This window comes from Capricornis sumatraensis, chromosome 3 (genome assembly GCF_032405125.1).
Source record: "Capricornis sumatraensis isolate serow.1 chromosome 3, serow.2, whole genome shotgun sequence".
In the NCBI taxonomy this organism is placed as follows: Eukaryota; Metazoa; Chordata; class Mammalia; order Artiodactyla; family Bovidae; genus Capricornis; species Capricornis sumatraensis.
In genome coordinates, this window is record NC_091071.1 from 83,418,868 (window position 1) to 83,490,956 (window position 72,089).

Here is a 72,089-nt window from a genome sequence, read left to right on the forward strand (position 1 = left end):
TTACTGTAAAATATTAAATCTTAAAAGAATGATCTGGAAAAATTGATATGAGAATGAAGGCAGTCACCATGTCTTGCTTTTTGCTGGCAGCACACAGCGTCACTCCAGGACATTGCTTCAGAGGTGTAAGACCTCCCATCCATAAACTACTGATATATCTTAAAGAAATGATATGACATTTCAGAGATGAAGGTAGATAAGAACTTGGAATTCTTTAATTTGTTTTATAGACAATGAGGTACCCCTGAATTTTTCTGAGTAGGTAGATAACTTGATCTGGTTTCATTTTATTATGAAATAAAGGTGATGATGAAGGGGAAGATGGTTTCAGGGTATTATAATTATCTTAGTGGCAATTTTATAGAAAATGAAGTAAATAGTAGAAAATCTTTGGAAATCAGGATTTGAAGGTTGAAATCACATTTGTTTGGAAACATTAGTTTTTCCCCACATTCATCACAAAGGATACTTTTTGATCAGGGTAGTTATTAAAATAAAAAATTTCTAACTGTGGTCCTGGAGAAGACTCTTCAGAGTCCCTTGGACAGCAAGGAGATCAAACCAGTCAATCTTAAAGGAAATCAATCCTGATATTCACTGGAAGGATTGATGTTGAAGCTGAAACTCCAATACTTTGGCCATCTGATATGAAGAGCTTACTCACCAGGGCTTCCCTAGTGGTGCAGAGGTTAAAGCATCTGCCTGCAATGTGGGAAAGCTGGGTTCGATCCCTGGGTCAGGAAGATCCCCTGGAGAAGGAAATGGCAACCCACTCCAGTATTCTTGCCTGGAGAATCCCATGGACGGAGGAGCTTGGTGGGCTACAGTCCATGGGTCGCAAAGAGTCAGACACAACTGAGCGACTTCACTTTCACTTTCACTCATTGGAAGAGACCCTGATACTGGGAAAGACTGAGGGCTGGAGGAGAAGGGGGCAACTGAAGATGAGACGGTTGGATGGCATCATCGACTCAGTAGACATGAGTTTGAGCAAACTCAGGGAGATTGTGAAGGAGAGGGAAGCCTGACATGTAGCAGTCCATGGGGTCACAAGAATTTGACACAACTGAGAGACTGAACAATGAAGTTATTAAAATATTTACTAATTAGTGTGATACATGTCCTGGTAATCGGAACAGGAAACTGATCTATTTTGATCAAAATAGACAAAGTCATAAACATGTAATTAACAAGGGTGACCATACTGGTATGTACTGGCTGAATGTCAAATTTGCCCTTGACTCTGATTTTACAGCCATGGATCTCATGATCTAAAATGTTCTACTAGTTAAACACATTTCATCAATCTAGTAAAAATTTTATTTTCCAATTTCTGATTTAATGTATTTTTCTAGAATCTATTCTTTCAATAAATTTCTATAATTTATATTAGCTTAAGATTAGTATCACACACTTAATTGATACAATTTTAATATCTGTCAGTAAAACCTGATTGTTGGTTGGCATAGAGTCCTTAGACAAACATGTCATTTATATTTGGTATCTTGAAATATTAAAATATTTACCTAATTTTATAAAATTCCCAGAAGATGGGTGGACTGCTGTCCTCAAGTAATAGTGTTAATTTACTTCATGTACCTTATAGTAACCTGGAGATACTTTAAAACTCAATCTCTCTCTCCTCTCTCTCTCTCTCTCTCTCACACACACACACACACCCCCCATAAATGTCTTTTTAATTGACCATATTCATTAGTTGCCAAAGTCTCTACCACTCCCTTTTGTATTACACATTTATATTATTTTATCCAACTGAACCTTGAAGGCATATGTGCTTGTCATCCCTGATTTAGATCTTTATAGGGCTTCCCTGGTGGCTCAGACGGTAAAGAATTGCCTGCAGTGTGGGAGACTTGGGTTCTATTCCTGGATTAGGAAGATCCCTTGGAGAAGGGAAGGGCTACCCACTCGAGTATTCTGACCTGGGAAATCTCCATGGACAGAAGAGCCTGGCGGGCTACAGTCCATGGGGAAGCAAAGAGTTGGACACAACTGAATGATTTTCATTCATTCATTCAGGTCTTTGGGGACATCAGTTTGTTCATGTCATTATCTAGTTCCAATCATCATGAGTCATGCTGTGATGGCATTTTAAAAATTTCTGAGGTGACTCCATCTCTTAAGCACCATTAACTCTGAAGATTTTACAATTTACATTTGGCAGATTTTGCCTGAGTTGAATTTGCTTTGACTTCCATTTTAAAGACTTTTGACTCTTTAATATTCTACTATTGAACTTCCCAATGATTTTGAAAATGACAATTCTCTTTTTATACTATACCAAACTTCTCCTTTTGATTTTATTTTGAATCTTTCTTCTATTTATGTCTCCTGCTCCTCCTCTGAAACTAATTTCCTTAAAACTGCATTTCTCCAACTTCCACCAATAAAAGCGTCAGTGAAAGTGAGTAATTCATGTTGTTGCCCTTGGTGCATATGCATTGGCAGGGACCATCTGGAAATGCTCTTGTGCCTGTTTGTTTTGCCTATTACTTTTTTGCCCTCTCCATTCCTCCCTTGGACCACTTGATGATGTTGTAACTAAGTCTAGTCTAAGACATGGCCAACTTTGTGCTCTAACTGTGCTTCCCCTCCCATTGCTCTTTGTAGACATGATGGATAATTTTAGTGAGGATGAACTAGTGGAAGTTCAACCAGAGGAATGCTGAATGGTCACAGCCCAAGTGGCAGATGTAAGTTTTTTTTCATGAACATCAGTGAGCTAAGATTTACTTTGGCGAAAGTACATTACAAGGACTTCATGAGAGGACATTATGACGGGACCCTGTAGGTCTTGCTTATACTCATGAGGAATCAATATCCACACATCCTGACCTTTAACACTACACTGGACCATATTAAGTAGGAGAGTGGATGGCAAACTAACGGCAGAATTTGGGGAACTTTTCCTTTTTCTTTTAGAAAAAAAGGTAGATGGTGTTTTGAACACAACTTGCCATAGCACATGAAAGAGTTCTGGCTGTTTGAAGAGAAAAAAAAAAATATTTTAATGCTGAAACCTAGCCTTCTCTCAGGGGCTTAAAGAAAAAAGTACTGAGAATGGGAGTGAACTGCAAGATAGTGTTTGTGTAACAAGTACCTCAAACCACAGAAGTCACATGGGCTCTTTCTGCTTTGCTACTTTTGATTGCTTGTCGGAGGGTTATACTTTTAGCTTTCCCCACCCTGCAAGGCCACTCAGCCATGTGCTAGCTGGAGTAATCTTTACTCACAATGTCTTTACAAAAGCTCAGGAAACAGAGCAGCAATGGCAATTTCATGGAGTACTGTGCTGGTCCAGGGCATAGCTCTTACTCCACACTCACAGGCAGTTTTACTATGGATGATGACAAGAAAAGGCTTCAAATGCTGGCAGATACTGTGGCTACTTTGCCTCGGGGAAGAAAGCAGGTATGAGTGCTATTTTTTACCTTTTACAGTGTTCTTGTTCTCTTGAGAGAAGAGTGATATGTTTGTTTGACTGCATGTTAAAAATGTTATTTCAGATCCTTTGAAATTAGTGGCTCAGAGTATGGGTGAAAAGAGAGGCAAGGGGCCCAGAGAACTCAGACTCTAGTCATTAAGTCTTAAGATTTAAGACCATAAGGAAACATTTGTAAGGCAAAACTTGAAAGAAGATTATTTTCTCACTACAAGAGGTATTCTGATGAATTAAAAATCATTAAGCATATCAACTTGAAGATGGTATGTATTATAGACACAATCGGTTTGAGAATTACTGTTCTTTTTTCCTGTATGTCTCCCATTGTGTCCTTCCCTCCCAGCCTCTCTCCCAGTCTCTAATAGTCATGTCAATTCATAATCCAGGGAAAATACATTATTTTTTAGTGCAAGTTTTATTGACAAAATTATCTTTGGTTCTGGGCACTGGATGTACCTCACACTATTGGGAATTAAGACTTTTATTGGATAAATGAGTGCAAGATCTGCCACTTAGTAGCTGTGGAATCTTGAGTAATTTTCTTCTCTAAGATTCAGTTTGCTTTTTTTCTGAAATGAAGATAGTAATAGAACCATCCTGCAGGGCTCTTCTGCGGTGTAAGTGAAGAAAAGCACAGTGTTTAACAGAATGGCTGACATGTAGTATGTGCCAAATAACTCAGTAATTATGTTATTATTTTAATTGTGATTGCAAAGTATTTCCCTAGAGAGGAAAACTCATTTGGGAAAATCCATGTCCAACTGGATTTATTGTGAGTTTTTTTCAATTTCCAACTTGTAAAAAAGAATTAAACCAGAAAATCTCTTTAGATTTTGGTTAGCTAGCTTGCTATAATGCTCCACGTACACATCTGAATACAGAAATATTTAGAATTGTTTTAAAGCATGAAGTTTTGCCCTTAAATCTTGCATGCACATTGTATGTTCTTCTTAAGCCTTCTAATTTCAGGATTACAGAGTTATAGCATAGTGGAAGAGTCATGATCTTTTTTAAGTGATGCACATAGCTGATTCTTTGGTATTTTTCAAGAGAGATAAGGGAATAATTTGTTCTGGTTTGGATGATTGATCTTTTTCAATTCCAAAGTGCCTTTATGACATTAAGTTTAATAAAAAACATTCCTATCGAGTTACTGTCTGAAAATAAAGCCCCTTTGGGAAGTACCAAAACCTTTATTCACTTTTCAGGTGTATAGCAGTGTAGAGTGTATAAAGATGAGAAGGAAAATTTCCTGGCCTTACAGGGCTTATGATTGAGTAGACAGAACAAGTAGGTGTTATACAATATAAAGTAACATACATGCTCTAACCCAAGTACATGTCTTTGAATACAACCTTCAAGGATAGATATACTGGATATTGAAGGGTATTCCAGAGCAAAGGAATAATTAAAATGCTGAGGTGCAGATCTTGGGGCCCTTAGGGAAGTTTAAGTAATAGTATATTACTGTGTTAGGTGGACCCAATGAGTGTCTGTGTGGGAGAGGAGAGGAGACCTCAGAGCTGGGCTGTTTTTCATAAGACTTGGACACTTCCCCTGAGGAAGTAGTAATCTGACCAGTACACAGGGAACTGATCATGACTGAATACAAGGTTTCAGGAACCTTACTCTGGAAACTTGCTTGTCGGTAAATGGGTAGAGCCTAGTGGTGAGGGAGCAATTTTTGCAGTAGTTGGAGAAAGGAACTGAAGGAATTGAGAAGAGACACAAAGACTTGGCTGTGAAAAGCAGTGAAGAAGAGGGAGCCACATTTGATTTTAAGCCTGAGTGAAGACAGCATGAACTAAAAAGAAGCAATCAGGGAGGCTATGGGAGAAGATGAGAATGATTTAGGTATATGAGATACAGGAGTGTGTGTGTGTGTGTGTGTGTGTGAGTGTGTGTGTGTGTGATCTGTATATCTATGTACACATACACACACACTTCCTCACCAATTATTTTCCTTATATGTTCACATCTTTTGTAGGCCCTTTCTTCTCCCTTTCCTCATAATCTTTCCCATGGTGAGACGCCTCCTATTTAGACAGTTTTTTGTTACTGTTGTGAAATTTACTTAAAGAAAATAAAAAGCGAAACAAATCATTTGTATATGATATATTTGATTCTGTACAATTATCATCAATGAGACTTGATGCAAGTTTATTCCAACCGTTTAGAATTTTCCAAATGGATGTTCATTTCCTTTAACTGGTCTTTAGAGAATAACTATTCATTTGGCACTGACTGAATTGCAGGCAACGAGATCCCTGTGAAGCAATCCCACAAGCAGGTGTTTTCTGCCCACTGTTATTTTCAACCCTTTCAGTGCTGACGTCAACAATTCATACTTCTTGTTATCACTGGCTTTGGTTTCTGCCAAGCTGTATCTGGTTAGCCCGTAGTTTCAGGTTAATCTTCAGAATCACTGGGGTGTTTGCACTCAACATTATTTAAAAATAGATTTCTCTGTGTTTATATTATCTCGATACCTGTATTTGTAGGAGGTGACATATACCCAGTGAGGTCTCCTACTTTTGAACACAGTTTTAGGAAAAAAAATCCCTGCAATGGAAAATGCTGTAGGAAGGAGATGGTATGAAGTAAGGTTATCTTGATGAATGTTGTGATACTAAAAGAGTAGCCATGGGCCTTACACCCATTTTCCCAAGGGCAGTAGGTCACCCTTGGAAAGTAGTTTTCACTGAATGCTATAGTGAAAAACTGACGGAGGGGAAGACTGAATATGCATTCGTGGGACCACAAACTGTTTCTCTTTGTTTGGTTTTCTTTGGTTATCAAATTATTCCTAAATAGACAACTCCTGGAAGGGTGATTTTAGTTATAAGTCAGATATAGAATATTGTGCTGACTTAGTTATGTATTTCTGAGTTGGGTTCTGCCCTTCAGGAGCTTTTATTTTATTTCTGGCCACACACTCATCTGTCACTAAAATTCCTAAGTGTTCTTGATGACAACAAGATATTCTGACATTTAATGAATACTCTTAGTAGAAAACTGTTAACTTCATTACAAAAGAATTTGATAAGTATTCTCTAATCCATATTGTGGTGCTCTTAGAGAATATATCCAAAAAGTTTTCTTGAAAGAGATTCATGAGCCCACAATAAGATTTTCTTGAGAAGCTGCAATGTTGTGCAGTATTTACATTCCTCAAGAGCACTTATAGTTAAGAAATTGAGTTCAGCTCCATTATTTTGTTAATCTTAAAATATTTCTGCAGAGCCATGTTATTCTAAGCCTCCTGACTCAAAAAGGGGAAAAACTTGTATTCATGGAAGAATTGGGAGAATGAGGTAGGGTACTGGAAAGGGAGCAGAACACACAATTTGTGGACTTTTGAAACAAATAACAAAAACAAAAATATCTCATCTGTGAGTAGGTATCTGCCCCTTCCCCCACTCATGACACTTTCAGGAAATGAGTACACAGTGCGGAGAGGAAGTAGCAGGCTGTTACTTAGCAGCAGAAGTGGCTACAGTATGAAACTACAAGCTCCTCTGCAGGGCTGACTGTCTGGCTCTGCTACAGATTATTATTATTTTTTGCAAACTGACAGTTGAAATATTTGGTCTTTGTTTCCCACTAAAGAGGGATGTTGTGAATCATCTCATAGCAGCAAAAATTAGGTTACATTTTTTGGTAAGCTTTTAAATCACCTGACTAAAAACACAAGAGTTGGGATCCTCAGCCCAAACCGCAGGCATCTTTATATTAGAAGCTGAAAAAAAGTGAAATTCTCCAGGCAAGAATACTGGAGTTGGTAGCCATTCCCTTTTCCAGAGGATCTTCCCAACCCAGGGATCAGAAGCTAGCAAGGGGTTAAGGAGCTTTGTCTTCTCAAGAGACATAATTGAATGTGTAGTTTGCAGCCCTGCCAAATTGCTAAACCTAGATTTCTCATATTAGATAATGTGTAACAAAAGACAGCTGTTGCCAGCATCTGCTGTTTGTTGCATACCAGTTCCTCATTCAGGAGTTTTGGTGTCATCCCTCCAGCCCCGCAAAAGGACTCGGGTTGGGAGGGCAGTCTAGGGAGCAGAGACTCCACTAGAAGAAGGCTGCTCACTCCAGGGAGAGGGCTGCAGACAAAACTTGTTCTAAAGTGTAAAAATATTTGATAAGACTTCAGACATACTTCTTTTCACTTAGACAGATAGTTTGGTTGAACATTCCTGAGAACATTCCTTTGGTTGAACCCTAAGAACATTCCACATTGCCTGAGTCTGAGAGTTCAGATCAAAAACAAGTAGGTACTGTGTCTGGATGTGGCATGTATCAGAGAATTTGATGGTGCCTCATTTATTTAAATTTTTTTTTTTTATTTTAAATGTTAGGTGCCTATGACAGCCTCATTGCTGATCCAGAGTGGAAACTAATTTATAATTAGATTTAGTCTGATTTTTTTTTTTTTCTCACTGAACCCGAGTCAGTCCACAAGAACTGAGTTTCTGCTCTGCATCTCATCTAGGTAGAAATTTCCATTTTAATCTAATTAGCTAGAGTAGAAAGTTTAGCCCAAGAGAGGTGGGGAAATTTCCTTTTTACAGAGGTCTTGGATTTGTCTTGTGGACTTAATTTTGTATTTGAATTTATCTAGAATGATATTTTTTTTAATTTAGAAGACAGGTTAATGGAGGATGAGATGAAATCTTGAGATTCTCATCAATGCTATGATTATTTGCTTAGCAAAGGCGTATTTAAAATTGATGAGGAAAAAGTCTCAACACTTTAAGAATTCATTAATTCCTGCTAAATGAATGAAAATGAACTATCCATTCATTTAGTAGTTGTGTATTTAATGTTAGGTGCCTATGACAGGCTCACTGCTGATCCAGAGTGGAAACTAATTCATAATTTGATTTAGTCTGATTTTTTTTCTTTGTTTCACTGATGACCCAAGTCAGTCCCCAAGAGCTGAGTATCTGCTCTGCATCTCCTATTATTCTAGGCAGATATTTCCATTTTAATCAGGTCAATTAGCTAGAGTTTGACTGACTTTGTTTTCTATTAGTTCTTTTGCTATGGTTCTTGCTGTTTTAGAATTCAGGTTTTTTTTTTTTTTAATCTTTGTTTGTTTTCTTCCATTTAAAATTTTATTTTATATTTTTAAAACTCTACCCTTGAGCTTTTCCTATGAATATTTAATTATTGGACAGAGTTGAAGACTCTTTTATAAAACTTTGCATCTCCCACTACCACTTACTTGACTGTATTGTTATCTAGTGATTTACTTCTGTTTTTCTGTTTATATGGTTCCATTCTATTCCAAACCCTGTGCTAGGTGTTGGGGTAGAAATAAAATGAATACATCCCCTAAGAGGCCCAAAGGCTACAAGTAATTATGAACAGAAGTGAGGTATTTAATCCCATCTGCCCTTCATATAAGTATACATATATGCTTCCATATCTATAAATATATGCATAATCTGATGAGTATTGATAGCAAGAATAATATTTTTAAATATAAACACTAGTTATGATTTACAGATAGCATGACATGACCTACCTAAGTACTTTACATCTGAAATAAGGATAAACGCCAAGCAAATAGAGGTAATGACAATAAATTAAGAAAATATGAGTATAGTATAGTTGAGAGGTTGAGAATGCTTGGGCATATCAAGTTTATTGCTCTTTTCCACAAGAAGGCAGCCCACTGCATAGCTGAATGGTCCCCACCCCTGTTAATGGTACCTATTAGGACAAAATCAGGCTGAAACAAACCATACAAACTCTAATAGGCCTTCCACAGTTAGTTCTTATAAATTAAAAATAGATTGTTGTTCACTTGCTGTTGTGTCTGATTCTTTGTGACCCCATGGATGAAGCATGCCAGGCTTCCTGTCCTTCACTGTCTCCTGGAGTTTGCTCCAATTCATGTCCATTGAGTCAGTGTTGCTATCTAACTGTATCATCCTCTGCTGCCCTGCTTTCCTTTTGCCTTCAATGTTTCCCACCATTAGGGTTTTTTTTTTTTTTTTTTTAGGCAAATATAGAGAAACTTTTTTTTTTTTTCAGTTCTGAGCCTTCTCTTGTTGTAGTCTTCAAGATGATATAAATGATTTGCAGTCCAGAACTAATAAAAGAGGAAAGTATAATAAATTTATTATTATTGTAGGAAGATGTCAGTTTTTTCACTGGGTTAACAATATTGACCAGTGGCCAAATTCTGAACACTGAACCATTCAAGAAAATTTGTGAGAATGCTGGCATTTTGTACTTGATAATTCAATTTCCTTACAGTGATGTAGCTTCTCTAACATGTGCCTTGATGAAGATTTCATTTGTGCATTAATTTCTTCTGCATACTTTTCTCCTTTTGGCTGTTAGCTTCTATTTTACTTTTATTTGTTTGGACACCTGCATCATCTCCTGATATTTTCTATAGTCACTGATATATAAAAAGCATAATAGGTTGCCACTTAAATAAACACCCTGGACTAACCAGTGGCATGAACTTCTGTTTTGGAACCCTGAACCAACACTTGAGAAAGAGCTGATTAACATTTGTTAATGCCTAAGCAAAGAACCAACACAATACACACAAAACTCACTATAATTACTTTAAAAGAAATGACACCTTTCAGCAACTTTTCCTTTATTTATAATGATAGACTGTATCCTGGAAGCTTATCTTTAAATGATCTCTTCCCAAAACATGCAGAGGAGTAAAGTGAAAATGTTAGTTGCTCAGTCCTGTCTGACTCTTTGCGACCCCATGGACTGTAGTCTGCTAGGCTCATCTGTCCATGGGATTCTCCAGGCAAGAATACCAGAGTGGGTAGCCATTCTTATCTCCAGGGGATCTTCCCGACCCAGGGATCAAACCCAGGTCTCCCACATTGCAGGCAGATTCTTTACTGTCTGAGCTACCAGGAAAGCAAAAGTTTATGCCATTTACAATGTTTATACCGTTCTGAAGTTCCTTTCCTTTCTTGGATAGAAATCTCACTGTACTCTTTTAAAACGATTGCAAAAATAAATCATAAAAATAATTGAGGTTTTGAGTCCCTCTTTTTACCCAAATTATGCTTCTAGATATTAGATGATTTTATCCTTCTAAAAACAGTAACATATTAAACTATTACAATAAACAGTCATTTCATCAGTATCTCCCCAAACTATCAACTATTTTGTTTTATATGCCATTCTATGAGTGTTATTTTTTCTTTGGATTTCAGTGTGATTATAAACTGCTGTGGTTAAACTTTCAGAGGCTATTTTAGATACAGATTAGATATGAAGTTCTTTTTGGAAGCTTCGGAATTTTGCCACATTACATTAACTCTTTTGCCATAGGGTGTTATTATCGAAGCCTGTTTTAATCTTTCAAATGAAATACCTGAATGGTTCCTTTCCCAGCTCTCCTTTGCTATCACTGGAGAATGGAAATTGCTGTCTTTCTGTAACAGTTTCCCAGGAGTGGGGCCAAAGAAGAGTCCTTTGTGATTTAGAACATTTTGCAGTTGTGTCTTAAGGATCTTTCAATAACTGTGTACTTTTATTTTTCAGCTTGCTCTGACAAGATCAAGTTCTGTAGGTGACTTTTCCTGGTCTCAAAGGTAAAGAATTTCATTTATTTTTTGGTGTCTCACCAAGATGTTTAGGAACACAGGTTTCCAGGCTGTTGATATCTCATACACACACACACACACACACACACACACACACACACAGAGTCATACATACTACAATTTATACAAACATCAGCTATTTTTTATTGGCAGTTATTTTTAATGATAGATATGTGCCAAATGTGACACTTTGATCTTCATTCCTAGCTTTTTTTTTTACAGAAAGCTTGTTACTGTGGAAAAACAAGATAATGGAACATTTGGATTTGAAATTCAGGTGGGCAGTTTTCAAATTTTCCAGACTTTTAATTAAGAAAGTGGCACTGGCAATGTCATGATATTTACAAAGAAAGAATGAAGTCGGGCTTAGGGATTGAGAGAGGCTGTGACTTGTGTTCTATGTGTGGCTGTTTTTGGTAGTTTTTCGGTTTGTTGGGTACCATCAAGGAAAGAAAACATTCAAGCAGATAAAGTAATCACCCTGAGATTTACTCAACTTCTTGTTTCTCTTTGCTTTATTCTTCTTGTCGGTCTGAGACTGATCAGAAATTCTTGCTATCAGTCAGCTCACAAATAAGAGAATGACGTACGCTTTATAAGTGAATCTTATATATTTGCATTAGTGATGGGTTTTGCACAATAATTTCTTACACTGTGCATCAGATTTTGCCTACACTTCAGTATTCAGAGATATTGACAGAAATATATTTGTGTATATGGACTGCATCTATTCATTTATAGTTACTATTATATTTGAAAATACTTAAGTTTTCATATTGGACTTTATGAGAAGTTTGTACTCTTTTCCTTAGTGGTAACATTTTATCACTATTATTTGAAAATGCTTAAGAATATTTGGCTCTATGCGTGTATTGCCTCATGCTGTAGGAAATTTTAAGTCTTTATGGATTTCTATTTAATAGCCTAAGAATTTAATTTCTTACTTGCTGTCTGCTTTTTCATGGCTATATTTGTAAATATGATGCATTAGGTCAAACAAAGGCATGTCTAATTAAGCGCAACAGAAGTAGTTTAAGTATTACTGTGTTCTTTTTCCAGTACACTTCTGCATTTCTTTTAGAAGCATTCTGCATAATCATATCCTCATACCAAACATCAGTTTTTATGTCTTAACTTTGGTGCTGGCTTCAGGAAACTTTGGTGACTAATTATCAGCACAACAATTGGAAACTCAGTGTGTTTTAAGAATAGGAACAGGATGCTGCTCTGTAAGATGCATTTTAAGAATAAACAAAATGGAACTTTAGCTGCAATGAGCAGGGAGAAGGCTCTCAGAGAAAAGAAGAGACCTTGTCCTTTCTGAATTCTACTTTTGAATTTGGTGAAATCTCTAATTCTTTCATTGGGCTTTAGAAGCATAGTACTCTCTCTTATTCCTCATTCACATGAAACACTCCCTATTCTGTATTGTAAAGACACTGTGCTTTTTGTGACCACTTCTTTTCAAATGAGAATTATGCCCAAGGATGTTCAGTGATTGCTACTGAAAACAGGAGCAAAGACTACTCATTTATCCTTACTTAACGTGACCAAGGAGAATCTCTTCTCATCTTTCTATAGACATATCACTGCTTCTCCCACATTTCTCCTTCATACCATACACACTGCATGGAGCAAGAATCAAAACTGTCATTAGTAGACAGCAGGTTTTAGTGGCCTGAACCTTTGTGGATTCACATGAATGATGGCTTCACCTCTGGACTGTAGCATGTTATTTTAGTGATACAAGGGTCCATTCCTCTGCAAATTCCCTATGGGTGTATGCTTTCCATTACTAGCTCCATGCATTACCTATTACCTAGTACTCACAAGGTTTATAGTGATTGTCAATTAGGGGGCATGCCCTGAGAACATTTTAAAGGCCAAGTAGAATCTCATATACCCTTATTGTGCCTCCATTCGTTAACACGTATTTGGATCCTGGTCAGTGGGGCACAGGGCATGCTGGGAGAGAACAAGTTCACCTCCGCTGGTTTCCATGGATGTTAGTGTTTTGCTGATATGGACAGTAATGTTGCAAGACCAGAACACAGACCTTAGATTCATTTACAACTGAATTTGTGTTCTTTCAGTGCTACTTTAGTAGGTTCTTAGGCATTTTAAATGAGATAACTTATGTGAAGTACTAAATAATGTGCCTGATTCCAGTAGAAGGTAGGCAAATGACAAGTGTTAGAATGAAGGCTGTTGGGCATGAGAAAGTAGTGTACTTTTGTGTCTCTAGGAAATGACTGAGCAAAAGAAAAATGTCCAACTGATTAGTTCTTTCCAAAGCTCTTGGACCTCTGCCTATCTTGAACCACAAATTTTACACCTGTGGCAAACATACGCAAGTGCATGCTACCCCAATTAACGTTTCCCCTTCACTGTACTTACTTTGCTTCCTGGACATGGAGCGTAAATTCTCACTGCTAATGAGAATCATTATAACAGTGGTTTCCCAAAGGAAGGTCTCTTATAGCTTTGGTCCATGTGTTGCGTGAACCAGACCATGCTTCATTTCTGGAAGGGCCTGGGCAGTGGCAAGAAGATTCCCTGGCAAAACAAATCTGTGAAAGGAAGCTCTCATATTGATGGAAAGTAAATTCAGTTCAGTTCAGTTCAGTTGGCTAGTCATGTCCGACTCTTTGCGACTCCATAGACTGCAGCATGCCGGGCTTCCCTGTCCATCACCAACTCCTGGAGCTTGCTCAAACTCATGTCCATCGAGTCAGTGACACCATCCAACCATCTCATCCTCTGTTGTCCCCTTCTTCTCCTGCCTTCAATCTTTCCTAGCATCAGGGTCTTGAAAGTAGATTACATGATCTCTAAAAATCTCATCTGCCTTTAAGATAGGGGGACTCTAAATGCCCTTTAGAGTAAATAGAAATCCCTTCACGGTTAACAAAGTCAAGTTTCTAGAAGTTCATTGCATTGATTGACTTGTGGTTCTGCTGGTTTTGGAAACTGTTTGTCTAAAATATAAAGGAATGGACATTGGACATTAGTTTTTCCACAAGGAAGCAGTATTGGGATGTGGTTTAATTTTAGGAAACAGATATTAGGAAGACTTACTCAACTCAGAATGCTAATTTTGATTCTAAATGGAACTAGACCTCATAACTTAAATATGTGAAAAAGAAGAATATAGATCACTGGGCCACTCTATTCATCAAACACTGGTGCTGTGTTCTTGGTACACATTGAAAAGAAAAACAAAACCAAGCTGCTTTTGCCAAATTGAGGCAAGAGATGAAGCATAACTTTTTCTCTTTTAGTCGAGTGGCTAATGAATTGGTGAGTATTCAGGGCAGGTGTACCAACGAGCATTCAGGAATGAAGATAATTGAGTCAATTATAAAACTTTTGAATTAATGAAGGGCAGATTGTCATTATTTGCAGAACTCTGATTTAAAATAATTATTGTTGGCATATCTCCCTTGCTGGATGTGTAATGTTTCATACGCTCCTGTAATGAGTACTTTAGCTTGGGAGAACCACATAGAGATTTTTCTCTCTGCTCTTGGCTACTGTTGTTTTATCCTACTGGGGAAAGAGAAACTGAATTTTTCTTGTTAAATACCCAATAGCATCAGGTGGTCTCTTAGGCATGAACGTCTTAAATCTTAAGCCAGTCTTATACTGCTTCCTTTCTTAAGCCAGATGTGTTTTCTTTTAACATTTATTTATTGATTTTTGGCTGTGCTGGCTCTTTGTTGCTGTGTTGCTTTTCTCTAGTTGTAGTGAGTGGGGACTACTCTCTAGTCGCAGGGAGCGGGCTTCTCATTGCAGTGGCTTCTCTTTTTACAAAGGACAGGCTCTAGAGCATGTTAGCTTCAGTAGCGGCGACTCGCAGGCTCTAGGGCACAGGCTCAGTAGGTGTGGCACATGGGTTTAGTTGGCCCCTGGCATGCGGGATAGTACTGGGCCAGGGATCCAACTTGTGTCTCCTGCATTGGCAGGCAGGTTCTTTACTACTGAGCCACCAGGGAAGCCCCAGATTTTTTCTTTTTTTTTTTTTTAATGAATGGGGTCAGCTACAGAATGTGTGGGAGAAGTGTCAGATTGGTCCTTATATTCAGTTTATACTCAGAAAAGCTTCCTAGATTGTTCTTTGTACTTATGTATCATGTTATGTAAGGTAATTGATACTGCTCAATTTTTTTGACAAATAGATTTTGAGTTTTTTAATAGTAATTATGTATCTTTCTCATTTTACAGACTTACAGGCTCCCAAACCAGAACACCTGCTCCACAGATATGTGCACCCTGATCTGCAAAATCCAGGAGGACAGCCCAGCACACTGTGCTGGCCTGCAAGCTGGTAAGTCAGAACTATGCTTATGTTTGGAATTATTTAAATAGCAAGAAAAAAAAAAATTTTTTTTGATGGTGGAGGTCAGGATGTGATTGTTCCTTTGAATTTCCTCAGCTCCTTTATGTTGCCAAGGTTTGGGGCTTGTGTGTTTTGTTTCATTTGTGGGTCAGGAAAGATTATTTAACCAACCATTTTAATACTCGTTTTTCTTGGCATCTCCCAGGTGATGTCCTTGCAAAAATCAATGGTGTGAGCACAGAAGGCTTTACCCACAAACAAGTTGTTGACCTGATCAGATCGTCAGGAAACCTGTTAATGTAACTATCTGGTTGCTTCCCGTGGGGCTTAAAAAATTGTTACGGTCTCTCATAATGCCTGTTGAATGAATGAATAGGTTTTTTGTTCAGGATCACAAGGGAGGCAGCACACCATAGCTTGGGGATTGGGTACAGACGTTTTTATCAGTTTCCTTTTGTTTCTCAAGGTTTCCTCAAACTTGAACATGTTGTCAACATCTGAAGTCAGAGGGCATCAGTAGCCCAATGTCTGAGTGGGAAGGATAGCATTTTTAAAATTTTATTTTTGATTCAAATTCAATTAAACTGGCCTACATTCTCTTTAGTCAGAGAGGAATGAATCCAGTTTCCGTGGTTTACATAATCCTATGGTTAGAGCAAATGGAAATTCAGAAGGGCTGAGCTTTTTCTTCTTATACCGCCAGCCAGTTGTTTTTATCTCCTAGTGTTCTGTCTGAAAGAACAGTCTGCTCAGCCCTCCTGCCCTGCAACATATACACTGACACCTGCTGTTATTCCCAATTTACTAATGGGATGTTTGTTTCCCCAATAGGGATTCAACTGACGTTTCCACCCTTAGAACCTAATAAGACAAAGATGGAATTCACCCATTCATTAAAATAATATTTATTGAGCAAATACTATATTTCCAGCTCTGTGATAGGCTCGGGGAGACAAAGACTCTTCTATTGTTTTATTAATTATGGAAAGAGATAGGTAAGAGAAGCCCACAAATTTAAGTAATTTTGACATTTAAATTATGATGACTATTATGGAGAAAGTAGAAAAAGGGATGGGATAAAATACTGAGTGAGAGGGCTGCATTTTTAGCTTAAGTGTTACAAGTGGTCCTTTCTGAGAAGGTGAATTTTAAGCTGAGAGTGAAATAATGAGAAGGGATGGTTAGATGAACTCCTGGTGAGAACATTTTGGGTAAAAGAGAGGTTTGAGTTATCAAAGTAGGCTTGGCATGTTCAAGGGATAGAGAGATAGCCAGTCTAATTAATTGGTGGCTGGTGAATTAAGAAGAGTAGAGTAAGAAATGAAGACAGAGTGTTCTCCAGGAAGCAGAGCATGGGTCTCACCAGTCAGGTGTAATAGTTCAGAATTTATTCTGATTATCTCATTTATTCTTTACAGTCATCTTGTGAAGTTGATTTTATTCCTATTTATAAGTGAAGTGACTCAGTCTGAAATGAGGTTTAGTTAAAACCAACCACTTAGTAAGTGCCTGAACTGGGATCTGACCATCTGCTCTGGATGCCAGGATCCTTTCTCCAGCTATCCCACAGCTGTTCCTTGCAAGCTGCCAATAAAAAATTCCCTGGACACTCTTTTGTGATTCTAGTCTAAAACTTCAAAGGATGGTTTTTTGGGGGGTTGGGAGAGGTTTTGTGAGAGTAATTCTGAAAGATACTGGTGGTAGAAGAGGACCTTGTCCAACTCTATGGTTGCTGAGTTCAGGATAGAGGATGGGGACCACTCTAGCTCCAGAGAAATTTCAATCCATGAGGTAGGAACATGTTCAGGGGAATGTGCTGGTGGTTAGAATCAGAAACCTGTATTCCAAATGGGTGAAGTGGGCAGACCTCAGGTGTATAATTAAAGAGTAGTGGGTGGAGACAGGTGGAAATCCAGAGGGCAGGGAAATGATAGACAGTTTGTACAAATACTGAAGACAGCGGCCAATCTATGCCTACAGTTCTGCCCACAGATATCTGTTGCTTGGGTAGCTCAGATCAACAGTAAGGTACCAAACAGATTCACATGGATCTTCCCTAACATCTAGAGTCAAGAGCCCGTAATGAGAAAACTGGTGTGTTGGCTTGCTATCATCTCATTGTCTTGGGTATAATGCTATCGGAAACAGCATTATACCCAATAGACTGCATTTAATATTATTATTTTACCAGGCCGTGACAAATTTCTTGCATCTTTATAGAGTTACAGCTTATTTATCAGAATGACTTTGAACCAATACTTAAAAAGATGCTTAGTTTTGTAATTCGTACGTCATATTTATCTTATTCAGAATGATGGTTTTGTAGTCAAAATAAAGGCTTCTAACTTGAGCCCACAAAACAAATAAATCACTCAGGATAGAACAAGTAGGGAGAAAGAACACCATTAAATGGATAATTCTAGGATTAAAATTTGTACACTTAAAAGTTTTGAGATGAGTCATTTGAAAGTTAATATCTCAGCAGTTTTGATCCTTTTTGTTCTAGTTCTGAATTTCAGGCCATTTACAGAGGTAGAACTTTCTAGAATCTTGAGGAAGAAGAGATTTTCCCATTTCAAGAAGCAGTTTTTTGATTTCATTGTTTGAAAGTCCTTAGCGCAGGTTTTCAATTGCTGTATTCCTCACGCTTAGCATGATGTCTAGAGTCTGGCTCATAGCAGGTGCCCCATGAATATTTACCAAATGAAAGAGGTGGTTCAGCCAGACCACACAACGTTCTAGTAGAGAACAACCACCATTGCCCTAGAGTGGCTTTTACAAAATGAGCTACAGTTTACATATAAAACAGAGCCTTTTCTTCTCGTCACCCTCTCAAAAGGTGTGTGTGTGTGTGTTTTTTTCCATATTCTTTCTTTGAATGTTGTCAGAAGGTTTGGCTTAGGTCCAGATACTTGAAGTGCCATGAGAATGGTGACATTTATGTTGCTTTTTGAGGATAGTCTGTGCTCAAAGTGTAGTACTCCGTAAGGGATGGTGCTTGTTTGAGAGAATCACTCATGTTATTTCCCACTCCCCTCCATTTTTTCTTAAAACAGGATAGAGACTCTTAATGGAACAATGATTCTCAAAAGAACAGAGCTTGAGGCAAAGCTGCAAGTTTTAAAGGTAATTTAATTTAATACAGTGGGGCAAATTTTTCATCCTTGAATGTGTGAGTGGAAGAATAAAGATCTATTTGAAGACTTGAGATAGCCCTTGAAGATGAAATGTCGTGATGAGTCTAAACTGCTGAATTATCAAGAGCCATACAATTACCTTTGCAGGAATATTAAATTCTACAAACCAGGGCAAATCACTTCCTTCCTTCCTCCTGTGTGTCTATGGGGCTCAGAAAGGCAACAGAAAAGCACATTGCCTGAAGAAGTTTTCATTAATGCACCTGTGATCTCTTTTGATTTACATTCTGTTTGGGAAAAAACAAAGATGGAGGAGCTGTCGATTTCCCAAGTGCTGTATGTGTGTGCAGGAAGGCCTGGGATTTTCGTTTTCTGTTTCCTTCCATTTCGCCTCCTTCTTTCTACAAAGATCAAGTTCCTCTGCTCCTGTGGATATCCTTGAATCTACTTCTGTTGGCAAATACACTGTCAACTCTGGAGAAGAAACTGAAGTTTTCAGGAGATGTTGCACAGTGCAGGATGTTCAGTGAATATTCTCTGGTCCCTTTGAGGGTCTTAAAAATCTCAGTTTCCTAGCGTGAGGAAATTCTGGCAGGCCATGAAATCTAGGACCTCACTCATGTGCATCTTAATTATTGAGTCCAAGAGGGTAGAGTTACCATATTTCTGTATTATCTTGTATTCCTCCCTTCTCCCACATCTAATTTATCAACAAGCCCTGTTTTCTTCTTTGTCAACATTAGTTTTATATTCTTATCATTTTGCTTATCCCTCTGATCTGTTGAATCAATCTATAAAATTCTTTGAAAAAAAAATCCTCTGTTAGATTATGATAAGAATTGAATTGTCTTTATAGAATAAATGAGATCAATGAACATTTTTATGATTTTTGCTTTCGTTACTTCAAACACAGAGTCTGTATCTTTCCATTCAAGTCTTTTATGTACTTCAAAAACATTCTGTATTTTCTTCACCCATTTTATATTTACACTGATTATATATCACATATTGTATGTTTATTACATATGCACTGATAGATTTATTCCCATATAATAAATAAATTTAAATTGTGGTTTTAATTAATAAATATAATTTTTTTCTAAATTTTTCTTGCTGTAATTAATGTGGTCTTTTAATTTTTCAACTGCTTATTGCTATTGATATTTATATAAAGTTTTAAATCCAAGAGTCTTGCTGAACTCCCTTTATTCTGGCTGTATGTTTGCAGATTCCCTTGGATTTTTTTATATAAACATATTATCTGCACATAATAAAAGTTTGCCCCTTTACTCCCAATTAGTCAACTAGTTTATTTTTTCCTTCTCTTATAATATTGGTTAGGACCTTCAGGATATTCCAAATAGTGAGTGTTAGTTTTCAAATTAAAAGAAGAGTCTCTAACATTTTATCATTGAAGTTTTGTAAGGAGTAAATAGCTCATCATATTATCTTTAGGTTTTTTAAAACTGTCGAAAGCTGATTTGTTTCTACAGTAGAGAGTCTTAGTGAAAATCTTTTTTGAAAAAATAATACTGGCTGTTTCAGCCTTTTGTAAGAAAAAAAGGAAAGAAATGTAGAATATAAGCTAGTAATGTTATTTAAAACATAAGTGAAAAATAGGTTTATGTTTCATGGAATAAAGAACTCTCTTGCACGACACATATTTGCATGTTTATAAGCATTTTCTGTGCTTTGAACATTTTCTCTTGAAGTTTTAATATACATACTTTATTGTTTTTCTAACCTAGAAAATTTCCAACACCTCCATCCTCTCCCAGAACATCAGGAATCTTAACATCTTTAAACGTCCATTAAGACTCCATCTTCCTTATTGCTTACTTTAGAAAATTCTATCAATTTTCAAAATAAAAAAGACAGGTTTTTATTCCTAACTGCTGGTAATGAGCGAGTATACCAACCTGTGAACTGATGGGCTTCCCCCATTTCTTATACTCTGTTCTTTACTTTTGGGTTCACTTTCCTTCTTGCCATAGTGTTTCTTTCAGTGAGGGTGGGTGGGTCTTTATTGAAAAATATGTATTTCACTGCTGCTATTGAAAGAGTTTTATAGGTAACTGGATTATTCTAAGCTGACGTTTTGTCTCCTTAGTCCTTTTATTGCATTGTTCTTTGATATTTTGTTTGTGAGGGATCTCCTAATTGTTTATCTTTTGTAGGTCATTTGCATTTTCTATATTTTCTTCTAAAAGTTTAAAGCTTTTTTTTTAATATTGAAGTCTTTAATTCACCTAGAATTAATTTTTTACATAGTATCAGATAAGATTCCAATTTTATTTTATTTTTTCTCTTTGGAAACTCAGTTCTCCCAGTACCATTTACTTTATACAGTCTTTCATTTTCCCCAGTGGACCTGAAATGAAACTTCTGTTTTTACACTAGTTCCATATATGAATGGATCTTATAGGCTTCTAATTCTGATTCATTGATTAATTTGTTTCTCTCAGACTCAGCTATTCTACCTTTGTAATAAATGTTGATGTCTGATTGGGCAAGATTTTTAGGTTATTCTTGGCTCTTTAATTGTCTTTGCACATTTTAGAATCAGATTGTCATATTCTATAACTAATTTTGGAGTTTTGATAGGTATCATGGTTTTATATAGATCAGTTTGAGGAAACCTGATATCCGTATGCTATTGAGCTTTCTTACTGACAGACTATCTCACTAGATAATTTTTAATTATTTTTTGTATTTCAATAAGGTTCTATATTTTTATGCAGCTAGATCTTATGCATCTTTTATTAGATTTATTCTTTTGTAAAATGATTTTTCTTCTTATATAATTACTTTATTAAAAATATTGTTTTGAGGTTTATGCATAGATGTGTGAAATAAAATTTTCTACACTGTTATTATACTCAAATGCTTTGCCAGACTATATAATTTCTAATTATCTATAGATTATTTTGAGTTTCTCATGAAGATACCAACTATTAGGAATGATATTCAGCTCTTATTTTGCTATATTGGGTAAGGTCTATAATACAATGATGAATAGAAACTAAACTAGTAAGCATCCTTGCTTTGCTCTTGACCATAAAGGGAGTTCTTTTGACTCTTTCTTATCTCTAGGGATATACTCTTCATGTTAAGAAGGCTCCCTTCTATACCAAGTTTGCTAGTCTTTTTTACAGTGCTTGTGTATTATCTTGTATCAGGTACATTTTTTTTTCTGTAAGTGTTGAGATGGTCTTATTTATTTTTAAAAATCTATCAGTTTGGTGAATAACATTTAAAGATTTTCTAATGTAAAAACACCCTTGCATTTCTATAATACATCCATAATTTACATAATTATAATAAATATAACATAATTATGTAAATTGTGGACATAATTTATAATTTTTATATACTTGTAGATTTGGCCTGCTGACATTTTCTTTAGAATTGTTGAGCATAACTTCATTTTACAGGTAGAATGGCCTGTAAATTTTCTTCTCTCAGACTATCTTTTTTTTATCTTCTTTTTCAGTTTCGGTATCGAATTTACTAGGCTCTTAGCATGAGCTGAGGAATCTCTTCCCCTTTTTGTCCTCTGGTAGAATTCTTGTAACACTATCTGAATCACCTGGCCTTGGGGTTCTTTTTGATGTGAATACTTCTAAACTCGGTTTTGGTTTCTTTATAAGACTGCTCAAGGTTTCTGCTTTTGTTTGTTTGCTTGAGCCAGCTTTATTGAATGATGTTTTTGCTAGTAAAGTTTTGAAGTTTTCAAATTTATTGCATGAAGTTGATAATAAACATTCTATTTTCATCTTTTTCTTTTATAACAAGCTGTGCTTATATCCCCATTTTCATTTGTACTACTTTTTATGTCTTTTTTTTTCCCTTGGTAATTCTCTCTAGAGGATTTCCTATTTGGGGATCTTTTCAAAACCCAGTATTTCAATTTTGGTCAATTATTCATCTTTTTCCTGGTTGCTTTTAAGGAGTTCTTTTGTCTTTCCTGATCTACAGTTTCACCACAGTCTCATTAGGCTTGGATTCATTTCTAAATTTTTGTTGCTGGGAACTTGCAGTGTCCTCAGTTTTTGTGACTCTTCGGTTTGGGGTAATTATCACTTGACCTCGGTGAATATACCTTCCTCATCATTCCCTGGATAATCTTCTGAAACTCCTGCTAGGCACATTTCAGAATCTTTTGATTTACCTTGCATGCTTCTTAACCACTCTTTCAGATTTTGTATCACATTTTTGTTTAATTTTTTAATTGAGGTATAATTGGTTTGCAATCAGTTACGTTAGTTTCAGGTGTACAGCAAAGTGACTCACTTATATGTATGTATGTGTATGTATCTACTATATCTGCATTCTTTTTTCAGTTCTTTTCATTGTTACATTATTTTTAAATTCCTGCATAATATCTTCAGTAATGTTGTCTGTGTTCTGTATAGAATGTGTTCTTTCTATTGAGTTTTAAAAATTAATTTTTTATTTTCAAATAATTCTTTTTCATGCCTATCTTTTCTTTTCTTTGTTTCAAATTTCTTGTTCTTAGAAACATCACATTTCTCTCTCAGAGGATTGCAAATACTCTTTATTTTAAAGTTTTTGAACACTTTTCTATTTTTTGTTTGGAGAGAAGTTATAGACTGATTATCAGTTTTGTTGTCTTTCTCATCATTAAACTTCTGTGGAGTTCTGGAGTGTGGATTGCCTGCTTCCCTTGGCCTCTCTGTGCCACTCAGTATGAGTTGGGCAGTGGCCTCTGCTCTGCAACTCAAGACTTCCAGTACAGAGCCAGGTCTGGCAGCTTGGATGCCTTCCCTGGGGGCCAGTATGCAGCTTGGGTTGTGAGGCTGCGCTCATGTGCTCCTGGCCCTGTGGGTACATGTTTTCCATTAGCTATAGTCACCCTTAGCAGCTTTGTTCAGTCTCCTTTTCATGGTGGTAGAGCTTAGCCAAGGTTCTTTTCTCAAGCAGGAAACCTGTCTTTGTCTCTGCCTCACATAGGGTCTAATTTTCTCCTGACTTCTTTCTTTTTCTCCAGGTCCAGTAGAACTTTGGGTTCATTCCTGTTCATCATCTTTCATTTCTATTGCCTTTCTAATCTTGTAATTGTGAGATTTCCAGCTCATCTCTGGGCTAGAAATGTCTGGGTCTGACCTATTAACCAGTCAGGATGGCTTCCCCTTCACACAGTGACATTTAGTTTGTGCATCCTGCTACGTTAGTGGCATCGTGTCTCACGAAGGTTCCTTGTGTGGCCACAACCTCTTCTTCAGAAACAATGGTCCCTTCTGAGCTAAATTTTCAGGGATTCCCTTTCTTGTGACCTATGATTCAAATGTTTGACATGAAAACAGCACATCTAGTGGGCTAACTGAGGGAGCTATTCTCTGATATTTACTGAGTTTGTAGCCCTTGGGAAACATTTTGCTACATTGAACCTTTATTTTTTAATTTGGAACTTTTAGGACAGTTATCTATGAAAGCACGATAAAAGTACTAAGTGTTAGTTGCTCAGTCATGTCTTACCCTTTGTGACCCCACAGACCGTAGCCCATCAGGCTCCTCTGGCCATGGAATTCTCCAGGCAAGAATACTGGAGTGGGTGGCCATTCCATTCTCCAGGGGATCTTCCCAACCTACGGTTCAAACCCAGGGTCTCCTGCATTGCATTGCAGGCAAACTGTTTTCTGTCTGAGCCACCAGGGAAGCCCAGGTGGGATATAAGTAATAAAGTGCCATGGAAAGGTTTATCTAAAGTCTCATGGAGAATGAAAACATTGGAGACATATTCAACCAAATATCCAGCCTGTGACAGCTGAGTGTTGTTTCAGAAAGCCACCCTTTCATTTACTCATTTAGCCAACATTTAAGGAGCAGCTTCAGTATGACCTAGGCACAGTGAGCTGCGCTGATGTGGCCTAATAAGGTTAGATCTCACCTATGCTTCAATTTTCTTCTAACAATGAGAGGTTAGATTTGTCCAAATACACCACTGTGATGTTAATAATAGACCGAAACAGACTTTGAGGAAAATAGGGAAGCTTCATTACAGACTAAAAGCTCTCAGTCACTTTGACACAGCTGCTCTTTACACTGGTATTTTCTTGGTTTGAGTGACGACATACTGAGATGACTGGGACAAATCCACAGATTTGATACTTAAAAACCTTTATTTTCACAGAAACTATTTGGCAAGCCCTGACTTTGTATTTATAGGTAGTAAGTACAGAAATACAACTTCCTCTTCTACTTCTAATTAGTTTTGAGTATTGGTCTATCCTTATGCTCCCCAGTTGGACTCTATTCTCTGGTAAGAGATAAACCTCTTTAAGAAAGAAAAAAAGGCTGGTTCTGTACTTCCTGGTTTCCTGACTCTGATCTTCACATGACCTCAGGTTTATAAGCGCTATCATTCAGGTGGCCCAGCAGTCTTAGAGCCAGGTACACTATGTTATAGTATAGAAAGAACAAGGAATTAATTGAGCGAGGTACTTTATGTCTTTGTCTTATTGATTACATATTTTATTGACAGGCATAAGGAGTGCTGCTATATGTTACTGTTATCAAGGCTGAGAAAGTCCTGCCCAGTGATTGTTCATTCCCTGAACAGGCAGAGTCCCCCTTAAACATTTAATGACATTCTTGTAATATTTTCTTTTCCTTTAGTCTTCCTCTTCCAGATGTACTTTCCCCCCACTCTCCCATTTTAGCCTTCGTCTGCCCCTTCCAGACTGATTTGTACAAAGGACCACTTGTTTCTAACTAGGCTGCCTTTCCTTCCTGATAAATGTCCACAGGCAAATCTGAGTGGGGGGGGGGACCTAAATCTGGGGGCTTGCTGTGGGGACCTGAAGTGGCAAAGGAAGGGGTGGAGTAAAATGCAGAGAGAGGGGAGAAGGAGCCTTTTTGCCTTGTCATGTGCCTCCTGCTTTGTTGACTTTCGATTCCCATCCACAGCCTGGCTGTGGGCCAGGCCTCATGAGCAGTCGTGACCATTACAACAGCCACTTCATCCCTCCCTGGGCCACTGTTCTCATGCACGGGGCAGGCAAGGAAGGAAGCAGTTAAGAGGTCAAGAACTGTTAAGAAATGTTCTAAGTTTAGCCCTCCAAGGATATCTTTTAGAGCTGGTCAGCTTCCCTTTTTGTGTATAGAAAATAAATAGATATCCAGCAGAGAATATAGTGGTAGTGACCCAGGCTTATAGAATGATGGTGGTATTTTTTTTTTAATCGAAATACAGTTGACTTACAATATTGTGTTAGTTTCGGATGTACAGCAAAGTGATCCAGTCTTACATATATGTTTTTTTCAGATTTCTATTACATGTTACTATAAGATACTGAATGTAGTTCTCTGTGGTGTACGATGAATTCTTGTTGTTCATCTAGTTTATGTATAATGGTGTGTATGTCTTAATCCTATACTCCTAATTTATCCCTCTCCTGACCCGTTTCCCCTTTGAGAAGCATGTTTGTTTTCTATGTCTGTGAATCTGTTTCTTTTTTTTTTTTTTTTTAATTTTTATTTTTACTTTATTTTACTTTACAATACTGTATTGGTGTTGCCATACATTGACATGAATCTGCCACGGGTGTACATGAGTTCCCAAACATGAACCCCCCTCCCACCTCCCACCCCATATCATCTCTATGGATCATCCCTGTGCACCAGCCCCAAGCATCCTGTATCCTGCATCGAATATAGACTGGCGATTCATTTCTTACATGATAGTATACATGTTTCAATGTCATTCTCCCAAATCATCCCACCCTCGCCCTCTCCCTCAGAGTCCAAAAGTCCGCTCTACACATCTGTGTCTCTTTTGCTGTCTCGCATACAGGGTCATCATTATCTTCTTTCTAAATTCCATATATATGTGTTAGTATACTGTATTGGTGTTTTTCTTTCTGGCTTACTTCACTCTGTATAATCGGCTCCAGTTTCATCCATCTCATTAGAACTGATTCAAATGTATTCTTTTTAATGGCTGAGTAATACTCCATTGTGTATATGTACCACAGCTTTCTTATCCATTCATCTGCTGATGGACATCTAGGTTGTTTCCATGTCCTGGCTATTATAAACAGTGCTGTGATAAACATTGGGGTACAAGTGTCTCTTTCTATTCTGGTTTCCTCGGTGTGTATGCCCAGCAGTGGGATTGCTGGGTCATAATGCAGTTCAAATAAGCTTATTGGTATCATTTTTTTTTTTAGGTTCCACATCTAAGTGATATCATATAGTATTTGTCTTTCTTTTTCTGACTTGCTTTTTGCTTAGTGTGAAAATCTCTAGGCCCATCCATGTTGCTGCAAATGGCATTATTTCATTCTTTTTCATAGCTGAGTAACATTTCATTGTATATATGTACCACATCTTCTGTGTCCATTCAAAATGATCATGGCATTTTTGGAACATTTACTAAGCTGTATCCACCGTTCCACCCATTTTCATCTACTAATACTTATAATCCTCATGAAAATCCAAGGGTTTAGGTTCTGTTGTCCTCATGTTATAGATGAGAGAAGCCTAGAGTTTAAAGTCTTCCTGAATCAGCTAGTAAATGGACACAAACCCAAGAAATCTGCTTTTCCAATAATTTAAAATAAAAAAATCATAAATGTCATTGTTTCTATTATCTGTCATCTCTATTGAAACAATGTCATTGTTTCAATTTGTTGGTGCTACTAGACTATTTCTTGAGAAATGGGTGTTCCCAATATTCCCCTATTACACACACACACAAAATCTTTCAAATGAATGAGAGGGATTGTTAGCACTAGAAAGAAATGAAAAAAAAATGAATTGACAAATCTGAACAGCTGAAAGTACATTGCTGTCTTCTCTGGGCTTTCCTAATAATTAGCACTTTTTTTCTTCTTTCTCAGCAAACCTTGAAGAAGAAATGGGTGGAGTTCAGATCTCTGCAGTTACAGGAACAGCGACTGCTTCATGGTAAATGTGATTTCCGGTTCAGAAACCACACTTATATTTCATTCTTTCAGTACTTCTGTATCTAAATTGTTTTAAGATTGTCATCATTACAAGGAAAAAATTGTCTAGCATGGGTCAAAAATAGTCTGTATTCCTTTGGCTTGGCTTTTGGAGTGACCAGTGTATTTGGAGGAGGGGTAAGTCACATGACGTCCCCTCTTCCATACACATAACACATGCACATGAAAACATGGACACGCATGCATGCACACACTCGCAAGAAGCACCTGGGGATTTCAGAAGAGCGATATGAATGATTGCCTCATTTTCTTATTACTTTGGCAGATGACTTAAATTCCTGAGAACGCCTATGGCTCAGGGGCTGCGTAGTTCTGAGAAACTCTTGAAACTGGAATGGTAGCATGCTTCTTGGGTGGAGCTTGTATTATTTGTTCAGATTGTGTAAGTTACAATAATGCAGAGGTATTCTTCATGGCCCTCAAACCCAGGAAATGTGAAGGATCTTTAAAACAGTAAATACATGCTTCTTGCCATTGTACGCATTCTGAGAAGAAGGGTTGAATTTAACATTTGTTGACTTGGCACTTGCTGTGTGACTGGTATAACCTGAAGAATGAACTTATGTGTGCAAATAATGCACTGAAACCACTAGCTATGTGGGTGTGAAATATAGCTTATATATTTGTTAGATAAGACTGACCTAAAGTCTCTATTTATAAACTTACAATATCTGTTTGTTAAAGTGATCATCTGTTTATAGAAAAAAGATACATTTAATTCTTAATTCGGCACTAATTTATGACAGAAGTTTGTGTTCAAGTTCTTTCTTTTCAGAAAATGAAACATATATGAGTTACTTCTCTATTTGTGTTTACAAAGTAATTTTCCTAAAAATGTATAACAGTGTTTTTCTGAGGGATCTAAAATTTGCTAACAACTCAGAGAAGGCAGTGGCACCCCACTCCAGTACTCTTGCCTGGAAAATCCCATGGATGGAGGAGCCTGGTAGGCTGCAGTCCATGGGATCGCAAAGAGTCGGACACGACTGAGTGACTTTACTTTCACTTTTAACTTTCATGCATTGGAGAAGGAAATGGCAACCCACTCCAGTGTTCTTGCCTGGAGAATCCCAGGGACGGGGGAGCCTGGTGGGCTGCCGTCTCTGGGGTCGCACAGAGTCGGACACGACTGAGCGACTTAGCAGCAGCAGCAGAGGCACAAATATATGGCTACTTCCTGGATTTCTGTAAACTTCAGGGTCTACAGACTTGCAGAGGAGCATCCTAGAGGGGAGATGGGGTTTGATCTGATAAGTGTAGGCAGTTCTGTGGTTCTATGGGCATGGCCTTGTATAGACAAGGTCCTTTGTTCAGGTTCAAGGAGATTGGCTCCTCATTGCCTATACTGGCCATTGTCTATATTTTTTTCAGAGATAAAAGAGTTCTTTAGTTTACTTTTTATAAACCTAGAATAAATATCGAGGGCATGAGATTCTACAAGCCAAATGCTCTCCAATCAGAAGACATTCATCAACTTGTTGCCAGATGAAATAAAGTAGGTTTTGTTAACAAAAAAGAACGCATTATAACTGGTCACTACAGGGCTGACCATACTCAATTTTGCAGATCAAATGGAAAAATAAACAAACAGTTTCTTTTAATATTGTCAACCAAGGGCAAAGGAGAGCAGCAGTAGAGACGACGAGCATGAGGTTTAAAAAACACATTTCTGAGTGTGTAATGTCCTGTTACTTTTCCTGAAGCAAAGTCACCTTCAAATGATTTTTTTTTTTTCTGGCTAGTATTACAAATAATCTCCTTTCTTTTAGCAGCATACCAAACAACTCAGACAGTACATAAGCAAGTGGGATATGAACAGGCTGTTGGTGTGAGATTAAAATTTGAGTTTGGAGAGCCCAGATGTAGATTATAAAAGGTTGATGAAGAAATTCAGCCAAGCAGATAACATTCAATTTTTTCAAGTGATTATTTATTTTAGGATAGGGATGTTTTCTGGTACACTACCATTTCAAAGAATTTAAGTATTAAAGTATTCTAAGAATAAACTGGGAATATCGAGGCTCTAAGATATCCTTTCTGTTCTAAACATCTTTGAATTCTCTAATAATCAGTCCGTAAGGTGCAGGTTTTATAACTGTGCTTTCCATACACTTCAAGTTATGTTATAATAATTTTACAATTATTTAAAAATACGGTAACCAAAAACCAAAGGAACTAAAATAGAGAAAATCCATAAGAGGGCATTTCTCCAAGTATATTCTTTGGAACCAATTTCTATGATGATTTTAACAAAAAGTGGCAGGGTCACTTCAACGTAAAAAATGATTCTTTTGGAAATTCAAAAGTTGCACTGGAATACTGTTAGATGAGTTGAACTGTTCTAATGTGAAGAATTTTGTTTCAGTTTATTTCATCTAGACCATTTTTGTGACCATGGAATCCTTTACATGAAACTAATCCATAAACAAGGGTTTCCCAGGTGGCACAGTGCTAAAGAATCCGCCTACCAATGCAGGAAATGCAAGAGATGGAGGTTTGGTCCCTGGGTCAGGAAGATTCCTGCAGTAGAAAATTGCAACCCAGTCTAGTATTCTTGCCTGGAAAACTCCATGGACATAAGAGCCTTGCAGCCTACGGTCACAGGGTCACAAAGAGTCAAACACAACCGAGTAACTGAGCATACACAGTCTATGGACAAATAGCTTGAAAAATCATAGTCTTAAGCTTATCAAATGATCTCATAGACAGTCACTTATTTGTGCAAGCTTGGTGAAAAGAATTATTCACTCTTACTCTTTCTTGTGCCTTTCAAAGAGAAATTTTGATGTATTTACTTGTAAGAGGTGATGCTTACATCTATTTCACAGCACGCTTTCTTTTCTGCGTTCCAGGTGATGCAGCTAACTGCCCAAGTTTGGAAAATATGGACATAGATGAATTCACACTGCTTGGACCCCTGCCTGGCCCCGCCCTCCCGGACCGGAATCGATTATCCAGTGCAAGCAGTTGTAAGAGTTGGCTGAGCTCCATGACGATAGACAGTGAGGATGGGTACCAGACCTGTGTGTCTGAAGACTCCAGTCGGGAAGCCTTCAGCCGCCAGACAAGCACAGATGATGAGTGCTTTGTCCCCAGGGAAGGAGATGATTTTCTGAAGAGGTCTTCTTCGAGGAGGAATCGGAGCGTTAGTTCTGCCAGCAGTGGGTCCATGTCTCCTTTGTGCGAAGGTAACTTCTCAGTCATGTATGGGACCCTGCCCAGGAAAAGCAGAAGGGGAAGTGTCCGGAAACAGCTGTTGAAATTCATCCCAGGCCTTCACCACGCTGTGGAAGAGGAAGAGAGTCGCTTTTAATGGGTTGTCATGCCCTTTCATATTAGCTTATTTTGTAAATATCTTCAGATTCCTTTAGATCAACTCCACCCGTGGGAAAGTGCAGATGGATTGCAAAACTGACATCTCATTTCATGGCAGTAGTGAACTTTATTTAAGCGTTCGTACCACTGTGTATGCTTTTGCAATCGTTTTTTAACCAGAATGGTTCAAGTTCTAAGCAGGCAGTAGGAAAATTAAATAATAATAAATTACAAAATATAACAAATTAACTCAAGTGCCTGCTCATTTTAATGCTGCCTGTGAAGGCAAGGGTAATATTTATTTTCTAGATTAGTCATGTGAAAAGTTAGGAACTTTTTAGAATCAAGTGTAAATAAGAATGTGACAGAATGTAATTATTTGGAATACCTTCTGTAGATTAATTGGTAGGTTACAAAACTTATATTTGCTTAAGCTCAGTAGACTATGGGGAGGCTTATTAATAGGCAATTTTGAATGTCTCTGTTCAAATTTATGAAAGATTAGAAGCGAAGATGATCATCAGCCTTTTTTTACATCCACAGTGATAATAAAGCAGGAAGTAGATTGAATAGGAGGATTTAAGGTTTATAAAATCCATTGGAAGATGTTTTCTAAGACGGGTACTAAAGAAGACTATAATAAGGTCTTTTATATTGGTGGCCTAAACAAAACGGATGAGGATGTCTTTCTTACCTGATTCAACTTTTGCTCTTCCTAAACACTGGTGACAAGTCTGGAACTCTCAAGATCCTATAGCCTTGTGATGTTTCTTGAACAACCATCTAAAATGTGAAAAGTTAGAGTTAGGAAAAAGATTTTCCTCCCGTGGACTTTTTTTCACATTGCTCCTCACTTTATGTTTTCTCAGTAGTTCTTGCCGCAGCACTCTCTTGTCTATTAGCTATGTTGGTATCACTTTACCCCTCACCTCTCAAAGTCCATTAAAGTTCATGATTTCTCTGTTCTGGTGATACAGCTGCTCATTACCTATATTCTAGGGTAGATATTCTGGACAATGCAATATACAGACCCTACTGATTGTGAATGCTGTGTGTGCATGTGTGTGTGTGTGTGTATGTGTGAGAGACAGATGACTTTGAGTGCAACTGATACACTTTAATAAACTGAGTAAAGAGTGACTCATTTTGAGAAAAAAAGAGATGAGGGCAAGGAAGCTTGTAGGGTAAGAAATGAATGATAAAATAAAATAGGAAAATATTTCTAATGGGACATACTTTCTATTAATTCTTTGAATTCAGGAGTATCCAATGGGCTCTGCGTAAGAATCATTCATGTGGAGAGTAGAGCTTTCACAGGAACAACGGCAATCTTGTCTGTCATTTACTGAAGGCATAATAGGTGAAAGGCATTGTCCATGTGATTCCAGAAATAAACCTGTAGAGAGACATTAGGCATATAGATAAGGAAGCAGGTATTCAGAGAAGGCCCCATGGTCACTGGAAGGGCTAATCTTGGGAGCCAGTTTTTCCCAGCTCGAGCTTACCTGCTTAGTCTCTCTGGATGTTGTTCACCTCTTTGTTGGTTCTGTGTAGTTACCACCACAGGACTACCATTTGCCCCAACCCCAGTATTTAAAATGTACAAGTATAGATATTGCATGAATAAGGATATTATAAACAGGAGAAAAAACCCTCTTTGGTGAATATGAAGGGAAACATATATAAGGTGACTCTTCTCAGGTCTACAAGCACGTTTTCAGATATAAGCACATAACTTATAATAACTACATGGTTAGCAATACATTTATTTTCAACAGGAGCTTGCAAATAAATTGTGATTTGACAGATATTGCTTATTTCTCACCACAGACGAGAATTGTCATGTTAAAGATCTGCTTACATGAATGTAGCATTTTCTGTTTGTCCTCTTTCGCCAAGTGCAGGGGCAAAAATACTACATTTATTTTAAGAAAGATGATTTTAAAGTATTCTACGTGAACAGTGTTTTAAGAACTACCACAGTTCATCTGGAAAAGCAGACAACATGTCATTTGCTTCTCTGTGGTTTTAAGTGTTAAATATAGTATGATACCATCTTACAGTAAGCATCAGCCCAAAATGGTAGAGGGAAGAAGCCCAGCATGTTGCACTGTCGCCTGCGATAAGAAGCGTGAGAGTCAAGTTAGATATGTTCTGGAAAAAAAAGTTAAGCATTTTTTGACCAAAGTACAGGAAGGAAGGGTATCTCATATTTTGTGTGTTCACAAGTTGTAAGAAACCTGATGTTGAGTGGAAATGTGGGTAAATTTCTCTTAGCATAGTTTTTCAACCTGAATCTGACCTCACTGAGGCTTTAGAAGATGTTATTTCTCAAATTTTCTGGTGCGCAATGACCACAGTGACTTACTTGGATATAATTTACTGGGAAAAGAAAAGTGAAGAACTTTTTCTTAACCCTAAAGTTGTCAAATATGTAATACTGGTGAATTTGTTAATTGAAAATTTGTTATGAAAATGCATTTTTCTAATATGGCTTTGATTGATAAATCAAATTTGAATCAAACCTATTAGGAATCACTCTTGTCATGTGACTATAGGAACACCACCATGTCAAACAGGTTGGAACTATATTTTTTGAAATGACTTTTATTTATCATTTCTACTTTTTAATGCTTTTCCATCTTAGTGCATGATATAAACAATATTAAAAATCCTAGTCTGAATTGAAGATCACACTTGGAAACAGCTTGTGTATACTAATCATAAAGTATAAATATTTGTGGATGTATACAATCTAAGCATAGTAAATAACACATAAGAACTATACTATACTTTGGATCACAAAATTATTGGTGCTTTATATCCAATTCCTTACATAACTATGGGCAATAAAATAAAATTTTGACACCTTTCTGAAATAAAGAATGCTACTTTTCAATGACAGAACTTTCTGCTGTCTCTCTCTGTCTTTACTTACTTTAAATGAAATGCAATTTGAAAAACCTAGAGTGACCCATTAACACCTACCTCTTTGAGCTTCTTAAAATATATTACCTATCTAATTGAGGCTTTGCACTTGTATTAGCTTTCTGTTGTTTGACAAATTGCTGCAAACATAGAGGTTTAAAACACATTTATTATCTCAAAGGTTTGTGGGTCAAGAGTATGGGCAATGTTTAGCTGGGTATCCTTGAAACGAAGCAGGACCCTGTGGTCCTTGACCTCCAATCCTGCAACATCCTCTGCCTGCTTTTGCCTGTGGAAAAAATCAGTCAAAGAATAAGTTTAATCAGAGAAATGAAAATGTAGAAACAAAGGAAAACAGTCAAAGGAGAGCAAATAATAATAATGTAGTCATTAAACATAGTTAAGGACCTTTATTTCCTTCTCAAGGATTATAGATAATATTCTGAACCATATCCCAGAAGCTGTCTAATAGATACTAAAACACCAGGTGAAAAAATTAACTACATGATGACCAGACTATACCAATGACATAAGCTGCCACAATTCCAAGAATTTGCCTCAAAGAAATGGGAAGAAACAGACCCTGGAACTGAAAATTAACTGTACCTGAAACAACCAAGTTGACATTGACTAGACTACTGATGATCAATTTGAAGATGACTGTCAAAGATGACTATGCTGTTTCTCTATGTAACCTCATTTATGTCTCTAAAAACTCTTGCCCCTCTGGTTGTGTGTGTGTGTGTGTGGGGTCTGCCAGTTGTCAGGGGGTACAGCCTTTGGACAGATGTCTGCCCACCACCCCTCTAGTTGCCGAAATATGAAATAAAGCAAGCTTTCCTTTCCATCAAACTGGCCTGTTTATTGGCTTTTGAACTGTGGTCATCCAGACACCACACTCTTTGTAACATCCTCAGAGTTTCATAGAGCAGCAATCATGATGTCACCCAGGACTGAGTTCTTATCTACAGGGTTGACTGGGGAAGGATTTCCTATCACAATTCCTCAGGGTTGTTGTCAGAAGCATTCCTTATAGCCATAGGTTTCATGGCAACTTGCTTATCAAAATCCAACAAGAGAGAGAAAGAGATACTACAAGCATGAGTTGCTCAATCATGTCCAACTCTTTGTGACCCCATGGACTGTAGCCTGCTAGGCTCTTCTGTCCATCAAATTCTCCAGGCAAGATAATGGAGGGGGTAGCCATTCCCTTCTCCAGAAGATTTTCCCCAACTCAGGGATTGAACCTGAGTCTCCCACATTGCAGGCAGATTCTTTACCATCTGAGCCACGAGGGAAGTGAGATAATGCAAATGTGACCAGACTGACATCCCAGTACCTTTGCCATAGAACAGAACATAATCACAAGAGTGATATCCTATCAATTGTGCCATCTATTTGTTAGCTACAAGTCACAGGACCTACCCACACTCACAAAGCTGGGCTTACACAAAGGCATGAACATCAGGAGGAGGGGATTGGGAGCTACCTTAGAAGCTATTCACAACACTATTCAAGGAGTTCCCAAATTGATAATTTAAGACACTGAGTCTTCCCTAAACTTCTTTGAGCAAAAAGAAAGTGTGAATGTCACAATTTTTAATTTTTACATAAAGAAATGTTAAGATTAATGATTTTTTAAATTAAAGAAATTGGCCAAGATTGTATAACCAGCCAAAAAGCTGAGGAGGAAACTATATCCAGCTCTGTTACAGATGTCCCAGCTTTGTTCCCCAGCTGCATGAAATGACAGAAGATTTTAAAAGAATGTTAAAGAGTGAACCAGTTACTTGCTTCTAAATTCTGCTCAGGGAATCTGAATGTATTTAAGTGAATTCACTGATCGATATACTGGACTTTATCAAGTCTATGTGGGTACATCTTTGTGAGCAGATGAAAGGAATTCCACAGAAAAACAAAATTTTCATAATCAAAACTATAAAACTCAAAACGATATGATTAACTATGAGCAAATTGTCAGGTGATCTTGCAAATAACACATTTATTAGAACTTGGGAAAATAAGACAGTTTGAAGAATAAAAAGCATGTATATCCTAGGAATAGAGGATAAGCCCCACAACTTGTTAAAGAACATCTATAAAAAACCCTACAGCTAACTAATATTATGACATGAGAAACTGGATGCTTTCTCCCTAAGATGAGGTACAAACAAAGAATATCCCCTCACCACTTCTATTTATCACTATACTGAAAATCCTAATTAGTTCACTAAGACAAGGAAAGGAAATAAAAGATACAAATTGGGAAAGAAGATGTGAAATTTCCTTTGTTTTCAGATAATATGATTGTCAATGTGAAAAATCCCCCCAAATCAACAGCAAACATTCTGAAACTAATAAGTGAGTATAGCAAGGTTATAGGACACAAATCACTGTACAAAAATATGGTGACTGGTTTCCTGTATACAAGAAATGGACAACTAAGATTTCAAACTCAACCATCAATACTGTTTACAATAGTACCAAAAAAATGAAACACTTTGGTATAAACTTGACAAAATATGTACAGATCTATACAGATCTATTTATATCTCAATGCTGATGAAATAAATCCAAGAAAATCTAAATAGATATTCTGTGTTCATGGGTTGAAAGACTCAATAGTGTTGATATTAGTTCTTCCTAACTCAACTATAGATTCACTGACATCCCAATCAACATTCTTGCAAGCTATTTTGTAATCATTGAGAAACAGATTCTAAAATTTCTATGAAAAAGCAAAAGATAAAATAGCCAAGGTAACACCAAAGAAGAAGTATACGAAGGAGGAGGAGGAAGAGAAGAAGATGAAAATTACAGGAATCACAATACACAATTTCTAGATGCCCTATAAATCTATAATGATTGAGACAACTCGGTTTTGGCAAAGGAATAAACTTGTAGATCAATGAAACAGATTAAAGTACCCAGATATAGACCTGCACAAATATAGTCACTGATCTTTGACAAAGAAGTAAATGTAGTTTCATGGAGAAAGGACAGTATTTTTAAAAATGGTTCTTGAACAATTGGACATCCATATGCAAGACTTTACACATTTCATGAAATTAACTTAAATGAATCATAGACCTAGATGCAGAGCATAAAAGTATAACATTTCTGGATGATGACATAGGAGAACATCTAGGTAGCCTTGGGTTTGATGATAACTTTTTACATACACCAAAAAGGTGATTTGTAAAAGCAAAAACAGATATATTGGATTTTATTAAAATTAAATACTTCCACTTTAGGAAAGATACTGTTAAAAGAATAAAAAGAAAAATCTTACACTGGGAGAAAATATTTGCAAAACACATATTTGAAAAAGAACTTGCATCCAAAATATAAAAAGAACTTTTAAAATTCAAAAATAAGAATGCAAACAACTCAATTAAAGCATGTTCGAAAGATGTGAGCAAGCACATCTCCAAAGATGGTATGTAGGTGGCAAATAGTGCATTAAAAGAGCTCAATATCATTTGTCACTTGGGATTTACAAATTAAATCCCAAGTAGTAACAAGATACTACTTCATGGATGTTAGGATGACTAAAATCCAGATAAATGACAATATAAATTGCTGGCAAGGATGGAGACTAACAGGAATATTCCTTCATTGCTGATGGGAATGCAAACTAGTATAGTGCTTTGGAAGACAGTTTGGCGGTATTTTTACAAAGCTAAACATAATTTTACCGTATGATCTAGCATTTGCACTTTTAGGTACAGGCATACCTTGCTTAATTGCACTATATTTTGTTACACTTCACTGATATTGTTTTTTTTTTATTTTTACACATTGAAGGTCTTTAAAAAACTTGAAGGCAACCCCACATTAAGCAAGTCTATCAGCAAACTGCATTTGCTCACTTCATGTCTCGGTGTCACATTTTGTGAATTCTTGCAATATTTAAATGTTGTTCCTTACTATTATATTTTATATTTGTTATGATGATCTGTGATCAGTGATCTTTGCTGTTATTACTGTAGCTGTTTTGAGATGCCACAAACTGTGTTCATATAAGATGGCAAACTTAACTGATAAATGTTATGTGTATTCTGATTGTTCCACCAACTGTTTCCCCATCTCTCCCCATTGCCTCAGGCCTCCTTATTCTCTCAGATACCCAATATTGAAATTAGGCTAGAGAATAACTCCACAATGGGCTTCTAAGTGTTCACATGAAAGGAAGAGTCACACACCTTCTCCTTTAAATCAAAAGCTAGAAATGATAGAGCTTAGTGAGGAAGCCGTACTGAAAGTTGAGATAGGTCAAAAGTTAGGACCTTTTCCTGAAGTTAGCCAAGTTGTGAATGCAAAGGAAAAAAAAATACTGAAGAAAATTAAAGGTGCTACTAGAACGAACACATGAATAAGAGAGTGAAACAGTGTTATTGATGATATGGGAAAAGTTTGAGTGGTCTGGATAGAAGCTCAGACTAGCCACAATATTTCATTAAGCCAAAGCCTAATCCAGAGCATTCATTAATTCTATGAAGGCCAAGAGATGTGAGGAAGCTGCAGAAGAAACCTTTGAAGGTAGTAGAAGTTGGTTTCTGAAGTTTTAGGAAAGAAGCCATCTCTGTAACATCAAAGTGCAAGAAGCAATGCTGATGCAGAAGCTGCAGCAAGTTATTCAGAAGATCTAGCTAAGATCATTAATGAAGGTGATAACACTAACCAATAGATTTTCCATATAGATGATCAGCTTTATTGGAAGAAGATTCCATCTAGGATTTTCATAGCTAGAGAGGAGAAGTCAATGCCTGACTTCAAAGCTTCAAATGACAGACTGACTCTCTTGTTAGAGGCTCATGCAGCAACTGACTTTAAGTTGAAACCATTCTGAAAATCCTAGAGCCCTTCAGAAGTACTTTGCTTGTGCTCTATCAATGGAAAAATATAGAGCTTACATGACAGAACATCTGCTTACAACATGGTTTACTAACTATTTTAAACTCACTGTTAAGACCTACTGTTCAGAAAAAAAAAAGATTTCTTTCAGAACATTACTGCTCATTGACAATGTGTGTGATAACCCAAGAGCTCTGTTGGAGATATCCAATGAGATTCATGCTGTTTTCATGCCTGCTAACACAACCTTCATTGTGCAGCTCATGGAACAAGGAATAATTTTGAATTCTAAGTCTTATTACTTAAGAAATACATTTTTTAAGGTTGTAGCTGCCATAGACAGTGATTCTTCTAATGGACCTGGGCAAAGAAACTTCAGGAAAACATTTGCTGTTCTAAATGCCATTAAGAACAACTATGATACATGGGAAGAGGCCAAAATATGAACATTAGCAAGAGTTTGGAAGAAGGTAATTCCACCCCTTGTAGGTGATTTTGAGGGGTTCAAAACTTCAGTAGAGGAGATAGCTGTAGATTTGGTGGAAATAGCAAGAAAATCTGAAGTAGAAATGGAACCTGAAGATGTGTCTGTAATGCTGCAATCTCATGATAAAATTTTAATTGACAAGGAGTTACTTCTTAGAGATAAGCAAAGAAAGTGATTTATTGAGGTGGAATCTACTCCTGGTCATGATGCTGTGAAGATTGTTGAAATGACCACAAAGAATTTAGAATATTACATAAACTTATTTGATAAAGCAGCAGTAGGGTTTGAAAGGACTGATTCCAATTATGAAAGAAGTTCAACTATCGGTAGAATGCTATCAGATAGCATTGCATATGATAGAGAAATCATTCCCCAAAGGAAGAGCCAATCAATGTGTAAACTTTATTTTTGTCCTATTTTTAGAAATTCTACAGCTGTCCTAACTTTCGACAATCCCCACCATGATCAGTCAGCAGCCATCAACATCAAGGCAAGACACCCCACCTACAAAAGCATTACAACACACTGAAGGTACAGACGATGGTTAGCATTTTTTAGCAATAAAGTATTTTTAAATTAAGGTATATACATTGGTGGGTATTTTTAATCCTTTTTTTTTACTAATTAGCTTATTTGTTTATTTTTGGTTGCACTGGGCCTTTGCTGCTTCATGCGGGCTTTCTCTAGTTGAGGCGATCTGGGGCCAGCCTTCATTCCAGCGTATGGGCTTCTCATTATGGTGACTTCTCTTATTGTAGCTCATGGGCTCTAAGTGCGTGGGCTTCAGAGATTACAGCATGTGGACTCAGTTCTGCTGCATGTAAAATCTTCCCTGACCAGGGAATCAAACCTGTGTCTCCTGCATTGGCAGGCATATTCTTCTCCACTGTACCACCAGGGAAGTCCCATTGGCCATTGTTTTAAATAATGATATTGCACAATTAATAGACAGCATATAGTTTAAATATAACTTTTATATGGACTGGGAAAACAAAAATTCATGTAACTCTATTTATTGTGCTGTTTACTTTATTAGGGCTTCCCAAATGGTGCTAGTGGTAAAGAACACGCCTACCAATGCAGGAGACAACAGAGTCGCAGGTTCAATCCCTGGGTCAGGAAGATCCCCTGGAGAAGGAAATGGCTACCCACTCCAGTATTCTTGCCCGGAGAATCCCTTGGATGCAGAAGCCTGGCAGGCTGCAGTCCATAGGGTTGCAAAGAGTCGGACACAACTGAAGTGACTTAGCATGCACACATTTACTTTATTTCAGAGTCTGGAACTGAACCTGCAGCATCTGCTAAGTATGCCTATATTGGGGGCTTCTAGGGTACTCAGACAGTAAGAATCTGCTTGCAGAGCGGCAGACCTAGGTTCAATCCCTGGGTCAGGAAGATCCCCTGGAGAAGGCAACCCGCCCCTGTTTTCTGGCCCTGGTAGAGGAGCCTGGCAGGCTACAGTCCATGAAGTTGTAAACAGTTGGATACGACTGAGCGACTAACACTTTCACTTTTTTCATGCTTATATTTACCTGATTGACTTGAAAACTTATGTCCTCACAAAAAAAAACAAAAACAAATATTTGTGGCAGTTTTGTTCTCAATCACAGAAAAAAATTGGAATGATCTGAAATGTCCTTTAATAGGTTAATGGATTAAAAAAACAGTGGAATATTATTCAACTATTGTAAAAATGAGCTGTCAAGCCAGGAAGTCTTGATGAACCTTAAATACGTGTTGATTAGTGAAAGAAGCTAGTCTGAAAGGGTTACATACTGTATAGTTCCACTTATATGACATTCTGGAAGAGACAATACTGTAGTGATTGTGAAAAAATCAGTGGTTTGCAGGGGTTTGGGGGGGTGGTGTGGGGTGTTTGGGTATGTGGAGAAGGTTGAATAGATGGAGCACCCGTGAGTTTTATAGCATTCTCTTAGTCTACCTGGGCTATCGAAATAAAATACCACAGACTAGGTGGTGAAACAACAGATATCTATTTTTTATCTATTATTTCCCAGATATCTATTTTTTTCTCATAGTTCTAGAGGCTGACTGCCTAGCAGAGCCTTGGGGTAGGAAAAGCTGTCTGATGACCAAGCCACTTGCAAGCCAAGAAAAGAGCTCTAACCAAAAACTGAACCCTCCCAAAATTGATCTTGGACTAGATCTGGAACCAGCATCCAGAACAAAGAGAAAAATTTCTGTTGCATATGCTCCCCAGTCTGTGGAATTTTGTTGTGGGAGCTGAGCAGACTAAGAACAGCAAACAACTTGGTATGACATTATAATTATGAATATATGACACTATGCATTTGTCAATACCCATAGAATTTTCAGCACAAAGAATGACTCAATGTATGCAAATTATTAAAACCCACTTAGAAGTTGGGGGATCCCAGAATTGAATACAGAATGTGACAAGTCAATCTAACTGTATTAATAATGTAGGAAACAACTTAAGAAAGTGGAAGAAAAAGAAGCTGACCCAAGTAACTTTGGAAATGACTTAAGTCTATAATATTAAAGGCTAGAAAAAAATGACACATAAACATTATACTCTAACTGAAACAGTTGTTTCCCATGGGAGTGATATAGTTAAACATTCTGACACTGGTATACATGTATATTGTAATTAAACTATTAATAAATAAATGGCTGATTATGGGAACCAGGCTTTTCACTGTTAGAGTGAAAATTTACAGATAAGCAACAGAAGAGCCTAGAATGATTCTTATGGAAAAGGTAACTAGAGTTGGAGACATCAGAATTTACCTACTATAATATCAATATAGATAAAGATGATTATACAGAGAAATACTTATAGATATGTTATATACATGGGTTACTGTACACACATATAGTAACTTGCTCTGTCAGCTGAGAGGGCCCAGAAACAAAGATATCCAGGTAGCAATGAGCACACCTAAGATCTTGGTTTCTAATACTATCCTCCAATAAAACAAAACAGCATTCCCTGGAAAAATAACTGATTCTAGGATTGGCGCAAGAAATGTACAAAAAGATTCTCAAGTGTTTTATAGTGCTAGAAAATAAGGAAGTATTAAAGAAAGAATAAAATCTCAGAGTGATGGGAATGTATCGGAGTCACAGAAACCAATTGAATAAGCTTCCAGTGGCCAAATATGGAACACTTTGAGCAACAGGATAAAAGAATAGTAGATTGTAGCCCCAAACAAAATAAATATCCTTGCATGAGTCCATCCATACTGATATAAATAGATGACTGAATAAATAATAAATGGCGTAAAGAGACAGATCTCCTGTGTGAGAGGATTCCCATATAATTAATGTACTATACTTTCAAGGAAGTGGAGCAGAAGTCTTATTTCTTAAGCATGGTGACTTTCTTCCAAAGAGTAGAATGTAGAAAGGGGAGGAAAAAAAGTAACTCTACATAGAGATACTCGACAAACAGTATTTCAATCAGATGCTCAAGATCAGCATCAGTAATGACGGGACATTTTGATAATATGCACACTTGATATGACATAGTGCAAATGGCACTTCATCTCTGTGTTCTTCCTCCCCTAAATCTTTACCCTGAGTCTAATAACAAGAAAAACATAACAAAACAAAACAAAACCATAGTTAAAAGACATTCTACAAAATGCCAACTGGTACTTCTCAAAACTGTTAAGGTTATCAAAACAAGTAAAGTCTGAGAAACTGTCATAGCCAAGAGTAGCCTATGTAGATATGATGAATAAATATAATGTGATATCCAAATAGCATCCTGGAACAGAAAAGGCCATTAGGTAAAGAAATTCTGAATAAAGTATGGACATTAGTTAATGTCCATTAAATCCATTTATGTAGTTAATATAATAATATGTTAATATTGGTTTCTTAAATATAAGAAATGTACCATACTAATGTACGATGTCAGTATGAGGGGAAACTGGGTGCAAGGTATAGAGGAACTCTGTATACAATCTTCACAATTCTTCTGTAGATATAAAATTGTTCTAAAAATAAAGTTTATTAAATATAAGGATTTTGAAATTGATTACAGAGAATAAAAAGAATAAAAATCATCTTGGAATAAAATAGCAATATTAATTGGGAAGATATAAATAAATATAAGCACATTTCATTTCTAAAAATATGCCACTGAAATTAAATCTTCACCATGGATGGAACAGCATATCACACATAGAAACAGAGAGAATTTATGAACTGAATGATGGAGGAAATTGCATTAATATATATAGAGAGATTAAGAGATTGAAAGTATCAAAGACAGGTTAAAGCCAAGCCACAGAGAATGAAAAACTCCAATATACATCTAATGGATATTTGGAAAGATGAAATAGAGAAAATGAGAGGGGGGCAATATTTGAAGATCTGACTGAGAATATAGCAGAATTGGTAAACACCCAAGAACAACTCGAGGGGAGTAAATAAAAATAAACCCACTGTCACACATTAGAGTAGAGCCATGGAACACTTAAGCCAATGAGAAAAAAATTTAAAAAGCAACCAAAGAGAAAAGACAAATCACAAGAAACAATAATGATGCTGACACAATCAAATTTCTCCATCTGTAACAGGGAGGAGACCTACCTACAAATTCTGATGGTAAAGAATGCCACTTCATGATATCTTTTGTGAGATTTTCCACTAGCCTTTCCTAGGTGCACAACTTAACTTACAAGGATGGCATGTGCACTTTTCCTTTTTTCTTATATATCTGCAGATACTAGATTAAGAAAATATTTATTAAAGAGACAACACTTTGGGTAGAGTTCTGTTAGAAGACACATATTTATATCATAGAATGATACTTTTTTTTTTTTAACCACACCACGCGGCACGCGGGATCTTTGTTCTCCAACCAGGGAAGTGTGGAGCCCTCTGCAGTGAAAGTGTGGAGTTACAGCCAGTGGACCACCAGGGAATTCCTCATGATAAATTCCAAGGTAAAGATAAAGCCTCTTGATGAAAGTGAAAGTGGAGAGTGAAAAAGTTGGCTTAAAGCTCAACATTCAGAAAACGAAGATCATGGCATCTGGTCCCATCACTTCATGGGAAATAGATGGGGAAACAGTGGAAACGGTGTCAGACTTTATCTTTTGGGGCTCCAAAATCACTGCAGATGGTGATTGCAGCCATGAAATTAAAAGACGCTTACTCCTTGGAAGAAAACTTATGACCAACCTAGATAGCATATTCAAAAGCAGAGACATTACTTTGCCGACTAAGGTCCGTCTAGTCAAGGCTATGGTTTTTCCAGTGGTCATGTATGGATGTGAGAGTTGGACTGTGAAGAAGGCTGAGCGCCGAAGAATTGATGCTTTTGAAATGTGGTGTTGGAGAAGACTCTTGAGAGTCCCTTGGACTGCAAGGAGATCCAACGAGTCCATTCTGAAGGAGATCAGCCCTGGGATTTCTTTGGAAGGAATGATGCTTAAAGCTGAAACTCCAGTACTTTGGCCACCTGATGCGAAGAGTTGACTTATTGGAAAAGACTCTGATGCTGGGAGGGATTGGGGGCAAGAGGAGAAGGGGACGACAGAGGATGAGATGGCTGGATGGCATCACGGACTCGATGGACATGAGTCTGAGTGAACTCCGGGAGTTGGTGATGGACAGGGAGGCCTGGAGTGCTGCGATTCATGGGTTGCAAAGAGTTGGACACGACTGAGTGACTGAACTGAAAAATATGTAATGTACTTTAAGAACTTATACTAGGGCTACTAAACTCAGACTGGAGTTAGAAATGTGATTATTTTTCACAAATCCTTCAGAAGAGGACAACAAAGAGCTTCACTTTTATGATGTTAAGTCAGATGGGTTTCCCAGGTGGCAGTAGTGGTAAAGAGCCCGCCTGCCACCCCAGGAGATGCGGGAGATGCGGATTCGATCCCTGTGTCAGGAAGATTCCCCTGGAGGAGGGCAGAGCAACCTACTCTACTATCCTTGCCTGGAGAATCCCATGGACAGAGGGCCCTGGAGGGCTACAGTCCATAGGTTTGCCAAAAGTTGGACATAACTGAAGCCATTTAGCGTGCATGAAAGTCAGACATACGAGAAAGGAAACTACAAAGTTTTTCATGTAAGCAAATCACTTGAATTTGAAGTGAGCTTTCCTTTTCACAACAGTGTCAGTTTGGTAATGTTGACATGAGAGCATTCTGCCCAGATCAGAAATTCATTACTGATGAAAGTGTCTGTTCTCAGACTGAAGAGCAGAGAAGGTAGAATGCTACCCACCTTCCTTCTCAATGGCCAACACAAAGTGTCTTCCATTTTTGCCGCACTTGTTTCCTACTTGAATCTCTAAGTATCAGTGAACCAGTTAAACCAGAGAGGAAATGAGCAGAGGAATAGTTTTTGCACTGTTTGGAGAGTAAAATTCTGTAATTCCCTTGTCCCCAAATGCCCAGAATTAAGTAACTAGGTTGCTACATCTTCAAATCTAATTGACCAAACAATGCAGGTTACTATTATAACTATGCTTCAATATTGTAATCCTACCATTCTTGACCATCCGTAAATAAGTGGATTTTAAATTATTTTTTAAAAATAAAAAATAACAAAATCATAGAAGATGAGCTTGGGCTTGAGTCTGATCCTAGCTAGCTGCACTTGAAGGCACAGTTGCCATTTCCTCACCACAACGTGTGACACTTTTATTTTAGTTTTAAAACTGTAGACATAGCCGCTGATTAAAAACAGGATGTGGGTGAATAGTCATGCATAGGACTTGCTGGACTAGACATGAGCTAAGATAGTGGTTCTGAAACAGCATCATCAGACCAGTGCTGGCTTGCTGCGCAAGAATCAGCTGAGAAACTTGTTAGGATGCAGATTCCCAGGCACCAGATCCCAGGTAATCTGTCAGATAAGTCTGCGCGGGGTGCAGGAATCTTCCTTTTAAACAGGCTCCCCAAGAGATTTTCAGACAGATAGTCAAGAAACACTGTTCTAGAAACTTGCTATTTGTTTGCCAACTCTGGATGTGTAAAAAAGGTTGGATCTTGAGTTATAAGAAGAGAAGTATACTAAAAATTATGAGAAATACAAAGATTATTAAAAATGTCCTTAGAAAAAAGCTGAATTTCTCCTATGAATTTCCTGTTTAATTTCCCATCATGGCTGAGTGAAATCTTTACACTTTCCAGCCTCTATTTCTCCTCATTTTTGGTGTGTAACCCTAATCCCTAATTCACTGCAGTGGAAGTCACCTGAAAGGAGTTTCTTTAATTCCCTTCTTCCAACAACTTCTGTCTCTCTTTCACTTTGCCCCTGATTCAGAGATAAGGTACTGACAGGAGTGAAACCATGTTTTTCCCATCTTTCCCATCTTTTAACTTAATCAGTGATGTCTTCCATCAGGCCCGTACATGTTTGTATTTTTAAAAATTTTTTTCTTATTCTGGTTTTGACCAGTTAGACCTGCTTTTCCAGCATGAAATTAAATAAAATCATATCTCTTCAATATTTAATTTTATGAATCCACAATTTGCTCAGCTTTGAAGGAGGAGACTTTGATTCATGGGTCCTGTTTCACCTTCATTTCTAAATTCCCAGAGAATAATGGGACCTTTCTTACTTGATAGTGCTTCCAAACTTCCTGAAAAAAGAAGTGGAGAATTTGAAATGCCAATAGTGGGCCCAGGTTCTGTTACTGTTGCTTTTGCTACGGTCACAAAACATCATTACTGAAATCCTGCCCTGTAGAGTTCAAGGGACTGACAACATCCCTTGTCCTGAGACTTCAGGATCTTGTTATTTTTTGGAAAGAGGCCAGTCTAGGTAGTTAATGCAGCCAAAAGAATGTGAGTTTCCAAGATTTCAGCTCTCTTAATTTTTATTCATAAGTTGTGTCTGTTTTTAAACTAGATATACATGTTTTTAATTAAAAATATAATTTATATGTATTCCATCTTTTGTCTTCAAGACCCCTTTCTTAATTGGATGGCTGAACTGGAAGGAGCTGTGGCCTAATTTTGCACACTGGAGCAACCCCTCTCTGCGTACCCAGCAAGGTTCTGCTATTAAGCAAAACTTACCATCTGAGACTGCTCCTTTCCCTGTGGTGAAATCTCTTTGTGATCTTTTCCTGTTAGTGGACTTCATTAAGGACAATTTCAATTCATGAAAGGTCTTAAAGAGCTGGCTTTAGAGTCTACAGAGAGGGAGCCAGTGTTTCTTTTCTGACTTCTTGATTCTCCTCCAATGATATCCAACTTCACATACCGAAGATGCTCGTTGTCTGCTGATGAAAGGTCCTGTTTTTTTATACCTGGTAGGGTGGGTTGTGACTTGTGTTACAACTAGTTCATTAAAGAGCCAAGCTAGTGATTCTTCCCTTATTAACAAAATCATATTCCAAGATGACTTGCTGTCTCCACTTCCAAACTTAGAGAAATTTGTCATAACATATTTCCCTTAAATATATGTGTATATATACAGACACATGTACATATCTGTGTGTATATATGTATATCTACATACATACATATGTATACATCTGCATATATACATCTTCTCTTGACTGATTTCTTCTTGCATCTGTTGCTGTATCTTTTCCCTTCTGTTAACAGCTAATCTTAGAAAAGTGTCATTGACAACCTTCTAAAGAACAAGGCTATGGTTCTTTCAATTAAACTTTATCTTCCTCAACCACTTTGTAACATTTGATACCTGCAGTCAGACTCTTTCCTTTATGAAACACTACTGCCTTCTTGACTGTTCCTTTTCTGATTTCTCTTTCAGCCACCTAAGCGAGATATTCCTTAGGTTCTCTACTCTCTATATTCTTTTCTTGGGGTTCTCATCTTCTGTTATAATTTCGCATACCACTGATGTGTACCTCAGCAATTTTCCCAGACATAATTTCTTGCTTTTAATCTAACTGTCTGACCCTATCTTTCCCTGTTTATCCTACATATCTTGTATTTCAGTTATACTGAATGAACAGTGATTTTCTATGATTACAGAGATTAGGGAGAATATACAAATGAGTGATATGGGCTGAATCACAAATCATTTGGAAGAGACACTCTCTCTCAGTGTCAGGACAGCAGGGAAAGGTAGGTGAGACCCAGGAGATCATGGCCAGGAAGCCAGCTGCTGCTCAGCCCTGCTGAATTGGTTTTCAGACTTCCCTCCCTCCTTCCCTCTTTCTTTCTTTTCTTCCTTCCTTCTTCCCTTCCTCTCTTTCTTTCTTTCTACATGATCTCCTGGTTTCTAAATCTTCAAAATTAAATTTAAAATTTTAGAAGACACATTGCAAACTAACCAGAATATATTTGCCAGCTGTTTGTAGCCTGATGAAAAGCAGTTTGCAACTTCTGGCCTCAACCTAGATTAATGACAAAACTCCCTGCACAATCCAGGCTCTAACTCAAGTCTCTGCCTATTCCACTCACCTTACAAAGTTGCTAGATCTATCTTCCAAAGGTTGAAGTGAACTGTAAGTCATTTTCCAGTAAAACATTCTGTTGTTGGTCAAACAAATCATAAACCCTTAGCAGAACTCTAAATGTTCTTAACATGGTCACAATTTTCCTGTCCAGCCTTAGTTTCCCTGCTTCTCTGCCTGTGTCTCTGCCTTAGTGACTTTCTCAACAGACATCTGCTTAACTGCCCCACCAGAGTGACTCAAGCTCTCCGTTTCTACCTTCATCCACCTTTGGTATGCTCACGCACCTCTGCTCCTGCTAGTGGGGATATGCCATTCAAGGTTTCTTTGTTTCTACTCTCAGCTGGGCTTGTAATTTTAAAAACTGTTGTTGAAAATTGGCTGGACAATATAAAATGTTAGAAGAAAATAGCAAAAATCCAAAATTCTGCAACTAGATTTCTTCACAAGGGTCTTTTAATATTCCTTTCATTTTAAAGAAGCTAAGACTGAAAATTCTGGATAATGCTTTTACAAGAAGGATAACGTTGGAGTGCCAGTTAGTGGATCTATGCTGAAAGAAGAGTACATGGCCTTAGGCCAAAATGGCGATGCGTGAATCTATACCTGTATGCATGCATGCAAAGTCATTTCAGTCATGTCTGACTCTTCGTAACCCTAGGGACTGTAGCCCACCGGGTTCCTCTGTCCATGGGATTCTCCAGGCAAGAATACTAGAGTGGGTAGCCTTTCCTTTTCCCAGGAGATCTTTTGGACCTTGGGATTGAAACTGGATATCTTATTTCTTCCGGATTGGCAGATGGGTTCTTTACCACTAGTGCGTTCTGGGAAGCCCCTGTACTTGTATGCTGCTGCTAAGTCGCTTCAGTCGTGTCCGACTCAGTGCGACCCCATAGATGGCAGCTCACCAGGCTCCCCCCATCCCTGGGATTCTCCAGACAAGAACACTGGAGTGGGTTGCCATTTCCTTCTCCAATGCATGAAAGTGAAAAGTGAAAATGAAGTCGCTCAGTTGTGTCCAACTCCTAGCGACCCCATGGACTACAGCCCACCAGGCTCCTCCGTCCATGGGATTTTCCAGGCAAGAGTACTGGAGTGGGGTGCCATTGCCTTCTCCATGTACATGTATACTCCAGGTTAAAATTAATGTATGCCATTTCATGATTATCTGCTTTAATAGACTTTTTAGATTGATCAACTACATGTCAAAAGTACCTCAGATTGTATTTGGTAGTGTGCAACTTCCCTCCCTCCCTCCCTCTGAACGGAGAGTTAAAAAGCTGGTTTAAAACTCAACATTCAAAAAACAAAGATTGTGGCATCTGGTCTCATCACTTCATGGCAAACAGATAGGGACACAATGGAAACAGTGACAGAATTTATTTTCTTGAGCTCCAAGATCACTGCAGATTGTGACTATAGTTATGAAATTAAAAGACACTTGCTCCTGGGAAGAAAAACTATGACCAAGCTACGCAGCATATTAAAAAGAAGAGACATTACTTTGCTGACAAAGGTCCTTCTAGTCTAAGCTATGGTTTTTTTCAGTAGTCATGTATGGATGTGAGAGCTGGACCATAAAGGAAGCTGAGTGCCAAAGAATTGATGCTTTTGAACTGTGGTGTTGGAGAAGACTCTTGAGAGTCCCTTGGACTAAAAAGGAGATCAAACCATGCAATCCTAAAGGAAAATAGTCCTGAGTATTCATTGGAAGGACTGATGCTGAAGCTGAAGCTGAAATACTTTGGCAATCTGATGCAAAGTACTAACTCATTGGAAAAGACCAGAATGCTGGGAAAGATTGAAGACAGGAGGAGAAGGGGATGACAGAGGATGAGAAGGTTGGATGGTATCACTGACTCGATGGACATGAGTCTGAGCAAGCTCCAGGAGTTGGTGACGGACAGGGAAGGCTGATATGCTGCAGTCCATGTGGTCCCAAAGAGTCGGACACAACTGAGTGACCGAACTGAACTGAATTGAACCTCCCTTCACCCAAATTTCCTTGACATTATTGTCTTATTTACTCTGCTCCCTCAGCCTATAGGTCCACCTCTTCATGTCTGATTTTCTGAAATTCATTATTAATAAATTGGCTCAAATGTCACACTCATCACTCTATGTGTGTGCAAATATACATATGCATGCACACCCATACCACACCCATAATTTTCCATTTGAATTTTCTTCTTGATATGAACTCTCTATGCTTTACCTATCTTTGGTCTTTTTGCTTCTCTTTCCTGATATTAATAGTACTGATTCTCTTCTTTGTTATACTGAATAGTAACTTGTATTTTTATCTCACGCCTTAGTATTTGAAGGCAGATTTATTTATGTATTCATTTCTGTTTCCCACTGTACCAGCCATTGTATATACACATGGGAAGCATCTAGACCGGTTTGGTTTCTTACACCCCCAAACTCCTCTCGCTCCTTTTACTTAAGATCAAATGATGTTGGCTGTCAGCTTCATCTGGACCTCTAATGGGTGCTCAAATCTGTTGAACGATTGTATTTAAACACCCAAGAGACTAAAATCTGTCACAGAATTGTCAGGCCAGTAATAATGAATTTCTTCCCTTTCTCTGTCGTCAGAGTTGACAAACTTGGGGAGAAAGATACGCTGAGTTTAGAAGTGGTATATTGTCAGGCCAATACTGAGTTGATATTTTTAGCAAAATCTTTGGATTTAATGCATGTTCATGTTTGCAGTATGTATGTTGATTTTATAATTTGAGATTGTATATAAATCCACATGCTTTACTTCTGTGCAACTGGAGGTTTTTGATTGCCGCTGTTTTAAGGGGAAGAATTTCACATTCAAAGTGGTCCAAAAGATATTTATTGATGTTTTTGCCTTAAAAACAAACAACAACAACAACAAAATATTGTGCATGTATGGCTAGCCATGGAACAGATTAAAAACTTGGCAGTCATTTTAAACTGATAACAACAGATACTATACTTTATCTTAGCCAAAAGGCCGAGAAGTGATGACAATCATTTTAGAAAGGCAATAGAAATATGTGTGCCCACTGGGCTTATTTTGGAGACAAAAAAGAATTTGAAAATGTCAAGTTTGCAAGTGCAGAATCCCTTTGTAAGGTGCCAGAACATGGAACATGCTTAATAAGAATCAAGCATGGATTATTGACGTTCCTCAAATTGTTAGGGGAAGCATACTGACTGAAACCGCCCACCCTGGCCAGGCACCATAGTAACTATTTGCATGAGCTGTTTTATGACAGGAGAGAAAACAACTGAAAAGGTGGAACATGGATAAAACAACATGAAAAGGTGGATAAGCCACCACCACCTGGGAGAGTTCAGGAAAGGTCAGAATATGACACCATGTGTCCAACCGCCTCCCAGAACCCTTCTCACTGGCATCCATCTTGGCTGAACAAGGCGTGCACCACCAGGAAGGACTCTGAGTTAGAATGACTGGCTGAAGACAACCTGGAAACTAATCCTATCACCATAAAACCTGAGACTGCAAGCCATGTGGCCAAGCACTTCTCCTGGGTTCCCTTACCCTATTCTATTGCTCTCTGCCCAGGCAGCCCTTCCCAATAAAATCTCTTGCTTTTTCAACACATGTGTCTCCTCGGATGATTCATTTCTGAGTGTTAGACAAGAGCCCACTATCAGGCCCTGGAAGGGGCCCCCCACTCCTGCAACAAAATGAGAATGTTCATGAGCATAGTTGCCTGGCAGTGAGAAAAAATTTTGTATTTTTAATAAATCATGTTAAAAATATTCACAGTTAACTCCTACATACTTGCTCAGAGGAGTTTTTGTCAACACTTTAGAGAGCTTTCTTACAGGCCTTTGTCTGGGCATTGATATATTAAATTGTGGCTTAAAAGAATATATGTATATATATGTGTGTGTGTGTGTATGTGTATATATATATAATTGTAGTTTTTAATATCCCCCAAACCAAAAACATTTAATATATTTATATAAATGAGTTATACCATATATAATGCTCAATTACTTGATGTTTTAAATTTCATCAGTCTACTTATTTTTGTAAAATTAAGAATCATTTTTAATATCTAAGCCTTTTAAAATTTATTTCACCTTGAAATTGCTTATTAAGTTCAAAAAATCTTTTCCTTCTCATTAGCATTTTAGCTATTTTAATGAATCCCTTTCTTAAGCTAATGGTTTCTTGATTTTCTTCTTTCGTGTGTGTGTTGGTTACAGATATCCAATCATCACCCCACTCCTGCCCTATCCTCCTTATACTATTTGAAGTTTGCTTCTATTGTTCAGTCCCTGAGTGGTGTCCTGTCTCTCTGAGATCCCATGGATGTAGCATGCCAGTCTTCCCTGTCCTTCACTATCTCCCAGAGTTTGCTCAAATTCACGTCCATTGAGTTGGTGATGCTATCTAACCATTTTATTTTCTGCCGCCCCCTTCTTTTGCCTTCAGTCTTACCCAGCATCAGGGTCTTTTCCGATGAGCTGGCTTTTCACATCAGGTGGACAAAGTACTGGAGATTCACCTTCAGCATAAGTGCTTCCAATGAATATTCAGGATTGATTTCCTTGAGAACTGACTGGTTTGATTTCCTTGTTTTTTAAGGGACTCTCAAGAGTCTTCTCCAGCACCACAATTTGAAAGCATCAGTTCTATGGTGCTCTTTATGGTCCAACTGTCAACATCAGTAGCATCTTCCCAAGTAGCACAGTGGTAACAAATCTGCCTGCCATCACAGGAAGTGCAAAGAGATACAGGTTCAGTTCCTGGGTCAGGGAGATGCTTTGGAGTAGGAAATGGCAAACCACTCCAGTATTCTTACCTGGAAAATTCTATGGATAGAGGAGCCTGGTGGGCTAGAGTCCATGGGGCCACAAAAAGTTGGACACGACTGAGGGAATGCCCACACACATTGTCACATCCCTACATGACCACTGGAAAAGCCGTAGCTTTGACTATAGGGATCTTTGTTGACAATGTCATGTCTTTGCTTTTTAATACACTGTCTAGGTTTGTCATAGCTTTCCTTCCAAGGAGCAAACATCTTTTAATTTTATGGCTGTAGTCATCTTCCACATTGATTTTTGGAACCCCGGAAAGTAAAATCTGTCACTGCTTCCACTTTTTCCCCTTTTATTTACCATGAAATGATGGGACCAGATGCCATGATTTTAGTTTTGAGAATGTTGAACTTTAAGCCAGCTTTTTCACTCTGCCTCTTCAATCTCATCAAGAGGCTATTTAGTTCTTCTTCACTTTCTGCATTTAGAGTGGTGTCATCTGCATATCTGAGGCTGTTGATATGCTTTGTCTATGATCCAACGAATATTTGAGGTTTAAGCATATGCAAAACTTTCTAGTACTGACTTTTTACTGAACCATTTTCCTCATTGTGGCCCTGTGGACTATCAAGGTAATTCTAGAGTTAGCAAGAACTGAGCAATGTCTGTCTTTTTCTGTTCTCTCGGAGTTTCTGAAAGGCTGGCATAGTCTGGTCCTCAAAGGATTGGTAGAACTCAACTTTAAAATCACCTATGTCTACTATTTGCTTTGCAGAAAATCATTAAAATTTTGTTTTGATTTTTCTGTACTATTTTTAGGATTATTCAAGAATTGTTTCTTCTTGAGAACTTTTTAATAATTTATTTCTAAAACCCTTCATTTTGTATCACTTTGCAAAGTCTTTAACACGATATTTTTCACAGTATCGTTTTATTTTCTTTCTACCTTTTTGGTTGTGCATATGTGTGTGCTAAGTCACTTCAGTTATTTGACTCTTTGTGACGCCATGGACGGTAGCCTGACAGGCTCTTCTGTTGATGGGATTATCCAGGCAAGAATACTAGAGTGGGTTGCCATGCCCTTCTCCAGGGAATCTTCCTGGTCCAGGGATCGAACCCAGATCGCTTATTTCTCCTGCATTGGCAGGCAGATTTTTTACCACTGGCACCACCTGGGAAGCCCACCTTTTTTATTGATTATATTACCTTTTAAAAAAAAAATCTCAATATTGTTTATTTGTCTCTTTTCATTTTCCTTCAATCTTGGTAGGAGCTCATCTGTTTTATTAGTCTTTAAGAATAAACTTTTATCTTTGTTGAATTTATTGTATTTTTGTTTGATTGATTTTGGGGCTTACCAGGTGATGCTAGTGATAAAGAATCCATCTGCCAATGCAGGAGATTCAGGTTTGATCCCTGGGTTGGGAAGATTCCCTGGAGTAGAAAATAGCAACCCACTCCAGTATTCTTGCCTGGAAAATTCCATCGGCAATGGAGACTGGGGCTGCAAAGAGGTGACATGACTGAGCATACAGCACATTAATTTTAGCTCTTCTAAAATTTTCTTCTTCCTGCTATTTTCTTCAAATGTAGCCTACTGTTATATTTCTAATTTCTTATAATGGATTTGTATTTTCTAAAGTAATAATTAAAGATCATAGATTTCTTTCTAATGATTAGTTTGGATGCATCCCATAGGTTTTGTCCCATATTTGGTCTTTGTATTTTTTATTGTTTAGTACTAAATATTTTAACTTTGCATTATTACTTATTTTATAATTATAAAATTGTGTTTCATATCTCCAAATGTACGGGATGCTTTATTTAACTTTTTGTTATTTCTTTCTTTTTTTTTAAATTTCTTAATTAAAGTGAAAGTCACTCTGTTGTGTCCAGCTCTTTGTGACCCCATGGACTATACAGGCCATGGAACTCTCCAGGCCAGAATAATGGAGTGGGTAGTCTTACCATTCTCCAAGGGATCTTCCCAACCCAGAGATCAAACCCAGGTCTCCCGCATTGCAAGCAGATTCTTTACCACTGAGCCAGAAGGGAAGCCCATTTCTTAATTAACTATACTGCAAATAAAATGATTTGCATCATGTATTTTGTTTAATATTAACTGAGATTATTTTTTATCTTGTTACAGATCAAGATTTTCTTGTTCCTCATGTACTGGAGCAGATGTATATTCTCTAATTTCTGGCTACAAAATTATATATAATTCACCTTTCTGTGCTTGGTCAATGAGACATGTATTTGAAAATCTTCCACTTTGCTTTATGTATTCTGAAGTTATCTTATTAGATGTATAAAAGTTTAGAATTAATACATCTTTCTGATGACTGGCAACATTCATCACTTTGTAGAGATGTCTTTGTCTCCAGAGTAATTTTTGTATTAAAGTCCATATTTCTGATATTAATATAGGAACTTCAGGATTTTTGTTGTTTGCCTGGTGTATCATTTTCCATGCTTTCAATGTTTTTGGATCTTTAACTTTTAGATGTCTCTTATAAACAGAATATAGCTCAATTTTAAAAGAAGCTTATCCCTAAAAAGTCTACATTTTTGCTGTAATATTTAGTTTCATTTTATTATTTTGATAAGTGAATTTTTTGTCTTAGTATTTTATATGGTGTTGGAGCTATTGATTTGTTTTTTCTATGCTTCTGAAAATGCTCCTTTTTACGTGAATGGATTTTGTTTTTGCTTTTCCATCTATTGGGTTGAATTTAAGATTATGCCTTCTATTTTAACTCTTTTAATGGGCACCCTTGAACTTGTGCACTTAATAACCTAGCAAAGTCTGAAGTTTATAAAAACAGTTAACCTGCTCTTTTGATGAAAGAAAGAATATTATACAAAATATTATCCATTAACTCTGATCATCCTCCTCTTGACTTGCATTCTATTATTTTCCAGTATTTCAATTCTGTCTAATTATACAAATTAAATATAATAACTCTTATTTTGTAAAGACAATCTTTATTACCATTATCTTGATTAATTTTTACTATTTCTTGAGTCTCAGGCAGTCCTGAGATAATTTTCTCTTTTCCAAATATTGATCCAGAAAAAGATCTTTTAGTAAAAATCTAGTGGTGAATCCTCTGTTTTTTTTAAATATAAAAGCAATCTTCATTTCACATTTTTCAAAATAAAGATTTTTTTATAGATTCATAATTTTAGGCATGTAGCATATTCTCTCAATACATTGAAGATTTTATTTTATGGCCTTATTAAGTTTTTGCCATTCAGAAATCTGCTATCAGTTTATTTTCCTTTCTAGCTTTTTTTTCTAAGTGAATAATTTTAGTGTCTTCTTCTTGTCTATTATTATCTACCCTTTTTACTGCTAATGTCTAGGTGTTGATTTCTTTTATTTATCTTGACTGGTATATATTTTGCTTTCTATATCTAGGACTTCTTATTTTTTATCAGTTCTGGAAATTTCTCAGCTATATCTCTTGAATATCACTTTACTTCCATTTTATTTTTCTCCTTCTGCATATTTGATTAGATGTGTGTTAGATAATGCCATTCTATGCTTCTGCATTTTTACCTCTATTTTGCATTTTCCATCTCCTAATTTCACTATGTTTCTATCTTGATTTTTTCACAGTTAACTAATTCTGGATAATTTCTTCAGATTATTCTTTCATCTGGATCTAAACTCCTATTTAGTCCATCCACTGAATGTTTAATTTCAGTGGTTATGTTCTCTAAATGTTCTACTTGGTTCTTTTTAAAATTCTCATCATCACCCTTGCTCATTTAAAAAAAGCAATATTTTTATTTTTAAAAATGTATAGTACATAGCTATTTTTTATTCTATACCTAATAGTTTCAACTGAAGACTTTGTTTCAACTGAATCTATTGTTTCTGGTTACTCTTAACCAGGGTGATGTATTTCTTTGGTGTGTTCTTGATCACTGTAGCTCTTCATTGAATCCCTTTTCAGAGTTCATAATCCTTTTAATTTTATAAGAGCTTAATTTTTTTCCATTTCATAGGGTACTCTTAGATTTTTTGCTGTTCTTATCTTTTTATTCATTTTTTAAAACAATCGTGGCTTTTGGTTGAGGTTCCCATGTTGCAATCTTACATTTCTTGTTCTTCTTCCTGAATGAGGAAGTTAATGTTCACCTGTGCCTTAGAGTAGTGTGGACCACGCACCCCAGGTCTGAGCTGGAGTCATGGACAGTTTCAGATCAGGAATGTTGCCTCACAAGTCCTCAGCAATTCAACATAGTTTTCTGACCTGATAGCATGTTTCCCTTCAATGTGAGCAGGTGAACTAGGCAGAGACCATATTGGGTTTCAGTAGAGCATATAGGCTTACCATGGTCTTGAAAGTGATCATTCCAGATTTATTTCTGCTCAGTTGCATTCATCCTTAACTGCAAATCTGGTTTTTGTTCCTCTTTTATCCTCTTCCTCATGTTACCTCCAGATGGTAGTTAGAGGTCAGATATCCCAGCCTTGGTGGCAGTTTCTCCTGTTCTATTTGCATGGTGTTGGCTTTGACTTTCTTAGGACTGTACCGTGAGTCTTCTTCAGAAGCCATGCCTTTAATCCTCCTTATGTTATATAAAATGCCATTGGAAGAGTCTTTGAGTGATCCTTTGGCTTACTTCAAGATGCTTAAGTTTATATCTTCTTCTCTCATTTTTGGCTACATTTTACTGCACCGAACTCAGTAGATTTTATGTGATTGTTCCCTTCGATTTTTTTTTTTTAAGTGCTTGTTTATTAGCTCTTTTCTGAACTTGTGAGTGTAATGTTCCTCCCCATTAAAACTTTTTGGGCACTTTTGGTAGATTTCAAGGAAAACTAAAGAATAAATGTAACTTTGACATATTTTCCTGAAATTCCAAACCAAATGATTTTAGAAAGATGGGGTTAAATTCAAGGCCTGCTTCTTTTTCAATGTAAGCCTGCAGGATGGTCTTCTGCTGTGGTGTGATATGAGATACCATCTAAAGAGGCAAGCCCAAACAACAAAGAAAGAGGAAGGGTTTAAACACTATGAACTTCTTCCCAGAAAAATATTTTTAGGGGTCTGTCTTTCCTCCATGTTACTTTGATCATAGAGAGTGACACCTTGCATTTCCATTTTTTCCCATCAGGGTCTTACAGATATTTTGGGTCACAAAAATACTGTGGGAGCTTTTACTTATAGCCTCACCTCTCCTTAGGACTTGGATAGTAGCCCACACGGAGAGTGAGGTTTGAGCCAAAAGACAAGTCCAAGCAAGATTAACCAACACCAACAGTAGCATTTTAACCGTAGATAATTAGATAGAAGTCTTTCCAGGAAGTTTCTCTGTCCTGCCATTATTGAAACTTGGTGTTCATAAAATCTGAGATACACCCAAACATATTTGTATAGTACTTTTCATTTCTATTAAAAAACAGTGCTGGGTAAAATTAAAATTTTAGTTTGTATTTATTTAATACTTACTACATATGTTCCAGTACTCTTTAAGCTATCACACATACATTATCTCATATTTACTGGTCATAATCTAAGAGATAGTTATTAGGTTGGCCAAAAAGTTCATTTGGGTTTTTCATAAGATATTACAGAAAGCCTGAGCAAACTTTTTGGCCAACCCAATATATCACCATTTCCGTTTTTCATATGAGGAAATTGTGGGTCATTAAGGTTTTCTGTCTTACCCAAGGTACACTCAGCTAATGAAGAGTGACATTAACCCAAGTTTATAATGACTAAAATTTGAACTTGTAGTCCCATAGCTCTGGAATCAAACCCTATCTCTTTCTGAAAGCTTTATAATGTAGGACAAGACACTTACCTTTTCTGAGTCTCAGTTTCTTCAGACATAACACAGAGATAATAGCAACATATAGAGGTTGGTGAGGATCAAATTGAGTAACTTACACATAGAGCTTAGCACTGTGCCTGATACATACTTACACTCAATATATGCTACCTATAAAAAGAAATAATTTATATCTTCACCGAAAGCAAGAGATTATGTAAGAAGAGGGGATTCCTGCAAATCAATCTAATAAATCAGAGTTTATTGAAATTCACATCTACTGATACTTGCAAGAGGAAAACAAAATGGAATTTTAAAAAATGAATTCACTTGGAAAAAAACATAAGCTCAATCTGGAGACTTTCACAAGCTCTTGAAGAAAATGAACACAAATTGTCAGACTGTGTCCAATATTATGCTGCTCGTTTTAAAGACTTTCACCCTGTAAGTTATGGTTAAACATCAGGAGGCTTTTATTGGTAAGTGGAAATGTTTGAGCAGAAGCTCCTGAGATCTACTGGTGTTGTTAAAGAGCATAGTGAAAGGGTTGAACGCTTGGACTTTGGAATCAGATGCTAGTGTTTGCGTCTCATAATTGTATGATCTTGGCCTATTCTTTATGCTTAAAATCGAGGTCAAAATTTATTATACAGATCACAAAGCTATTGGGTGATGAAATGAGATTGTTAATGTAAGCTCTCAGTTTAGTGCCTGGTCTATAAGGAAGAGTCAGTAAATGTTAATTATGTTTAAAAACTGCCACACTTTGGCTTTTATCTCCACAACTCTTTTAAAAGTGTGAAAGTTGGAAAATTCTTTATTGATTCTAGAACTTCTCTTTATTTATAAATAAACCTACTTGAGTATTTATAACTTAGACCATTATTTCCAAATACGTTCACCTTAAATAAGCCCACATTTGGTGCTCTTCTTTAGATATTCTCTTTTAAAATGTCTTTGAGACAGAAGAAACCATCTATTTTTTAGCCTTTTACTTTCACTATTCCATTTATCCCTAAGTCTATAAAAAAAAAGGCAAGTTTCTTACTATCCTTTGTCCTGAGCTTCTAAGCTAAAAAGATGTGTATTTGTGTAAAGAGATGGTTAATTCATAGCTAAGGACTGAGCACACACAACTCATTGCTAATAATAAAGTGCCTCAGTGTAATTACAGAGTAGGATTCAGTACTTTAAGGGAAAATAAAATTATGGGACTCATTTAATTTTCTTATTTCTTGAATAGGTGCTGTCCTCCTGTATGTACAAATTGATAGAGTTTTGCCAACTATAATAGTGATGATGCAAAAATTAGATGTGCAGGTATCCTAGGTATTGTGTGTGTGTGTGTTAGTTGCTCAGTTGTGTCCGATTTTTTGTGACCCCCATGGGCTACAGACTAGCCCACCAGGCTCCTCTGTCCAGAGGATCCTCCAGGCAAGAATACTGGAGTAGCCAGTAGCCATTCCCTTCTCCAGGAGATCCTCCCGACCCAGGGATCAAACCCAGGTCTACTGCATTGCAGGCAGTTTTTTTTTTTTACCACCTGAGCCACCAGGGAAGCCCCGAAGCATTACATATCATGAGTCAAATGCTTTCAAGGTGATATCTCATTTACATCTTTGAGCAACTCCAATGAGGTTAATTTCTGAGCTTAATTTTACAGTTAAGGACATTGGGGTTCAGAAAAGTAAAGCAACTGGCCTGAGATGACCTGGCTGGTTAGTGATGGAGCATGGAGGCAAACATGTCTTTCTTACTATATACTTTGTGCTCTTTTTGCAGTAGGGCATGCTTCCCAATAAAGTAGCTTGTGCGAGTGTGCTAAGTCACTTCAGTCGTGTCTGACGCTTTGCAACCCTATGGACTGTAGCCTGCCAGGCTCCTCTGTCCATGTGGATTCTCCAGGCAAGAATACTGGAGTGGGTTGCCATTTCCTCCTCCAGGAGATCTTCCCAGGGATCGAGCCCACGTCCCTTATGTCTCCTGCATTGGTGGATAGGTTATTTACCACTAGCGTCACCTGGGAAGCCCCAAGATGTTTAAAGCAGCTTAAACATGTGAATTAAGCTTTAGATTTTGGCATTTTTCCCCCAGGGTTACTTTAACCATCCAGATATACTAGTTATTTTTCCCCCATTGATGGAAAATATTTTTTTCCAGAGGGGCACACCTGTATATGCTGATGACCAATAAAAAGGAGAAGTTGTTCTCTATTTTAATGTCTCTACTTTTATTATATTTTATATAAAAATAATGTGTATCTCTCCAACTGACCCCACTATCCCATTTACCTTGGCCATTTCACTATGAAAAGTTCTATATAAATATTCATTTTTAACTCAAGTACCACTTTATTTTATTTACTTATGTTGACAAAATATTTTCTGTAACTGAAAAACTGGGTTAGAAGAGTTTAGAGCTTTGAAACTTTAAATTTCTCTTACTCTTTATCCATGGTTAAAAGGAGCTGACTGTTACCCAGATTAATGAGGTGGTAAAATCAGATGCTTACAATTTCCTTGAGACTTAAAGAAGTAAAGCTTTGTAATATTTTCTACAATCCATCTACTTTCATGAGATTCTTACTAAAATTTCCCTGCAGCATTTATAAGGCTGCAAAACTTGGTTTACCAAAATACCAAGGTCTAAGCAGATCTTCCATGGGAAGTCTTGTGCAATCATATTTGTATTAATACTTCAAGGACATGGCCTGAGATCCTGCTAAGCTTCCTCTAGCACAAAGGGTTCTGGGCATTATCCTTGTAGAACAAATACAGACTGCAGACTCATTCTCCTGGTTTTTACTGTTCACCTCCACAAATATAAGATTTGACAGGCATAATGTGATTTTTTTCAAATGTCTATCACAAAGCATTCAGACCTTTGTATTGCCTAGAAGCCTGATGCATAGTTTCTAGATTAACCAACAAAGAAGATGGGGGGAAAAAAAAAATAGAAAGGCCTGAAGTGCAGTGGTTTGGAGTCTCAACTCTCTGTAGATGATTTCTTTCAGCATTTTGTAAAATTTGTTTCACTAGACTCTTCTTTCAATAAGAAAACTAACTTATGAGCCAAATGTGAGGTTCTGATTTTTTTTTTTTTTTTTTTTTTGCTGAGAAGCTCATTAGAGGACTTCTAAATTTGCCTCCCTCAAGTTGATTCATTTAAAATTTTTCTATTAACAAAGACATGTTATCAGTCTTGGCCACCTTTTGAGCTCACTCAGCTCAAAACTTCCTCAGTTTAAAAGTACACAAGAGCTGATGATTAGAAATGCATTTGCTTTGTATTTTCCAGGCATGTTTCAGGCTTTCCCCCTCTATTTCTTTCATCCCCTTTTCCTTTACATATTTTTTATTTTCACTTTGTTTTACCTTTTCTTTGTCCATATCTATGCTGACCAAACTTTATCAAAATTATATAAGAAGTCAGTAGCACTTAATGAAACATTGTGAAAAATGTATTGTCCTGTTTAAAATATAGAAACTGAGGTAAATAAATAGAGGAAAGACATGGAAAATCCCACAAATGCAGAAGCCCTGGTCTTTCTACAGTGATCACATAATTAGACACAGCTTTTACTTTTATTTCTATACCGGTCTCACAATGCATTCTTCTATAATTCTCTAATATCAAGTAGACCCTTCCTCATTTTCAAACCTTCTCTTACTTAGATACTTTATTTTTGTTATCAATTTTGAACTCCTACCATGCAGTGCAGAGACTGGTATGAAATAGGCTGAAGAATAAAGTACAAAAATTGTTGCCTCAACTCCTCATTTTGATTTCACACATCACATCAATCAAAAAACCCATTGACTTTACTTCCAAAATATATCCTGAATCTGACCACCTCTTACAGTCACCATTTCTTCTCTGGACCCACTTTCAATGATAGTCCAAGCCATCAACTATGTTTTGTCTGTATTACTGAATGTTTCAAAAGACTAAATAACTTCCCTACTTCCATTGGGATTGGGGGAAGGAGGAGAAGGGGACGACAGAGGATGAGATGGCTGGATGGCATCACGGACTCGATGGGCATGAGTCTGAGTGAACTCCAGGAGATGGTGATGGACAGGGAGGCCTGGCGTGCTGCGATTCATGGGGTTGCAAAGAGTCGGACACGACTGATCGACTGAACTGAACTGAACTGAACTTAATATTTGTGATAACTTTATAAGACAAATATTATTATTTTTACTTTTTAGATTAGGAGGCCATGATTCTAGAAGATTCATAATGTGCTTGAGGTCACACAGATATTTTTCTTCCTGCAACAATTGGTAGGTATTTTACAAAAAAGGATTTCATGGTAAATAATTTTTGAAAAACAGCTTATCATATCTCTCTCTCTAAGCTCTGAGAGTTTGTGCAGAGATAAAAGTTTTCAGCCTCCCTTTAACCCAAAATTTCTCAAACTTATAACATGATGGAAAATGTGTGTGTGCTTGTGTGTGTGTATGTTTGTGTGTTCTTGCTACCTTTGTGAGCACACGAATGTTCTATGGGAAGCATTTTGGAAAAGATATCAAAAGCTATAATGGAGCTAAGCCAATAAAATGGAATTTAATAGAGGGCAATTTAAATCTGGCATTGGATAGTCTCAGAATCTCCATGCTGCTCCTTCTAAGTCACTTCAGTCACGTCCGACTCTGTGCGACCCCATAGACGGCAGCCCACCAGGCTCCCCCGTCCCTGGGATTCTCCAGGCAAGAACACTGGAGTGGGTTGCCATTTCCTTCTCCAATGCATGAAAGTGAAAAGTGAAAGAGAAGTTGCTCAGTCGTGTCCCACTCTTAGCGACTCTATGGACTGCAGCCTACCAGGCTCCTCTGTCCATGGGATTTTCCAGGCAGGAGTATTGGAGTGGGGTGCCATTGCCTTCTCCACAGAATCTCCATAGCCCTATTTAAAGAAGAAATTGGATATTTTAAAAGTCTGATTATGCAGGAACAAAATTCAGGGCAACAATGTCATTTAAAATGCTCAGGAACAGGGCTATCATGAGTCAAAAGATGATAACAAAGCTGAACGTCAATGAAATCTCAGGCTATATTAATAAGAGTATAATGCCAATATGAAGTGAGGCATGTCTGACCCTGGATAAAACCTTGAAATAGAATGTTTACAAATTAAAGAAGAATCAGACATTGACAATGTCTAAAGTTCTGGGAACAATATCACATGACATTACTGGAGAATCTGAGAATATTTTAAAGGATATTTGGTTAGAGGCTTGGGGCTGCTGAGGGGAGGTAGTTATCTTTCATAATTAAAAGATTGTCATAAGGATAATGGTGTAGATTTAGTCGGTGTTTTTCTAGAGTGATTAACAAGGACTAACAAACAATAGTGACAAGGGATTAAGTTTATTATTATACATGATAAAAAGATTCACTGAGATATCCAAGAAAAATAGGAGTTGATGAATGATTCAGTTCAGTTCAGTCACTCAGTCGTGTCCAACTCTTTGCGACCCCATGAATCGCAGCACGCCAGGCCTCCCTGTCCATCACCATCTCCCGGAGTTCACTCAGACTCATGTCCATCGAGTCCGTGATGCCATCCAGCCATTTCATCCTCTGTCGTCCCCTTCTCCTCCTGCCCCCAATCCCTCCCAGCATCAGAGTCTTTTCCAGTGAGTCAACTCTTTGCATGAGGTGGCCAAAGTACTGGAGCTTCAGATATAGCATCATTCCTTCCAAAGAAATCCCAGGGCTGATCTCCTTCAGAATGGACTCATTGGATCTCCTTGCAGTCCAAGGAACTCTCAAGAGTCTTCTCCAACACCACAATTCAAAAGTATCAATTCTTCGGTGCTCAGTTTTCTTCACAGTCCAACTCTCACATCCATACACGACCACAGGAAAAACCATAGCCTTGACTAGATGGACTTTAGTCAGCAAAGTAATGTCTCTGCTTTTGAATATACTATCTAGGTGGGTCATAAGTTTTCTTCCAAGGAGTAAGTGTCTTTTAATTTCATGGCTGCAATCACCATCTGCAGTGATTTTGGAGTCCAAAAAAATAAAGTCTGACACTGTTTCTACTGTTTCCCCATCTATTTCCCATGAAGTGATGGGACCAGATGCCGTGATCTTAGTTTTCTGAATGTTGAGCTTTAAGCCAACTTTTTCACTCTCCTCTTTCACTTTCATCAAGAGGCTTTTTAGTTCCTCTTCACTTTCTGCCATAAGGGTGGTGTCATCTGCATACCTGAGGTTATTGATATTTCTCCCAGCAATCTTGATTCCAGCTTGTGCTTCTTCCAGTCCAGCGTTTCTCAGGATGTACTCTGCATATAAGTTAAATAAGCAGGGTGACAATATACAGCCTTGATGTACTTCTTCTCCTATTTGAAACTGGTCTGTTGTTCCATGTCCAGTTCTAACTGTTGCTTCCTGACCTGTATACAGGTTTCTCAAGAGGCAGGTCACGTGGCCTGGTATTCCCATCTCTTTCAGAATTTTCCACAGTTTATTGTGATCCACACAGTCAGAGGCTTTGGCATAGTCAATGAAGCAGAAATAGATGTTTTTCTGGAACTCTCTTGCTTTTTCCATGATCCAGCAGATGTTGGCAATTTGATCTCTGGTTCCTCTGCCTTTTCTAAAACTAGCTTGAACATCAGGGAGTTCGCGGTTTACGTATTGCGGAAGCCTGACTTGGAGAATTTTGAGCATTACTTTACTAGCATGTGAGATGAGTGCAATTGTGCAGTAGTTTGAGCATTCTTGGGCATTGCCTTTCTTTGGAATTGCAATGCAAACTGACCTTTTCCAGTCCTGTGGCCACTGCTGAGTTTTCCAAATTTGCTGCCATATTGAGTGCAGCACTTCCACAGCATCATCTTTCAGGATTTGAAATAGCTCAACTGGAATTCCATCACCTCCACTAGCTTTGTTCGTCGTGATGCTTTCTAAGGCCCACTTGACTTCACATTCCAAGATGTCTGGCTCTAGATTAGTGATCACATCATCATGATTATCTTGGTCATGAAGATATTTTTTGTACAGTTCTTCTGTGTATTCTTGCCACCTCTTCTTAATATCTTCTTCTTCTGTTAGGTCCAGACCATTTCTGTCCTTTATTGAGCCCATGTTTGCATGAAATGTTCCCTTGGTATCTCTAATTTTGTTGAAGAGATCTCTAGTCTTTCCCATTCTGTTGTTTTCCTCTATTTCTTTGCATTGATCCCTGAAGAAGGCATTCTTATCTCTTCTTGCTATTCTTTGAAACTCTGCATTCAGATGGTTATATCTTTCCTTTTCTCCTTTGCTTTTCACCTATCTTCTTTTCACAGCTATTTGTAAGGCCTTCCCAGACAGCCATTTTGCTTTTTTGCATTTCTTTTCCATGGGGATGGTCTTGATCCCTGTCTCCTGCACAATGTCACGAACCTCATTCCATAGTTCATCAGGCACTCTATCTATCAGATCTAGACTCTTAAATCTATTTCTCACTTCCACTGTATAATCATAAGGAATTTGACTCAGGTCATACCTGAATGGTCTAGTAGTTTTCCCTACTTTCTTCAATTTAAGTCTGAATTTGGCAGTAAGGGGTTCATGATCTGAGCCACAGTCAGCTTCTGGTCTTGTTTTTGTTGACTGTATAGATCTTCTCCATCTTTGGTTGCAAAGAATATAATCAATCTGATTTTGGTGTTGACCATCTGGTGATGTCCATGTGTAGAGTCTTCTCTTGTGTTGTTGGAAGAGGGTGTTTGCTGTGACCAGTGCATTTTCTTGGCAAAACTCTATTTGTCTTTGCCCTGCTTCATTCTGCATTCCAAGGCCAAATTTGCCTGTTACTCCAGGTGTTTCTTGACTTCCTACTTTTGCATTCCAGTCCCCTGTAATGAAAAGGACATCTTTTTTGGGTGTTAGTTCTAGAAGATCTTGTAAATCTTCATAAAACCGTTCAACTTCAGTTTCTTCAGCGTTACTGGTTGGGGCATAGACTTGGATTACTGTGATATTGAATGGTTTGCCTTGGAAACGAACAGAGATCATCCTGTAGTTTTTGAGATTGCATCCAAGTACTGCATTTCAGACTCTTTTGTTGACCATGATGGCTACTCCATTTCTTCCGAGGGATTCCTGCCCACAGTAGTAGATATAATGGTCATCTAAGTTAAATTCACCCATTCCAGTCCATTTTAGTTTGCTGATTCCTAGAATGTCGACATTCACCCTTGCCATCTCTTGTTTGACCATGTCCAATTTGCCTTGATTCATGGACCTGACATTCCAGGTTCCTATGCTCTATACAGCATCGGATCTTGCTTCTATCACCTTTCACATCCACAGCTGGGTATTGTTTTTGCTTTTACTCCATCCCTTCATTCTTTCTTGAGTTATTTCTCCACTGATCTCCAGTAGTATATTGGGCACCTATTGACCTGGGGAGTTCCTCTTTTGGTATCCTATCATTTTGCCTTTTCATACTGTTCATGGGGTTCTCAAGGCAAGAATACTGAAGTGGCTTGCCATTCCTTTCTCCACGAGCTGGCTCACTAAGTGCAGGCGGCTGCAAGCTGGCTCACTAAGCACGGCCAAGAGGAGCTACCCTGCGTCCGAGGTCAGTGGTTGCTGGGAGGAGCTACCCCGAGTCCGAGGTCAGGGCCAGCAGCTGGGAGGAGCAACCCAAGGAGTGGTGGCTGCTCAGGCACAGGAGGGCCTAGAGGAGCTATTCCATGTTGAATGTCAGGAACAGTGGCAGTAAGGAGATACCCCTTGTCCAAGGTAAGGAGCAGCGACTGGGCTTTGCTGGAGCAGCCGTGAGGAGATACCCCACACCAAGGTAAGAGAAACCCAAGTAAGATGGCAGGTGTTGCAAGAGGGTATCAGAGGGCAGACACACTAAAACCTTAATCACAGAAAACTAGTCAAGCTAATCACACTAGGACCACAGCCTTGTCTAACTCAATGAAACCAAGCCATGCCCGTGGGGCAACCCAAGATGGGTGGGTCATGGTGGAGAGGTCTGACAGAATGTGGTCCACTGGAGAAGGGAATGGCAAGCCACAAATATTAAAGGAAGTGGTATATTTGACCTCAAGAAAGAGTTCAATGTTTTCTCTTTTTTATTCTCTTTTGTTAAGATTTTTAGTTGTTTATGGCTTTTATTGACATACGATTATATTTAGTTTTCTAAGTCCAGCAAAATGTTTATGTTTGTCTTTACTTTTTCAATTATTCTTTCTCTATTCTTCTATTCTAGAATTATTTCAGCCTTCTATCAAATATCACATTAGTATTCTACTTTATTAGCTAGTTTTGATTACGTTCAATTCAAGCTGTTTCTTGAGCTTTCTCATCAAGCTTGTTGAAGCAAATGTTGACCTCGGCCTTCTTAGCCATGCATCATGACTCCTCGTTCCTCCTCTCCATTCCCCTCTCCTGGGAATGCCCTGGCAATCCAGTGGGTAGGACTTCTTGCTTTCACGGCCGAGGGCCCAAGGTTCAATCCTTGGTCAGGGAACTAAGATCTTGCAAGCTAAATGTTGTGGCTAAAAAAATTGCCCTTTCCCACTTCTTAGGGTGCAATCACATTGAATTTCAGGTTTTTCCGACTCTTTTGACTGTCTGAGGATAACCTCTAAATCAGACATTCGGCTCTTGCCTACTGAGATGAATATTTGTTTACAATAAGCTATTTTGAGAGTGTAATCTTTAAGTGTTCTTGGCTGATATTTGCAAAACTTTTTCAAGTTTTTTCGTCTCTTAAATTTTTTTCTGTGGAATAAATTGAAAGAAGAATTAAAGAAACACCCGAAAATAAGACAGGGCTTAGAACCATATTTGCAATTTCTCTGTTTTGGTGACTCTTCTCTTCATGCAGAAATGGCAGCAACTCCTCTGTCTCCCCACCCAGATGTCTGGGGCTGCCCTAGAGAAGGCCCCAGATGCCTCTGTCAGCTGTGATATGCAGTGACCCAGAAAGGGGCAGGTAGTGAAGAGAAGGGAGCCAGTGTGAAGAAAAGAGCGAGCACATTTGCTTGTAAAATAACTCCATTTGGGAATTTTAGAATCCATTCTACCTTCTCAGTGCCTCTCCTGATAATATTAATAATTAGTCCACAGAAAATTCTCTGTTAGGAACTTATGTGTATTGAAATTACTCTGAGTTTATCTTTTCTTCTCCTTTGGGAATCTGTAGTTGCCACCCTGAATGGCAGTGCTCTGGAGAATTTCCATGAGCAAGTCACCCACCAGCTCTTCACCTGCCAGACAGTGGATGCAGATAGTCAATGTCCTACTCAGGCACAGAAGGGAAACCAGCATCTCCACTCTTTAATACCTCAGTTTCTTTTACTATTCAAAACATACTTGTTTCCTCAATCCTAAAGAAGGAAGCCATGTTAGACCCATAATTTTATTCCTACAAACAGACTTGGCTTTGATAAATAACTGATGTGTGTGTGTGTGTGTGTGTGTGTGTGAATTATGTTGGCACAATTTCAAAGGACAGCGTTAATCTTAACACCTCCTTCTACTCTTAGTTTCCTTCAAAAAGGGCAGCATCTTCTGGATTTGTCCTCCTTTTCTTAGCAAGACCCGAACATATTCCTCTCTTGTATCCAGTCCCCAGATTCTTTCTTCCTTTGTAGTAATGTGAAAGTTAACGTGTTAATCAAGTAAAATAATTTCTGTATGTAGCTTAGAAGATTTGTATCCATGTTATGGCAATGGCACATTCTCTCTAGGTGATTCTGGAAAGTCTCAATAATTCTGGACCTCAGTTTTCTCATCTGTAAAATGAGACACTGAACTAGAATGATATCTAAGTTGCCCCTTAGTACTAACTGAAACTTTAGTTAGCCATGGGTAATATATATATGTTCAAGATGGTGAAAATTTCCTTACCATCATAAGTGTGCCATTTATTTCTTTGTAGAAAGAGCACGGGGCTCATGGTCAGATAGCCTAGGTTCTTAATCTCGCTTTTTATTAAATTATGTCATTATATCAATCAGAGTTTAATTGGGAAAATAGAAACCACTGTGAGGACATAATGGGCTGCCTATGACCTAGAACTCAGTGCTTACTCTTCAAAGAGACACGTGCGTCTGCTCTCTGTGGAACTAAAGAGTGGTGGCTATAAGCAGTTCCACTAAATGATAATAGTGGTGGGCTTCTCCTTCTGATTTTGTTTGTATTTCAGAAAACTCTGGTCCAAGGGCTTCTAAAACTTCATAGAAGCACTCTTGGTGTAGAAATCCTGTTGGGGTCTCTTTTAACAATTGGTTTATTAGAATAATTCAGGGAAGGGTGGTAGAATTGTAGAAGGAGGGCATATTTTGGAAATACTAAACAGAAAGAGTTTTGACCTAAAGTTATGGTGAAGGAAGGAAACAGTATTTAGGAAAATGAATATACATATATAATTTGTATAATACCAGCAGCCTCCAGATGCAATAAACAGATGCCAACATGCATTACTAGTCAGAAAATTTGGGAATCACAGACTTCCATATGGAAGTGTTCAGTAGGCAGCCAACTGTTCCAAGCTTTGTTTTTCTCTAGATGAAAGCATGTCTTTTTTGAGAAAGTGGAAAGGGTCATAGAATATTTCCCCAAGGTTTGTTTATATATACATGGAAGGAGTGGGAATCCCCTGATGGTCCAGTGTTTTAAACTCTGCTCTTCCACTGCAGGGGGAAGAGTTTCACTTCCTGGTTGGGGAATACCCCATGCTGCGAGGTATGGCCAAAAAAATTTTTTTTAAAGAAAGAAAGAAAAAAATATTAAAAAATTAAGTGTGGGAGGAGTATTATTTTCAGATTACTCAAGCTTATTACATTTCCAAGTGCTGCTGGTCTGTAGGAAATACTCTTAATGAGGTGCAGAAGGAAGATTTTCTTGAATATGATAAAACAGCAACAGCAAAAATTATTAGTGGTAAAGAAAAAAATCAATAATGTAAATAGAAAAACAGAATTTAAACAGAAGCTTAGGAGTCTGAGGAATGGACTAAATTATAAACATTAGCAAGATGTGAAAGTTGACTTATTTTCTGTATTTCCTGCAGAAAGGACAGAGCATAGCAGACATCTTTGACTATGATCACATGTACATGAAATAACTGTGATAACAACTGAACAGAAGAGCTGTTTTACTATCACAAGTTTGACAGAGAGAATATGAAATATCTGTTGAGACTGAATTTTCTTATTGAACAGATGAGGGAAAATAGTTGCTTCTTAAGGAAAGTGATAAGCTAATATTGGATACAAGTCAATTGAAATACTTCTTTAAATATTGTAAAACACTCTTAAGGTTGACATTATGAATAACACTGTTTTGGAGCTGGCTAGTGCCTGGAACATCCCATGGATGGAGGAGCCTGGTAGGCTGCAGTCCATGGGGTCACGAAGAGTTGGACATGACTGAGCAACTTCACTTTCACTTTTCACTTTCATGCACTGGAGAAGGAAATGGCAGCCCACTCCAGTGTTCTTGCCTGGAGAATCCCAGGGACGGAGGAGCCTGGTGGGCTGCCGTCTCTGGGGTCGCGCAGAGTTGGACACGACTGAAGCGACTTAGCAGCAGCAGCAGCAGCAGCAGTGTAACAGAAAGAAAAGGACTTTTGCAGTCAGACAGACCTGGGTTTTAACTTGCTGCTTTTTCACAAGATCCATAACCTTGAATAGCTTACTTAGCTATCAAAGCTCAGGTTTCCTTCTCCCTATAATGCAAATAGTAAGACTTTCTCATTGAGTAGTTGGGAGGATGATGGGAGAACTCACAGAAAGAGGGCAAAATGGAACTTGATCTTTCACAAGTAGTTACAACAGATTCCTTCTTGAGGGCAGGTGAAATACTGGGAAAGTGCTTGTTATCAGCCAGAAGCCAACCTGCCCAACATTCAGAAGGTTCAGGAAGCTAGGCACTGTTGAACAACCTAGCATAGAAGACATATGTCAGAGTTTGGAATTCTAGTCAATTGTGTTATTTTGGCAGTCAGCCATGTCATTTTTGTTGTTGTTGCTGTTATTGTCAAGGGCCTTAAGAGT

General features: G+C 37.7%; 1 protein-coding gene and 2 pseudogenes across 1 annotated transcript; 2 read left to right on the forward strand and 1 right to left on the reverse strand.

Annotated features, from left to right (window-relative positions):
- The first annotated feature begins 3,217 nt into the window (after positions 1-3,217).
- On the forward strand, positions 3,218-30,837 carry CYTIP (cytohesin 1 interacting protein). Its single transcript, XM_068968941.1, has 8 exons — positions 3,218-3,432; positions 10,997-11,046; positions 11,281-11,335; positions 15,283-15,385; positions 15,603-15,696; positions 18,454-18,523; positions 27,399-27,465; positions 30,377-30,837. Exons 1-8 carry the CDS (start codon positions 3,256-3,258, stop codon positions 30,835-30,837), a joined length of 1,077 nt encoding a protein of 358 aa, XP_068825042.1. The 5' UTR covers positions 3,218-3,255.
- Positions 30,838-33,189: 2,352 nt separating this feature from the next.
- On the forward strand, positions 33,190-39,659 carry LOC138076283 (tigger transposable element-derived protein 1-like; annotated as a pseudogene).
- Positions 39,660-51,328: 11,669 nt separating this feature from the next.
- On the reverse strand, positions 51,329-51,500 carry LOC138077341 (U2 spliceosomal RNA; annotated as a pseudogene).
- Positions 51,501-72,089: the final 20,589 nt, after the last annotated feature.

Bases quoted from the DNA above. Each gene is read 5' to 3' on its own strand.
- CYTIP (XM_068968941.1), top strand. From the start codon at position 3,256: ATGTCTTTACAAAAGCTCAGGAAACAGAGCAGCAATGGCAATTTCATG. The intron at 3,433-10,996 runs GTATGAGTGCTA...TTTATTTTTCAG, and splicing joins TGCCTCGGGGAAGAAAGCAG to CTTGCTCTGACAAGATCAAG. The intron at 15,386-15,602 runs GTAAGTCAGAAC...GGCATCTCCCAG, and splicing joins CTGTGCTGGCCTGCAAGCTG to GTGATGTCCTTGCAAAAATC.